At 43.4% G+C, this 67,893-nt stretch overlaps 2 protein-coding genes across 4 annotated transcripts; one reads left to right on the top strand and one right to left on the bottom strand.

The window, feature by feature from the left end:
- Positions 1-11,286: 11,286 nt before the first annotated feature.
- On the top strand, positions 11,287-16,542 carry LOC116406742. The gene is made up of 4 exons (XM_031891526.1): positions 11,287-11,586; positions 12,637-12,746; positions 13,349-13,564; positions 16,084-16,542. Exons 1-4 carry the CDS (start codon positions 11,291-11,293, stop codon positions 16,215-16,217), a joined length of 756 nt encoding a protein of 251 aa, XP_031747386.1. The 5' UTR covers positions 11,287-11,290; the 3' UTR covers positions 16,218-16,542.
- An 11,009-nt stretch (positions 16,543-27,551) lies between these two features.
- fam102a (family with sequence similarity 102 member A) lies at positions 27,552-66,071 on the bottom strand. 3 transcript variants are annotated; one of them, XM_012960357.3, is made up of 12 exons: positions 65,987-66,071; positions 57,940-58,767; positions 40,583-40,703; positions 38,619-38,648; positions 37,318-37,434; positions 37,178-37,224; positions 36,025-36,164; positions 35,240-35,344; positions 34,923-35,112; positions 32,498-32,619; positions 31,627-31,696; positions 27,552-30,445 (listed from the first exon to the last, which is right to left on the bottom strand). In XM_012960357.3, exons 2-12 carry the CDS (start codon positions 58,083-58,085, stop codon positions 30,400-30,402), a joined length of 1,134 nt encoding a protein of 377 aa, XP_012815811.1. In that variant the 5' UTR covers positions 58,086-58,767; positions 65,987-66,071; the 3' UTR covers positions 27,552-30,399.
- Between the last annotated feature and the right edge of the window lie 1,822 nt (positions 66,072-67,893).

The raw sequence follows: 67,893 nt of genomic DNA, 5'->3' as shown, positions 1-67,893 counted from the left end.
AGCAGCTCTGCCCCCCATTATGTCATAGTCCCGCCCATTTTTGATCCCGCTCTCCACCTCATTGTCATCGCCTGGTAAGGGGCCACAGCAAGGGCGCCAACCCTATCTGTAAGATGCCAGTCTCTATATATTGGGCCTGAGGGGGCTTGTTTGGGCCTGGGTTTAGAATCTCAGTCCAGGCCTGCATGATAGTATAATACGTATAGCACTTCTTTTTGCCTCTGGATTTGTCAGTATTACCTGTTACATCCATTTGCGTAGGGGCACAGGTGTCAGAATCTCTGCTGGTAGAGAAATGGCAGTGCCACTGATTCTTCATGGAGATGTGGGCTCTATACCAACAAAGCTTAATAAATGTGCCCCTAGCCACCTGCGCATACACAGGCAGATGGGGGGGAAGCTGGCCAGGTTTCCGGCTGCACTAAAGACAGTGGAGGGGGGAAACACACATGTGGGTGGGGAGGGGAAAAAGGGCAAAAGAAGAGGTAAGTACCTTGCGCCCCCACCATAATGACTTAGGCACGTGGCTCTTGTGCTTACTCCTAGTTCCAGCCCTGTGTCATGCTTTGGCTGAGATGATTTGCTGTTTAAACATAGGTGACAGCAATGCGGGGGAGTTATCACGGGAAAGGACAATTGGTAATGATCCATGCCATGAAATACATTGGGAGGGAAAGCAGCACATGAAGGAGCCATGGAGGTGTTTAACCTCTTGTCTGCCAGCCCTCTATGATCCTGCCAAACTTCATATAGATTGTAAGATCTACAGGGCAGGGGCCTCCATCCTCTTGTGTCTTTGGCTCCTAACTTGTTGCAACTGTATTTATCTTGTATCTATCTGTATTTATTGTTATCCTTTTTATTTATCTTTTATCTTAATAACCCCCTGTTTGTATTTATCTACTGTACAGTGCTGCGTACATAAGTAGCGCTTTATAAATATACATACATATGAAATCAGAAACTTACTGGCTTCTAGCTAAACGACGGATAAGCATGATGGATATTGTGTATGTTTATGATTTTGTGTGTTTTTATGTACAGTGACATGAGGATGCACAGGAGCAGTGCAGTGTTTGTATGCACACACTGAGGTGATTGTACTTGATGTTCCTCTTTAGCTTTACTTCCTGATAAGCAATATGATAAAGGCTTTATGAGCACCTATATACCTGCTGATAATGGATGCTGTGAAGCGTTTATCTGTCATGTGACAAGCATAGTCCATACAGGCCTTTATTGGTTCTTGGTGACTGAGGGCTCTGGCACACGAGGAGATTTGTCGCCGGCAATTTTTAAAAGATCGATTTGGCGACAAGACGAGCGACAAGACGCCAATGCTAAATCAATGGAAATCGCCAGCGTCAAAACATACGAGGCTACTTCAAATCGCCTGCTGTTTCAAATCGCACACAGACCCTTTTCTGAGCGACTTGAGTAAACATGAGGGGGGGTTAACTGTTGAGTGTACCATGGGTAGCAGATCGCCTGGAGCTCAACTCGCATGAAATCTCTTTGTGGGTATTGTCGTGGCGACTTGTCGCCAAAGCGCCAGGGGGGAAAAACGCAGGCGACAAATCTCCTCGTGTGCCAGAGCCCTTACACTGAAATACTGATAAAATTTCTTTATCACATTCTTCTCTCTGGTTCTGCTACATTGCTTCAGGAGTGGGAACCAACAATGCAGAGAATATAAACAGATGGACACCTCTTTCAATAGCAATCATATTTAGGAATAACTTTAAAGCTGCTGAAAATGTGTAAAGAGTGTGTATTTCGTAGCTTTGATTGTTGGACTTTAACAGTAGCTGCTGGTAGAGACCTGGGGGCATTGGGGTGGGCAGATCCCACTTAAAAACTCCCAGCCATCCATCCACTAGCAGATCTTCTTGGCACAATTTGGGTCGGGAAGATGTCACCGTCCTGTAATATCATATAAGACAAGTCAATATGGATTTTCCATCCAATATATCATTTTAATGACTTTACCAGGCCATAGGTGAGCGGTGCTTCCTGGCTTCCAGCCCACATATATAACCATTTATGGGTGTAGATCGGAACAGATGGTGGAACCTGCTGCCCTGGGTGTCATTAACCTTAGGGTAGAGGGCTGATAGGGAAACAAGTCTGTTATTATTGCTAAGAGAGCAAAATAGCTGGGGGCAGTGCACTCAATATACTGAAGGGGGGGTGGGACAATGGTTAATATATAAATGCTGTACCTGCAATTCTGGATATGGCCTTCTCATTTACAGTTATTGCTCTCTTGTAAGTCAGGGACAATGTACACAACACTAGTAAGGTGCTCTTAACCCATGTTCTGACACAGGTACGTGTGTGTTGCCAGTGAACACAGTACAAAACAAACAAAAAATAGAATATGCAGAGACTGGCAGACAAGCAGTTTAGGGGTATTTTGCTGCACAGGTACAATTGCGGGCAAAACGCCCAGAAACCACTTTACTTTGTAATTATTGCAATAGTTCTTAAATACGCAAATTAGTGTTTAGGTTGAGTCCAAATCTTTTGTGGCACCTGTTCCTAGAGTTGCTACCTGGCCTTGCCGGCACCTGTATTACAAATTTAGTGGCAATGTACTTCTGATCAGCCCTTAGGGTGCAGACACACTGGGCTACTAGTAGCAGCTACTTTTCCAGAAAATCCCCTGCCATAGACAATACTGAAAATAGCTTCTGCTAAAACACATGTAGAGACAATTATCAGTAAATGATCAGCATTGTCTATTTTAGTAGCCACAAGTAGCTGCTACTAGTAGCTCTGTGTGTCTTCACCCTTATAATCATAGGCCCACCTCCGCCCCACCCTTTTCTGTGCCCAGTCCACCTATTTCTCCATCACATCCACCATTTACCTGCCCTTTACGTCATACCCCTGCTCCTATGTGCCTATCGAGCGAAAGCTATGGCACAATTCTTCCAGGAGCTCCCCCCCCCTCAGGGCAGGTGGCCTACTGCTGGGTGAGGCAAAGGGTGCAATAAAGAAAAAATTGTCTCCTCCAACTAGAATGTGCACTATATTAGCCGCCTAGGGTGTCAAGTTTCCTTTAAAAAAAACAAGAATGCACCGGTGCATTATGCCTCTCTAAATATAGAAAAATGTACAGAGAAAAGTAGAAATTTAACGAATCAGGGGAGGAGCGTTCAGGAGGGGGAACGCCGGCAAGGGTGGGGTCTGGGCCGCCGGGGCCCACCGGGATTTTTCCCGGTGTCCCGGCGGCCCAGTCCGACCCTGTCTGCTTGTGTAACTGCAGGGCTATAATTGGCTCCTTCTACTGTGTTTAGGACACACCCACCTCTTATTAGAAACAAACAGGGACCAGGGAGGATCTATTGGGTGCTCTAATAAAGATCATTTTAGCCAAGATTATAACAGGCTCCATATATTAGTTATTATTACCTACAACATTTTGTTGGTTTTTTATTATGCTATATGTCTCCTTTAATGAAAAACACTTCAAATCTGCTGGCTGTTCCTTTGGTATTTATTCTATAGCATAGAAAATGCTCCTGGCATCAAGTTCAAGGGTTGCTAAAACACTAAGCTCACCTTGGAGTTGTTATGGCATTAGCAGTACAGAGCTAACCCGTTCCCTATCACCCAGTAAAAACACACATTATGTAGGATAACATAAGGTGCCTGAAGATCCACGCTTTTGGCGATAATTGTCCGATATAGCCTCCTATGTTCTGGGCAGATCCAATATGTATTTGTTTTTTGTGCCTAATAGGGTACAGGCCTTGCCGAACTTGTAAACAGAAAAAAGTAGCCCCATGAGGTGCCGCATCATCCCATGAACTTATGGGTTGGGACCCAAATATGGGCTGCCATGCTGTTTAGAGTGGGTCCCCCATGATGCCTTTTAATAATGTGATGTTTCTACAGTAGCAAATAGTGATTACAGTAAATCACATGACTAGTTATTCACCAGATTTTGGGTGGCAAAGCTGATTCATTGACTTAGTTTGGGTCCCCTGAGAGAAAGGTTAAAGGGGACCTGTCACCCTAAGAAATAATTTAAAATTCTTTTCATTTTGTCAAGCAAAATAAACTTCACTTACACTATATAAATAATATAAAACTTCTTTCCTTCGGTCTTGAAATTATACACTCACAGCAAGCAGGCAGGTGCCATTTTGTGAACATGGCTATGAAGGCACCCCAAAGTCTTATTTATGTGCCTGGCTACACAATTAGATGGTGAGATGGGAGGGAGAAAGTGAGTGCTGAATGGAAAGTGAAAGTAATTGCCTGCCTTAGGGAATAATTGATTTACAGTTGGGATTTTTAAATGCCTTTATATTGGGTATGGATGTGTTCATTTAAAAAAGTAATTTGGGTTTTATATTTAATTAAAAAGGATGTTTATTATACAGTTTTTGATGTCTGGGTGGCAGGTCCACTTTAAGAAAGAATGCACTTGCCAACTTTGGTAAGTGACTCCTCTTCATTAAGGCTAGGCCTGTTTCTAGGACACCTCTGCTGGTGGTATAAATATTGGTTACTCCCAGGTCCCTATTAGCAATCTGTGGCAAATGCCAGAGGGGCTGCTGTAAGATGCCATAGACACTCACTATTTATTGGGTAATGGGGGGCTGTTGGGTATTTTTTTCACGGTGGCACAGCTGGCTACTGAAAAAGTGCCCAGACATCCTGTCTGATAATTTTGCCAATGAGGGAATGAATTACTAGAAATCTAGCACTGTTATTTTGCATTGGGGGAGGCTAATTTTACAATTGTTTTTTCACCAATCCCACACAAACACCTATGTTTTTGAAAGGCCATAGAGATGTAAATATAGTTAACGTGGGGGATCACTGCTTTTTGTCAACTTCTGCAAGCTACCACATTTATCCTTTGTCCCTGGTCAGTGATAAAGGTTGTGGTAACAGTCTTCTGCTGATCTGGCTGACTACTTTAAGAATCAGCCTGCATTCTCCAAATCCCATAATCCCCTTCACACGTGATATTAAGAACAGAAACATCACAGTGCAATGCATTGTGGTTTATGTAGTTCCTGCATTCTATCTGTAAGCTGTGGAGTTGTTACACTTTGTAACATCAGTGTTTTAGTCCCTCCTCTCCTGCTAGAATTACAAATGATGCAGAACTGTTTTGCAGCTGGATATATATATATATATATATATATATATATAGCAGCATATAAAATGGTATTTATTTATACTTTTTTTTTTATAACTTCTTTTTATTGCACAGGTATATCAATAAAACATTGCTGTTGTACTATTTCAATTTACAGTTGTGTTGTATTTATACATTGTTAACATTTTTCTTTTAACAGTCATTTGTGCTCTTTTTTCTAGGAGAAAAGGAAAAGGAAAGGGATGTCGTGGATTCTACCATCCGGGATCTAGGTAAGAGGGTAAGAGAAGTGGGGGGGGGGGGGGGGGGTGAGGTAGGAAATAGGGGAACAAAGAAAAGGTAAACATTTAACTCTATAAACTATAATGTCGCAGGATTCTTATAGTTTCTATATTGATACCAGGTTTGCCACTTTTGTTAGTTGGTGTTGGAAGGTTAGTACCTCTGTTCTATTAAGGGGGGGAAATACACAAGGAAATACACAAGAAAAACCATGTTGAGGAAGGCCTCCTCTATGTATTAGCCTACTGAAATGGAACTACCATCAGGTATTTCGTGGTTATTCTTTTTGTCTTGGTATGTAGTCCATGGACCCCAGGTCGTTTCAAATAGGTCTAGTTTGTTTTCTTTTCTAGCTGCCATTTTTTCCATTGCTGCTCTCGTGTTAAGTCCTTGAATAATTTGGTTTATGTTGAGAGGGCTTATTTATACTTTTTAAACAGATTACACAGTGATAGGTATATTAGGGGTTTCTGTGTTGTGTGGGGCTCTTTAACCATTTTTGGCTCGGAAGCCAGAGTTCCCCTTTAAAGAAATCACTTGGCATGAGGAGGCATCTGCATTTGTGATTCAAATCATTCCGGAGCTATAAAACTGTCTGGACTATAGCTTGCTAAGAATTGCTACTTGACCTAAATAGCTAAAAATATGTTTTTTTTAGCAATGCAGGAGGGGATCTGATTACCCCCAAGGTGCTGGAGTTCAGGATGGCAGGGAAGGAAAGGGAGGATCTGCACATAAAGCACTTGGAGGAGGCACTTTCCCTTGGGGCATATAACAACAGATCCAGTAAGTACAAGCAACACCCCAGTTCTTTATGACATTATACTCAGTATAGTACCCGGAGGCTTTCATGTTGTCAACCTGGGACCAACACAGGCCTTTACTGTGAGTGGTAGTCATGAATATTGCGTTGAACCACAGCAGACTTTATTGAAAGCTTCTCACAGTACAGGGGCAGACCATAGCCAACTGACCAGCAATATATCAGTTACACAAATATCTCTACACCTGCATGGTAACAAATTCCTTACCTGGCACACAATTGCCTAGGGGCTCTACCCCAAAATCTTACCCTTGTTGGAACTTGGACTGTCCTTGCTATCTACTCTCACTCCTAGAATGAGCTGTTAATGCTTAGTTCTTCTAACTAGCAATTCTGACAAAGCCCTGCTCCCTTCTGGTCTGACTTGGTATGTCTGCACTCACTGTACATGTTACTAGGTCAAAAGAGGAAATGCTTTGCTGTACACATCCTTATATAGGCTCCTAAATGGAACTTTCCCTACAGGCCAACCCTGGTGGTTGATGCCATCTCTGTGGTGTAACTACGAGGGGAGCAGCAGGTGTGACTGCTCCTAGACTGCCCCTGCTGGAGTCACCAAGCACACCCACGGAGGCCCAAGGGTGAGAGCACATTTCCTGGCAGGGGGTCAGACTAGGGGTGGGGGCAGGCCCGGATTTGTGGCGAGGCCACAAAGGCCCAGGCCTAGGGCGGCACAAATGTAGGGGCAGCACGTTGGCTGACCACACCAAAATTTTGCTTCCATAAAGAGCAATGCGGACTTCTCCTGACTGTTCAGTATGTGAGTTTAAATGTCCGATCGCGTGGGGGGGTTGTGGCAAACGGGGCGGGCTCGGGGCGCCCGGATGAGAAATCCGGCACTGGGTGGGGGAGGCGTTTTAGTACTGAATTTCCAATTTTTAAATTTGTCTCTTTTAGTGCATGGAGCACAATTCTGCTCTCTGCCCTAGGGATGCGGCCTCTCTTATACCCCACTCCAGTGCTGAAAAAGTAAGCGTTGGGATCCAAAGTAGGGCACCCCTCAGGCTGCATGTCCCGCAGCTTCCATTGCCCATGTAGGGCCTTCTGGCTGATACTCAGAGCAGAGTTGTCTCTAACAACTCTGAGTATCAGGGGGAATGGCTTGCATGGGCAATGGAAGCTGCGGGAGATGTTATTTGGCACAGGGCTTCATGGCATAATTTCCACATTCTTTGGGGGGGACTGTATTTTCTTACCACAAGAGGTAAAAGAGGAATAAGCATAATCATTCAGACATATTGTTGCTTTGCTTCTTTCTTCCCAAAGCAGCATCTTGCAGGCTTTGAGTGCCTATAAGTTTTTTGAGTGAGATAAGGAGGTGGGCACTTATTTCTTACAGAGAACAGGAAAGTAGGCACCGAAATGCTGGGAAAAGCAGCAATCAGACTTCTGTAATCAGAGATGCCAACAAAGATGTGGGGGGGATTGTGTCTTCTTTATCCATGATCCCCAAGCGTTCTTCCTGCTCTACTGATTTGGGTGATGATTCTAAGCTTTTCTATACATGTGTGTTATGATTTAGGTGCAAATTACTGACACTGGCTGACAGGTCTGTTACTGGCCCCTCTCTGCCATGGGGCCTCTGACAGTTGTAACCCATGTACACCCATGATGGAGCCTCTGGCTTAGCCTACACTGTACATTGTGTACAGGTCCTAGGGGCCACAATTTCACACCCCCTAGAGTACCAGCTTCCATCTCTTGGGTCAGTGGAATACATAAATGAGTCCTTAAGTCAGTAAGAGAAAGAAGGATCAGGCATTTATATGGGTGTCATAGCACATATTGACATCAACAGTGGGAACTGAAGTTTCTGATTTGTATGTGAACTGGGTTACAGTGTGGTTAAATGTGGTGTCTTCTCCAGTAGATGGCGCCAAGTCACTAGTTAATAATGGGATATAATGCACACCATATAAAAGGAGGCAGGGATGGAGGGACATAAAGAGGACTGGCATTTAGTGAGCTGCTTGCCACAGGCATTTTTATCATTGGTACACTATCCATAGAATGGAGGGGAGGGGATGGGATTCTCTGCTTGTAGTCTCAGCGTGCACAGTCTTTCAGGCTCATTTACTTGCACTGCCCATTTGCCCTTGTCCCAGTGCATAAATCCACAGCTACCAATCACAAATTTGTTTTCATTTAGAGTTGCCACATTTGGTGGCAGCAAAAGCTGGCCAATGGAGTGGGGCCTATGATATTAGGGGCAATGTTGGGACGTGTGCTGGTGACGTTTGGGGACAGGCCAGTGACATTGTGGGCAGGGCTATGACATACAAACACTTACATAGTAAGTGGGGTTGAAAAAAGACATACGTCCATCAAGTTCAACCATAATGCCTATATATAACCTGCCTAACTACTAGTTGAGATTGAAGGAAATTTTGTCTGGTTTTACAACTATAAAACTTGGACAGAGGCTTTGAACTGGGCAGGACAGTTTTTCAAGGGGCTCCATAGAAGTAAATGTGCCCCTTTATGCGCAAAGGGAGTGTAAAGGTTTCCTGCTTGTTAGTCTGGGAGGGGAAAAGGCAGGGTGCGCAGGTTCATAGCCATATAGAGTTATTTCCACGAACAGTCCCATCCCTCCAGGCCCACACCACAGGCCCACACCACATTGAACCTCCTGGCCTGTGCTGCTCTTTTAAGAAAAAGGTAGGGGAGGGGCCGAGGAGGGGGGACTACAGTACAGCAGACCCCGCGGTCCAGGCCCCTTTGTGACCCTGGGGTCTGCCGTATGGGCAGTTGCACCCCATTTAGCCAGGTCACGTAACCCAAGGGTGTTTGCCTGTGCCAACATTTATGGTTTACATCAGGACAGTCCTGTTTTACCTGTCATCTGCCCGTCACTGCCTTGGCATAATCTGTAAAACTCAGAATTGATGGCTGCCAGGAGCTTGTATTTCCTGTTGCGGACGTATCATAGGGTGCTAGGGAATGTGGAACAAGGGTGTTACTGCACTCTGTACTGTAAAGGCGCAGGATAGTTGCCCTTGATGCGGGTACTTGGTACTTGATGTTGCTTTTCTCAGGCCCCTATTGGTCTGGGGCTTCTCTAATTGCACCTTTATCGCTTCAAAGGGGTAACTGCCTGTATTTATGCTGTGGGGATGAAAGGATTCCTTCCCTTAAGCCAGTTGGGTTCCACACCCATGTATGTATAATTAGAGCAAAGCTTAGACAGTAGCGGTTCTGACACAGTACTGGATCCTGCATATTCCTTCACAATGTCAGGGTTTGAGGGTGTGGGCCCCAAAGTGACATATTTCTTCATACATTCGGAGAGAATAAGGAGAAAGAGAAATGTTCTCAGCTGGGGAGGGAAGGGTGTGGGCAGCAGGTTGGGGCAAAACCTGAGAAGTATTTAGCATCATGGCATGCATATACAGTGTATGTTATTTTTTTATATAGTCGGTATAAAGGGCAAATGTGAAGATTGCCCCTAAGGCTGCCAAGGCCTCTCCTTCGTGCTAACCCCCAGCCTTTCTGCCTTGATGCACCGCATATCAGTTGCCACATTTCCTGTATAGCACAGGAACCACAGCTCCCTAAAGGGGAACCCCTTTTTTTTTGCATAATGCCAGAAAATGTAACTATTTGTAAGTGTAGTTGCTACTGAAAGCAGTATTTGACTATTATTTGCACTGCTGCTTCTAACAATGTGAATGTAAAGTATTGGGGAGTTTTTGCTGGGCAGCTTCGGCTACAGTGCTTCAAGAATCAGAACCAGCAGTAAAATAATTTACCCCTATTGCTGGTATAATGTGTGTAACCCCGATTTGGCTGTGAAAACAGGCAATACCAGCTAGATAGGCAACTACAACTCACTTAGGCTGTGTGCAAAGTAATTGAAAGAATGGACGCCAGAAGGTTCTTTTGCCGTACAAAACAGACAGAACTTAACTTGTTTATTGTCCAAGGCAAATAATCCACAGGGTTATTGCAATACTCACTCAGAGGAGTTAGCTGACAAAGGCACAGAGGATAGAAAGAGATGGTGTCCACCAGTTTATCCCACCTCTACAGAGGGTGGGCAGGGTAAAGACAGCCAAACGGCACGGCACCACTGTGGAGAGTAGTCTGGACAAGTATCTCAGGTCCTTATGATGTATGCCTTAGCGGTTACAGATCCCAAACAACCGACTATGGATCAGGGATAGGAACTAACCTGATTCCTGCATCTTAACCATGGTCCTGCAGTAAGGCAACAGTGTCTATAAGGAAGAGTATTCCCAGCTAATCTCTCCTGGTTGGAGCCAGAAGCTGCTCTTTTTGTCTAGACTGACTATCTCACTTTTCAAGAAAGTGCTTTTAAAGATGTTCTGCTATTCTAGCAAATCCTCCATCATGGGGTCCCTGTTACCCGAATAAAGTTAGTGGGTTCTTTAGAGTATATGGCTTACTGGGGCCCTGTTGATCCCAGGCTCAGTGGAACTTCCACCTGAGTCAACAGATGCAGCCATAGAGGAGGATCCACCCCTTTGCTAAACACTATATTACAGTGCAAAGGGGGTGGTCTACCTTTAAACCAATAAGGCACAAAGGCTAATATCAAACTAGATATGGGGCTTTGCCCAGTAACAGGAAGTTATAGGAAATAGTAGGGATTTAAGCCATAGGGGCATATTAACCCTATGGGTCCCTAGACGTGTATTAACATCAATGGCATCTGTTGAAATGCTGTGAAATGCCCTAAAATGTACAGTACTGACCAGTTCTGATCTGCTGGTATATTTTAATTGGTTGAAGGAGTAACTCCATAGTTCTAAAACTGTGGGTTGGGCTCATTAAGTCAGATTTGGGGTTCTCTCTGAGATACTATTCTGGAACTATAACTATAACTGTTTTATGTACCAGGAGCTAAAGTTTGGGCTATTTGAACATAAAAAGGCAGTTCCCTAAACGTATTTCTCTTTCTCTGCAAGCATTTCTCATTGCATTTGTTGTTGTCTTTTTCCATGTTTAGCTGCCATGAAAGTTAAGGGTTATTAGGGCAGGGCCGGCGTGTTGGTATTTGTCACCCAGGTGCTAGAGGTCGCTGCTCAGTGCTGTGGGGATATATGAGGATGATGGTGTTTTACATTTCTCTGCTCTACTCCCTAAGTCTGGCATTGGGGGACCCATCTGGATGCATCCGAGTGAATCCATGCAAGTGCCTGATGAAGGACGGATCTGGGGTCATAGACCTGGCTGCCCTCGGAGACTCAGAGGGCTTCCTAGTTAGGGAGATGAAGGTGCAGAGGGATGTAGGGGGTATCGTGATGGAACAGTGGGTCACTTTCAGCCCTTGTCTCCCCTTCAGCGAACCTGCTGCTCTTGTGAACTGCTCGCACGTGGCTGTCTGTGTCGTAACCAGGTAACAAGAATTATCAGTCCCCTTTACACCTATACTAAAGTAGGAATGACCTTTCTAATACCCCCCCCCCCCCAGTGTTCATGTGAGGCTGCAGGGAGTAAAGATGGCCAAATACTGTAAGATCCGCTGGTTTGGAGAGGTCGCCAAACAAACAGATCTTTCCCCGATATGCGCTTAATATTAAGGTGGCCAATATCAGACTGATCTGATTGTTCGGCCCTTGGGCCAAATGATTGGATCACATTGCTGGGATACAGGCTGTTGGGACGAGGACCACATGAATGCGCCGCTGCACTCCTTGGTTGGAAAGGATTATTAAACCTGTTGGGCTGATATATGGCCAAAAGTTGATCTCAAGGCCCCATACACAGGCCGTCGGCAGCTTTAGCCACCCTTACAGTCTAAATAGCCATTAGCTCTGCCTGGATTATTTTTTTCTGTATTACAGTAGTCTAAAGATGTTTTCCATTCTATTGTTGTGTGACTTAAACCACCGCCTGGTTGTTGGGATGAGAGTTACTCTAACAACCAGACTGCAGAGCTGCAAAAGAAAACAACATGATGATACATGGAGCAAATTTTTAACCACAGGCTGGTTTGTCAGATATTGTGCCACTGTATGAATTGCCACATTGCACCAATCCAACAACTGACCCATAGGCAGAGAGATGTGATCTGATCAGAACCATACTGTTTTGGCCTGCCTAGTAGCATTACGTCAGGTGACTGATAAAGCAAATGTATTTATATAAAGGCAAGCTGTCTGCTTTTGTAGTAGCACAAGGTCTATAGGCTGCATTATGTGGCACATGTTTTCCTCTAAACAGGCTCAAAAGGTAATGAATTTACAATGTCTTCACTTACAAGCAAGCTTAGCACCCTGGAGCCATGCTATTGTGGGCAGAAGTGGAGTTGGGTAGTAGGGAATCAGGTCCAAGATAAAATCTTATAAATGCTTGGTCTACCCATAAGCGGTCACATTTAAAGGCAGACTTACCCTTTCGGGATTGGTGGCTCTAAAGCATGCATGTCATGCTCCTTTGTTTTTAGGGATTCTCTGAACCCAAGGCAAGCACTCCTTTACACCGGATATGGGCAGCACGAGGGTAATGAATTCATGTACAGTAATGAGAGCAGAATCCTGTCTGTGACCTATCAAGGTAAGTGCTGCATACCCTCATGCACAATACTGCTCTGTCTGCCTCCTTCCCACAGCATGATCTGGTGCTCTCAATCAGGTTTCTATGTGCACAAACGACATTTGTTTCTGCCATTCAGTGGGTGTCAGTTAGATCATATTAGAGCGATTGTTTAGACTGGGTGGGTTAACCAAGGAAAATCGCTGTGCCCTACCTCACGTATCTATGCTTCATCCATGGAATGATAAAAAGGGCAAATTGGTCCCAACCTCCAACAGAAAATGTCATGAGTATAGTAATAAAGTGAATACTGGATATTCTACCTACCTTACCCCCCCTCCATTTTGTTGCTTGTTTGCTTCCATATATCTCTCTTCTCCTCAACTTTACATTGATACTTTCCTCTCCTACTGAATCTCCACACTCATATCAGCCCGATTTGGCCCACTACATAGGTGGCCAAATTGTACAAAGCTTTCTATGCCCCGCTTTCGTCATCATCATCATCATCATCATAATTATTTATATAGGCCAACAAAATATGAAGCACTATACCTTAATGAAAGTTAAAACTCCCTTACATAGGACTGGAACTCCCATCTCTCTCCCGTCTCTCTTTTCAGCCATACCTGGTAGCCATTTTAGGAGCACGGTGCACTTTAATTGTAGCACAACAACTTCTGTCACCTTCCCCTCCACGACAGAAAGTCCAGATAGGCTGGAGATGTTTGTGCACAGCCCTTGCGTGTGTCCTGGCAGGTTTCCAACCCAAGATGTCGGCCCCGGGACCATCATACTTATTATGTTTGCTGTGTCTGCCCTGTTGTATTTTACATTCGGTAAGTGGGATTGTTTCTAATGAGAGTAGTATGACCAAAAATATATATCACGGTATTTTTCAAAATTATATCGGTATCACGGTATTTGACGGTATTTTTTTTCCAATTAACATTGGTGGCCAGGGCCCCTAAATATTGCTATTGAGACAATTAGTATTTAATCCACAGGGAACAAAGTTGAAAATATATGGAAAGGCTCGTGTTGGTACAATTCCTCAGGTTCTAAATCGGTATATGAAGCACTGCTTCATGCAGTTCTGTACTTGGAATGTGCAATTTTGGGAGGTTTGTACCAGTGAGGCGCCAGTAGAGGGAGCAGCGATGCGGCCCGTGCCACTTCTGTTGCCACTTCAGGTTGCGCCCGTGCGTACTGACGTCACGTACGCACGGGGCGCCTGTTCATACTGACGTCATGTACGCACGGGGCGCAACCCGATCATCACCGGTATGGGGGTATTTAAAAAATGAATATCGTTTTTTAAAAAAAAAACGGTATTCGGTATTTTACGGTATACCGCCCAGCACTAGCATGGCCTTAGCCCAGCAAAACTTCACCATAGATTATAGTATTGAATAAGCTACTTGGCATCCATTTCAAGTCAACCCAAAATTTAATTTTTTTGCCAACAATGTAACACAAGCCAGCAGACTGATGGGAAGTTGCTTGTAATTATGTTTTCTTTTATTAGACAAAAAAAATATTTTAGGGGTTGATATGTCCTATAATTATCTGTTTGTCTGCCATAAACAGTTCTTGGTGATTACTAGGTTGTTGGGGATGGGAGATGGGCATGCCCAGGTCTGAACTGGGATTCAAAATAGTCCCTGGCATTTAAAGTACACAGAGGCCCATACAGCCCCCCACCAGCCCACTAAATAGTGACTGTCTATGGCCAGTCTTTGGATGTTTAGGGATAGGGAAAGCTGAAATATCCAGATTGAATTTTAAATCAGATTAGCAGCAAAATGAAAAAGAGACTAATTGGTAAAGTCATTAGGCATTGGGCACTCGTGGCCCTGCATTCACTCAGTAATGCTCAGTAATGCTCAGTAATGCTGCTTCATATCTCTGCCAACGGTTTTGATGTCTTGTGTGCAAACATGAATCATAAGTGCAATACAAGTAAAAATAGCCCCGCATTGTTTTGGATGACTGATAAAAATAACTCCCAACAATGCTATGCTATTTATACATTTCCCTCTGTCTGATTCACATCAGAGAAACAGCCACATTAATAGCAATTAGGAGCTGCATTGATTTTCTCTGCACATTAAAAGGGTTGTTTACCATTGAGTTAACTTTTAGTATTCTGCAGAGTAATATTCTGAGACAGGTTGCAATTGGTCTTCATGTTTTATTATTTGTGTTTTTTGGGTTTTTTAGCTTTTTTTTCAGCAGCTGTCCAGTATGGAATTTTAGCTGCTGTCTGGTTGCTTGTGTCCAAATTACCTTAGCAACCAGGGAGTCGTTTAAATGAGAGAGTGGAATATGAACAGGAGAAATTGTAGCCTCACAGAGCAATAGTTTTATGGCTGCTGAGGTCAGTGATCTGGAAGGAGTCAGAATAAGAAGGCAAATCATTTAAAAACTATAAAAATAAATAATGAAGACCAAATGAAAAGTTGCTTAGAATTGGCCATTCTGTGACACACTGAACATTAAAGGTGAACCACCTATTTTTTGTCATGAAAAATTAGTATGGCATCAGTAACTTGGTTTTGGCTTCACCCCATCTACCTTTTCCATTGAAAAAATGGTCTCCTAATAATGGCTATAAATATGGTATTTTGCACTAAGTGGCAAGGTATTGGGATGTAGTTGCACAGACATAATTCTGCCTTGTTTCTGCAAATTATCCCAGTTTATGGTCTCAATGGTACTTTGCACTGTGATGTAGAATCCAGGATTGCCAGCCTGACAATATGGAAACTCTGGCAAATGCCATCATGGCTGCTGTGCACTGCCATAGACCTGTTATTTATATTCAGCCTGTGTGGGGCTGTTTTGCCTTTGTGGGCACATTATGAATCTGAGGCCCAGACATGGCGGAGCAGAGAGAGTGATTTGCCTAAGGTAGGGCTGGCAGCCACTTCATACATAGCATGCAGGACTCAATGTTACATAGCTCCCCAAGCACTTGACATGAGTTTTGACATCAGTAGGGGCATATTTTCCTGACCACAGCTGTTAGGGGGCGACATTGTGCTTTCAAATCAGGGAAGGTATATACATTTTTCCTTTGTTTTTAAACATATTAATAGAAGCTTAATAGAAGATATCAAGGTCGAGGTCACTAATATGGCAGCTCCTTGCCCAAGGCAGATATCCAAAGAAAAAAATTCAATGCACACAATAAGGTACCCTCATTTTTCACTATAAAAGGTAAAGTAAATACATTTAATTTGAGTTTTGCTTTGCCCTCCTGCCTGGGGGTTGTGTGTTTAATTACCTAGTTATTAAATGAGCCCAACTAGTGCAGACCTGCTGTAAGACCCTTCTTCCTCTGCTGTGTTCCTAGGTACCTGCTCTCTACGTTCCACTGAAACCTACGAAGGAGTCCAGATTATCCCGGAGCCCCAGCTCTGGTGCTCGATCTGCTTCCAGCTCTGGAGAAAGAAAGATCCCAGAAAGACTTATTCTTACACTCTTTAACAACAAGAAGCAAGAATTCCTACCCCTGAGCTGCTTTGCCCTGCATTTTTATTGGCTGCTCTCTTACCAATAACAGGTGGTCTGCTGGGGTACATCTGGGCCTCATACTCTGCCCCTCAGTCTGTTATTCACTGTATGAAATAGTGCCATTTATAGTATCCCTGTGCATTGTGTACGCGTAAATGCAGGTATTGGACCCTTTATCCAGAATGCTCAGGACTTGAGGTTTTCCTGAATAAGGAATTGTTCTGTACTTTGAATCTCTGTACTTCAAGTCTACTAAAAAAACATTAACCCAATAGGATTGCTTTTCCTCCAATAAGGATTCATGGTATCTTAGTTGGGACCAAGTACAAGGTACTGTTTTATTATTTTAGAGAAAAGAGAAATCAATTTTAGAAATATAAATTATTTGATTAAAATGGAGTCTATGGGAGTCTAAGGGGCACATTTACTAATCCACGAACGCTCCGAGCGTTCGATTGGCATATTTTCGGCGACTTTTTCGTATTTTTTGTGACTTTTTCCGTACTTTGCAACAAAATTTGTGCGACAAAATCGTATTGTTGCGCCAAGTACGAAAGTTTTGGATTCATTCAAGCTTCGGTATCGTGACTTTCCTTGGGCCAGGTTGGAGCTGCAGAGTGCCATTGAGCCCTATGGGAGACTTTCCTTGGGCCGGGTTGGAGCTTCAGAGTGACATTGAGCCCTATGGGAGACTTTCCTTGGGCCAGGTTGGAGCTGCAGAGTGCCATTGAGCCCTATGGGAGACTTTCCTTGGGCCAGGTTGGAGCTGCAGAGTGCCATTGAGCCCTATGGGAGACTTTCCTTGGGCCGGGTTGGAGCTTCAGAGTGACATTGAGCCCTATGGGAGACTTTCCTTGGGCCAGGTTGGAGCTGCAGAGTGCCATTGAGCCCTATGGGAGACTTTCCTTGGGCCAGGTTGGAGCTGCAGAGTGCCATTGAGCCCTATGGGAGACTTTCCTTGGGCCGGGTTGGAGCTACAGAGTGCCATTGAGCCCTATGGGAGACTTTCCTTGGGCCGGGTTGGAGCCGCAGAGTGCCATTGAGTCCTATGGGAGACTTTCCTTGGGCCGGGTTGGAGCCGCAGAGTGCCATTGAGCCCTATGGGAGACTTTCCTTGGGCCAGGTTGGAGCTGCAGAGTGCCATTGAGTCCTATGGGAGACTTTCCTTGGGCCGGGTTGGAGCTGCAGAGTGCCATTGAGCCCTATGGGAGACTTTCCTTGGGCCGGGTTGGAGCTGCAGAGTGCCATTGAGCCCTATGGGAGGCTTTCCTTGGGCAGGGTTGGAGCTGCAGAGTGCCATTGAGCCCTATGGGAGACTTTCCTTGGGCCGGGTTGGAGCTGCAGAGTGCTATTGAGCCCTATGGGAGACTTCCCTTGGGCCAGGTTGGAGCTGCAGAGTGCCATTGAGCCCTATGGGAGACTTTCCTTGGGCCAGGTTGGAGCTGCAGAGTGCTATTGAGCCCTATGGGAGACTTCCCTTGGGCCAGGTTGGAGCTGCAGAGTGCCATTGAGCCCTATGGGAGACTTCCCTTGGGCCGGGTTGGAGCTGCAGAGTGCCATTGAGCCCTATGGGAGACTTTCCTTGGGCCAGGTTGGAGCTGCAGAGTGCCATTGAGCCCTATGGGAGACTTTCCTTGGGCCAGGTTGGAGCTGCAGAGTGCCATTGAGCCCTATGGGAGACTTTCCTTGGGCCAGGTTGGAGCTGCAGAGTGCCATTGAGCCCTATGGGAGACTTTCCTTGGGCCAGGTTGGAGCTGCAGAGTGCCATTGAGCCCTATGGGAGACTTTCCTTGGGCCGGGTTGGAGCTGCAGAGTGCCATTGAGCCCTATGGGAGACTTTCCTTGGGCCGGGTTGGAGCTGCAGAGTGCCATTGAGCCCTATGGGAGACTTTTCTTGGGCCGGGTTGGAGCTGCAGAGTGCCATTGAGCCCTATGGGAGGCTTCCAAAATCATGCACAGAAGGATCAAAGTCGCGTTTTCCTGCATTTTACTATCGTTCGGATACAAAAATTTTGTGACTTTCAGATCGCCAATACGATATTATCGTGACTAATACGATTTTTTTGTAAGCATATTCGTGATATTTGCGATCATCGGAAATTATCGTATCCAATCCGAATTTATCCCATTCGCGTTTTCATGAATGTGCCCCTTAGTCTTCCTGTAATTTGTAGCTTTCTGAATAACAGGTCTCCGGATAACAGTTCCCATACCTGTACTCATACTTGGGGGCAATAAAACTTAAAGGGTAAGTTCACCTTTACATTAACATCTAGGGGCACATTTACTAATCCACGAATCCGAAACCCGAATGGGAAAAAATCAGACTTTTTCGTCGCTGTTGCGGTTTTTTTCGTATTTTACGCAATTTTTTCGTTGCCGTCACGACTTTATCGTATTTTGCGCGACTTTTTCATCGCCGTCGCGATTTTTTCATATTGAGCAATTGTAAACGGCGTAAAAACCAATCCGATTTTTTCGCGACGGCAACGAAAAAGTCGCGATGGCGATGAAAAAATCACAAAAATAAGAAAAAAAAGTAAATGTGCCCCCTAGTGTGTTATAGATGGACCCTATTTTAAGCAGCTTTTGAACTGGCCTTTATTATTTACTTTGTATGATTTCTAAATGATTAGCCTTCTCAATCTATGTCCAACCTGCACTTGAAACTTCTATTTGTCTGCTTTTTCTTTTCGGGCCCTCTACTCTTTACCTTCCGTCATCATTTTAATACTGCTCCCTGGTTGCTAGGGTTGCAAGGAAAACCTCTAACAACCAGACAGCAGTTTGTGTTGCATCTCAAAGAACAGGGGTAGCTGTTGACGTGCAATGATTACCTGTGTATGCGTTTTTCGCAAGTGCTATCCATCACCCTTCTCGGCAGTAGGAGGCAGAGCATTTTGATCTACACATTTTGTGGTGTTGTGAATGCACCTAGCGTGCCTCCACCTACAAACCACGTAACAAACCACCGATCTCTTGTTTCCTGATTGTGTGCAGATGAATAACTGACTTCCTGCCCCCTATCTGTTCTGAGAATGTTGCTTCATTTCTTCTAAACAATATCAGCTCCAGGCCCGGACTGGCAATCTGTGGCTTCTGGCAAATGCCAAAGGGGCTGCTGTAAGATGCCACAGACAGTGACTATTTATTGGGCCTATAGGAGGGCTGTTTGGGCCTCTGTGTACTTGGAATGCCAGGGTCTATTTTTACTCCCAGTCCATTTGTATTCAGATTTGCTGAGCAGGTTTGCAGGCCCTTTTTGCATGTTTATTATGTGCAAATATAGCGCCATTTTATGATTTCATTTCATTTATTTTAATAATTATGAATTTCATATTATTTATTTTATGTTATTTTATTTTATATACAGTATATTGAGTCCCTAAGCTCAGGTAAATAAAAGGAATTCTGGGAACTAATCACAAAGAGGTCCAAGAAAATCCCCTTTACATGGGTTTATCCTATAGGCTAAAGCTTACCCATTGGGTTTTTAAAGCAAAAGCCAGGATAATAGCCGATCAGATTCCCAACTACAGACCGGTTTCGCCTTTCTTGGGGCTCATCAGTGTAGTGCAGGGTTTTCTGATCAGCTTAGTTAGAGGCAGGGGTGTGGATCCACAGATAAATCTACCCTATTAATTTATCTGTAATCTCAGATAAGTGACAGCAGCCCAGAGCTTGTGCTGTGAATCACAGGAGGAAATGGGGAGCTAGTGAGTGCATATTTGGGGCACAGAGATTCTGTATTATAGGGTTGTGGACATGTGGTGGCTGTGTTCAGCAGTGTACCGAGTATGCACTGGGGCCCCCTGCAAAAAAATCTTTGGAGGGGCCAATGCAAATATTAAGCAGTGGGTATGCATGACTTTGGCAATGACAGCGGCCATAGAGAAAGCATGGGGTCTGCAAGGGGGATGTAGTGTAACTATAACTCACTTAGGCTGCGTGTGCAAAGTAAATGAAATAATGGATGCCAGAAGGTTCTTTCTGCAGCAAAACAGAACTGAATTTGATTTATTGTCCAAGAGGGTCCAGAGGTTTATGCAATACTCACAAATACAGAAGATATGGATTAGGCAGGTCAAGGCAGAGCAAGTAGAAAGGTATAGCGTCCACCGGTTTATCCCGACAGAGTGTGGGCAGGGCCGAGACAGCTAAACAGCATGGCACCACTGTGGAGAGTAGTCTGGATAGTAATTCTTTTATCCTTAGGGTTTCTACCTTAATGGTCCCCTACAGCAGACGTGGATCAGGGAGAAGACTATGCCTGATAACCTTGTCAGTTCTGCAGTTCCTTCACTAAGGCAGCAGAGCCTGTAAAGGAGAATACTCCCAGCTGTCTCTCCTGGTTGGAGCCAGAAAGATGCTCTTTCTATGTAAAGCTCGCTATCTCACTTTCCTAGAAAGCACTTTAACAATATCTATCCTGCACTAACTAATTCTCGTTCACAGGGTCCCTGCTCCCTGACTTCTCCAGAGATACAAGGTCCCTCTGGGGCAGATGGCTTTACTGGGGCCTTGTTGATCCCAGGCTCAGCAGAACTTTCACCTGAGTCAACAGATGCAGCCAAAGAGGAAGATCCACCCCTTTGCTAAACACAATGTTAAGGTGCCCATACACATTAAGATTCGCTCGCTTGGCGAGATCGTCAAGCGAGCGGATCTGCACCCGATATTGGGGAGCGAGTAGGCTAATTCGAATTATATTGGCGGCAATGGGGACTGCCCCTGCTGTAAACACGAAGCAGCAGGGTAAGACTTATTTCATCAACACAGCAGCCCATGAAGTCATTGTTAGCATAGGACCCATGGAAACTGTTGGCATGAATGTGTTTGAGTTCAGTTTGGGGACCGCATCAACGAGCCGATGGGTCCCCAATCCGACTAGATTTTCTAACCTGCCTGATCGAGATCTGGCCGATTTCAGGCCAGATGTTGGTCGGGCAGGCCCGTCAGCAGTCCCCATACATGGGCTGATTAGCTGCCAAATCGGCAGCTAGAATCGGCCCGTGTATGGGGACCTTTCAAGTGTGAAAGGGAGTGGTCTGCCTGTAGGCCAATAATGCACAACATGCGTCAAAAAAAGTCGTGTGCACCAAAAATAGTTGTGAGCGTCAAAAAAGTCGTGCTCCACCCGCACCTGAACATTCATCATATGACAAATAAAAACTGAATGTGTATGACCAGCTTTACTCCCTGAAAGCACAGCCAATACCATTATTATTCCCATTAAAGGGGTAGTTCACATTCGGGTTAACTTTTATAGCATGACCTATTTCTAGCAACTATTTAATTGGTCTTCATTTTTTTTATTTTCTGTAGTTTTTGAATGATACCCCTTCCTCTTCAGACTCTTTCCAAATGGGAGTCACTGACCCCAGCAGCCAAAAACTACTACTCTGTAAATCTACAGTTTTATTGTTACTTTTTATTACTTATCTTTTTATTTAGGCCCTCTATTCATATTCCTGTCTCTCATTCAAACCACTGCCTGGTTGCTATGTTTATTTGAACCCTAGCAACCAGACAGCTGCTGAAATTTCAAACTGGAGAGCTGCCGAACAAAATACTAAATAATTTAAAAAAAAGCAAATAAAACAAATAAAGACAATCCATTTAAGCTCTTCTATTACTACTCAATATCTGATCAGCAGGACGGTGTGAAATGAATGAATATTCAGCTTGTAGTGTAATATTCTCTGTAAACACGAAGCAGTAGGGTAAGAGCAGCCCATGAAGCATAGGACCCATGGAAACTGTTGGCATGAATGTGTTTGAGTTTCCCGCCATCATAAATAGTGCGCTATTGGGACCAAGTGCATTCCACACTAAGTGCTTAGTTTATAGAATATATATGGTGTTAGTCATCCAGGCATTTAGTTGCTCTGTCAACTTTTCAAGCTATGAAGTATGGGCAGGTGGAGTCATGTTCCCTCATACACAAGAATGTTACCGTGTCAGATTCCTGAGAGGCCAGGGCATTGGGATCACTGCTGGGAGTCATTCTTTTCCCTTACCTACTGCCACAGCATGTGCCCAGACAAGCACTGTCTGATGGAGGCCATCGCCGGGGGTGCGCTACAATTTACTAAATAAGCCTTAGAACAATTCAGGAGCAGGTTATTGCATGGGTGGGGTTGTGTCACTCTTTAGCTGCAAGGTCAGGTCAAGGTGGCAGCAAGATGGTCACTCATTATTGCCAAGAAATCATGAAAGATAATCACTGCTTGTAAATGTGTTTAGTTTCCCTTTAAAATGGAACTCCACCCAAACATAACTAAAGCTTTTTGAAAAATAAACATTGTTTTAAGAAACTTTGCAATATACATCAACCGTTACCAGTTACCTATAGCCTGGCGCCGCTGATCCGGCTACTTTGAGAAGAAATGTAACAGGAATCGACTGTCCTCAGCCCATATCCTCCCAATCCCACAATCCCCTGCACATGTAATGTCAATAAGGAACGAAACATCACAGTGCAATGCATTATGGGTTATGTAGTTCCTGCATGCTGAGTCTAAGCCAGCGTTTTTCAACCACTAGTGTGCCGCGAGATGTTGCCTGGTGTGCCGTAGGCAGGGCCGCAATTTTTACTTTCAAAGGGCGCCCGGCGATGCTACAGTTTTTCTTAGTAGCTCGGGCCCCCTTTAATAAAATCCGGGCCCTGTCATTGGTTGCGCCCCGTGTGTACGGGTGACGTCAGTACGCACGGGGTGCAGAGGCGGCGCGCTTGAGGGGAAGATGCTGCTGAAGCCGCCGAAGAGCAGAAGTAAAATGCTGCTGGGCACCAATGTATTAGGGGGGGGCCACGGGGCACACTGACTTATGGGGGCACTGCTGCTGGGCACCAATGTACTAGGGGGGCACTGCTCTTGGCACCAATGTACTGGGGGGCACTGCTGCTGGGCACCAATGTACTAGGGGGGCACTGCTCTTGGCACCAATGTACTAGGGGGGCACTGCTCTTGGCACCAATGTACTAGGGGGGCACTGCTGCTGGGCACCAATTTACTAGGGGGGCACTGCTGCTGGGCACAGAGTTAAATTTTTTAACATTTTCTAATGGTGGTGTGCCTCGTGATTTTTTTCATGAAACAAGTGTGCCTTTGCCCAAAAAAGGTTGAAAAACACTGGTCTAAGCTGTGGAGTTGTTACAATTTGTAACATCAATGTTTTAGTCCTTCCTTCCCTGCCAGGATTTTAAATGATGCAGAAAGAGAAGAACTCTTTTTCAGTTTCAGTATTTATTCATGCTTTTTATAGGAACAGATTACAGTGATACGTTTCTGTGTAGTGTAGGGCTTGGAAGCCAGAGTTCCCCTTTAAATTCGTTTTTGCTGCTTTGTGTAAGTGTTGAACTAACATAAATTATTTCTATATTTTATAGATGCAGAAATCATAGTTCAGCAGGAGCTGTATTCTGTAGTTACATGAGGACTATCACTATAGTTCTCAGCTTATTCATCAAATATTTTTTCTGCTCTAATTTTGCCCTTGAAAAGTGTTACTGTATGTTCATTATATACAAGGCAACATATATTTTTACAAGTAGCAAGCACAGGGTCTGGTATAAATATAGCACAATATCAAGGCCTGGACACTGTGCTGCTGGGACATTTAATCCTTAATACAGCGGATCCATAAGATAGCCATAAATAGCCAGATTTGGTCAGGCAGTTTGGCAGATTTCAATAATATTACCCCAACATCTGGCGAGATAATGAATGGCAGGTCAGATTGTGTTCTACTTTGTCTTACCTAATAGGGTTATGTAATAAAAGGCAATACATTTGCCCAGGTGCAGTAACCCATAGCAACCAATTAGCAAGTAGCATTTACTGGTCACCTGTTGAAAAGCAAACATTTTATTGGTTGATATATGTTACTGCACCTGGGCAAATGTAGTGCCATTTTTTTTTACATATGGGGGTAAGTCTTAAATGGCAGTTCATTTGTTATGGAAGAGTAACCACTGTTAATGCCCAACAAATACCAAGCATTGATAAATCTCCTTTTTCTCCCCAGAGTCTTTGGCTGATTAAAATATGATTGCATTTGGTTATATCCCCATGTTCCACTCAGTAAAAGTTAGATTGTAGGCAAAATGTAAAAAAATGTACAAATATGTAGCTATGCAGAAAAAGGATGGGGGTAGAGCTGACTGAGCTAGGCAAGAAGACAGTATATAGATACAGGCAGCCTCACATAGAAGATATCAGAGAATAGTTACTGGTCCATGTGCGCTGCCTTCCCTTTACAGGTGGCCAAACATGGGCCAATGGTATGCTTTCAGACCCATTGGTCAATAGCCAGCTGCGACTCCTCTTCACTTCCAGGCTCGGACTGGGCCCCCGATTGAGACAAAAGTTAGTATAAGGTGGTGGGGGTGAGCAGGCAGGAGACAGGGGCCACAGAGGGTGTGTGGGGCCCATGGTGGGCCTCGCAGACCCCAGTACAACCCTGAAATTTTCCCAGATCCTTAAAGGAACAGTAACACCAAAAAATGAAAGAGCTTTAAAGTTATAAAAATATAATGCACTGTTGCCCTGCACTGGTAAAACTGGTGTGTTTGCTACAGTAACACTACTATAATTTATATAATAAGCTGCTGTGTAGCCATGGGGGCAGCCATTCAAGCTGGTTCAGGCACAGGTTACATAGCAGATAACAGATAAGTTCTGTAGAATACAATAGTGTTTTATCTGTTATCTGCTATGTGCCTGTGCCTTTTCTCCTTTGAATGGCTGCCTCCATGGCTACATAGCAGCTTATTTATATAAATTATAGTAGACTTTCTGAAGTAAACACACAACTTTTACCAGTGCAGGGCAGCAGCACATTATATTTTAGTTACTTTTATACACTTTCATTTTTTGCTGTTACTGTTCCTTTAAAACAACTGATACCCATAGTATACAGCAGGGATCCCCAATCTTTTTTACTCGAGAGCTACATTCAAATGGAAAAAGTGTTAAGGGGCAACACAGGTATAGAAAATGTACCTGGGGGTGCCAAATAAGAGCTAGGATTGGCTATTTGGTAGCCCCTATGTAGCCTGGCAGCCTCCAGGAGGCTCGGTTTGGCTTTACACTGGGACTTTATGCATCCAAATCTTACCTCCAAGGCAGAAATTCAAAAATAAGAACCTGCTTTGAGGCCGCTGGGAGCAACATGCAAGGGGTTGGTTGCTTGTGAGCCACTGGCTGGGGATCACTGGTATATAGGGTATTGGTCAGGATTTGCGGGACTCATACACACAGACAGATAATGGTATGAAATGATTGGTGCACGTGTGTCCACCTTACTTGGTTAAATCAGTATACAAAAGAAAGAGCTCAGACTCCAGTAGCATTAACAATAGGAAATTTTTATTTTGCCCAAACCTCTCCCCAGTGCTACTGATTCCCGATTACAGTGGTACAGACGGAATCAGAGACAATTACAATGGAACAATCGGAACAGGCAAAGGTGTACGAAACAGTGAAATGTGCCAGAGCCGAGCTTCTGAGCTCCACACAAAAATAGAGGCTGAATTACATTTACCAAATGGAAAGAAAAAACTATAGATTTGGTTCACTTCACATTCCCAGTAGATTCTCCATTATGTGCGCCTTTGGACCCATTTGCAAAAATAGCTTCATTTTACTCTATATAGCTCTCTGTAAATACTTTATCATCTGGATACAAATTTATTTTCATTGGAACTTTCTTCTCGCTCATAGTTACATGTCAAAAGAAAATAAACGTATTAAAAATAATGCTATTTTGACTTCAATTTCGCAAGGTGCCTGAGGCATGAACGGACTAAAACATCAATCCACGCAATTGAAATATTTGCTTTGTTTTTGAGGCTGGAGACCATTGGCTCCCATGATTCCTTCATCCGACCAACTGATGGAGGAACTGGAAGTTGTAGTTCTGCAGTATCTGGGGCACACAAGGCTTCCCTTTTATTTATTATTCACTCTTTTAACAGGGTTAAGGTGGCCATACACGCACCGATATTATCGTACGAAACCTCGTTTCGTACGATAATCGGTGCGTGTATGGCATGTCGGCGAGTCGACCGATATCGCAGGAAGCTGCTGATATCGGCCGACTCGCCAATCGGACCAGTTTGAAAATTTTGATCGGGCGCAATAGAAGGCGTCTGACCAAAATTCTCCCTTCAGAGCTGAATCGGCAGAAGGTAGAAATCCTATTGTTTCTCCCTCCTTACCTGCCGATTCAGCCCTGAATGGTGTGTGGCGGATCTTACGATGTTTTGTGTGACCGATGGTCGTACGAAACATCGTCAGATCGCCACGTGTATGGCCACCTTTAGATTTATTATATAACATATTTACCTGGATAATCTTAGTTGACAACTGAAGATCCGAGTTGTCATCAGACCCATCAATTATCTGCAGTAGAATCTCATTTTTATACTTGTCATGGGGTAAATAAAAGGTAAACTGTAGGACAGCATACATTTAGGGGACTATTCAATTAATTCTGGTACCATTTAAAAATGATTTAAAGGGGTTGTTCACCTTTGAGTTAACTTTTAGTACAGCATAATATTCTAAGACAATTTGCAACTGGTCTTCATTTTGGATTATTTGTAGTTTTTAAATTATTTCAGTTTTTGTTCTGAAGCTCTCCAGTTTGGAGTTTCTGCAGCTATCCGGTTGCTATGGTCTAAATTACCTTAGTAACCAGGGGGTGGTTTGAATGAGAGACAGGACTATGAATAGGGGAGGAACTGCAGCCTTGCAGAGCAATAGTTTTCTTGATGCTGGGGGGGGGGGTCAGTGAACCCCATTTGAAAGCTGCAACGAGTTAGGGAAGAATATGGCAAATAATTCAAAAACTATAAAAAAAATAAATAATAAAGACCAATTGAAAAACTGCTTCATTCTATAACATACTAAAAGTTAACTAAAAGGTGAATCACCCCTTTAAAGTGGTAGTTCACCTTAAAATTAACTTTTAGTATGATGTAGAGAAAGCTAGTCAGAGACAATTTGCAGTTGGCCTTTATTTTTTTATTAATTCTGAAGGCCAATTTCACCTAGTAACCAGGCAATTGTAGCCTCACAAAGTAATAGTTTTTGGCTGCCGGGGTCAGTGACCCCCATTTGAAAGCTGGAAAGAGGCAGAAGAGGAAAACAAATCATTCAAAAACCTATAAAAATGAAGACCAAACTAAAAAGTTACTAATAACAGTAACATATGAAAGGTTTACCTGAAGGTGAACCACCTCTTTATGCCAGGGTCGGACTGCCAGGTACCAAAGAAATTCCCATTAGCCCTTTTTTTTTATTTCCACTATAAACCTTTTTAACCTCTAGACCATTTGGCACTATCTCTGTCTCATAAGATTGGCCCCTAGTTAGAAACGTTAGTTTTAGAATGGCTAAGTCTGCCATGAATATTTAGATAGCTTGGTTAATGCCATAGTCCAGATCTGCCTGCAGACACCTGTGAGCAGCGATTATACTCAACTAGAATAGCTCAGCAGCCATGCTGTGGGCTTCAGTAGGTCCAAGAGGGTTGCTCTGACCTCTCTAGCTGTTAAGACTCCTGAGGGGGTTGTGCAAACAAAATAGAAAAAAATACGGTATTTTTTTTAGCTTAGTTTAACATAACAAACCTTTTATGCCCTACTTTTGCCAATGTGCAGAAGGGCTGTGCCGTGGTTATGGCCTCTCGTCAGACAAAATTACCTCTGTGACTGTACAGTCAATACAAAACTGCTATGTCGCCCAGTTCTGTAATAAGCTGGTAAATGATGCAGGCTGTGAGCCACACCCAAATAAAACAGACTCGTCATCTCTGCACATCACCATAAACATACCCTGAGCATTAACACTTCCCAAAGAGCACAGTAGGTATAGCAGTGAGGTTAGGGAGCTCCGTAAGTGCTATGTCACCCAAATTCAATTAAAGCCATGATTGCAGTGGAGGGAGAAAAAAGATAAAAACAAATGAAAATAAAAATAATCCTTAAAGACTTCTTCTGTAGTCTTAAATCAAGCTCTGAACAAGAACGTTTCATTAAAATCCCTGCACCGTGTCCAACAATCATTAAAGTGCCCAGAACATAAGAGTGGTTTCCATTTAGAACAACAAAAGTAACGCGGGAGGGCGGCCTGGCTGTCGGCCCCATGTATGGGTTTCATTTTCAACTCTAAACCAAAAAGGCATATGCCGTGTCTCAAAATCAAGGGGAAGTAGTGGCGGGAGCATCACATACATTCACCTTGGGCAGCTGCAGTAGGCCGCAATAAACCAGAAACAGTGGCGGTATTTCCAAGGCTCCTAGTTTCACCCATTAACAACAACAAAAGCAACTACAGAAAAGAAACAAAACACACACACAAAAACCCCAAAATCCCAGATGGCTCCGCAGAAGGATTAAACCCAAGTCAAGGAGAAGGAGGTTCACATTGAAAATGTAGGTAAGACACATAAGTGAAATGATAACACCAGCCTGCTGGTTCTTGGAAGAGCTGTGCAGTCCTCACCAAGTTAGAAGGGGAATGGCCAGGGAATATCAGGCATGACTGAGTCCTGGGAGGCAGCCGCTGTGACCTGCACAGCTAACCCCCTACCGATGGCTTTCTCTTAGGCCTTTCATGCACTGGAATGTGTTTGAGAAAGTAGCAGTACAGAATAGCTGAGCCCTCCATATCTAACCGGAGATTCTGGAGGTCCATATCTGAAGTGGGGGACTCGTCGACCAGCAATGTCTCCCCCCAACAGTCATTCCATTTAATAGGTATGCTCCCTTAAAGGATTCTCACAGCTCAGCTGTGTTTCATCTCTCCTACCCGAGGAGGCCTTAAGGTTTAAATGCAGACCAGCTGCCTTACATGGCCCCTACCCGAGGGTGCCCGCAGACCAGCTGCATCATGTACCCCTGCCCGAGGGGACTCTTAATGCTTAAACAGTCCAGCTGTGTAATGTGGCCTATTTTAGGGAACTTTTGCTGTTCTGTACTGACAACTCTCGTCTTTTTTATTTAGGGTGGAGGGGGTGGATACAGGACTCAGGACAAAGTCATGCCGCCTAACCTGAAAAAGCGGAAAGCAGTGGTACCGTTTAGTAAGGGGGAAGCAGGGACTGTAAGCTAATGGGCTCATTGGGATCTCTCTGAGCAGTTGTCTGTGGCAAAATATGTGAAGCTGCATATCCAGGAACAGAAGGGGGTTCTTAAACCACTCCCTTAATGCTGCCCTGTGCAGTACAATTTGGAAACAGATTGATTCTATTCAATCTGCTCCAAGGTATTCTCACATTTATTGTCTGTAGTCAGCAGGTCACTGTGCCAGTGATTCTGAGACTGCAACATTATAGGAAGTAAAAGGTCCCTTTAACATCTCCAAGACCAAAAGGACTTGTACAGCACAGCTGGCCTACTGGCCCTGAAAGTATTAAAGGGACAGTCAGAGAGTCCACTGTATTATTGTGGGTTGCAAGCACTGGAATCATGCTTAGTTTTCTTCTATCTCAGGGGTCCCCAACCTTTCTTACTCGTGAGCCACAGTCAAATTTAAAAAGACTTGGCGAGCAACACAAGCACCATAAAAGTTTATGGAGGTGCTAAATAAGGGCTAAGATTGGCTATTAGGCAGCCTCTATGCTCACTATTAGCTTACAGGGGGTTTTATTTGGTAGTATTTATTCAACCTAAACTTGCCACCAAGTCAGGAATTAAAAAATGACTACCTGGTTTGGGGGCACTGAGAGCAACATCCAAGGGGTCGGTGAACATGTTGCTCACGAGACACTGGTTGGGGATCACTGCTCTATCTTCTGCTAGGCAAGCAAAACAGAGGCCGCTGCAATGTGAGAAGCAGCCAGAGTGTGGAATGCTGAGCATCTGGATTTGTGGCCTCTTTCTCCAGATGCCTGGTTAAACTCACAGTGATTAGAAGCAGGCAGGAACGCTGTCACAAAGTGGATAAAAGAAACACATGGGGAGTCATGCACAGCTACTGGGACAGGGGCCAAGATGAGGGGAGGAACCACAGTGGCTGACTGGAACTGTCAAGCCTTAGAAAATATGCGAAGTCCCGTCTCTCCTCTGGTGTGAAAGATTCCAGCTTTGTACTCTAGAACTGGAAAGAGCCTGGGAGTGCGGACAGTTCCTTTGTCTCTCTTCCATTTAGCGGATTTCAATCACCACAGGCTCGAACACTCCAGCCGAGACCCTGAATCAAAGAAAATGCAGCTTAGAGATGTACTGCTCACTGTTTCCTTCTTATTAAACATGTATGTAACTATGTAACATGGCGTGGTTTGGACGGGGAGTTCTCACCACTGGGGCCTTGTTATCATCCAGATATGGTCAGATATCAGCACTACTGGCAGAATACTCCTAAAAAAGCCATGCTAAAGGCCAATTACAGCAAGATCTGATGTCCTAGATATTCTAAGGACTGGCTGATACATAAATGTTATTATATGTTTGTAAAACCTGGCGCTAAAGGAGGCCTTGAGCAAATGTTGGTCTCCTCAAGAGACCACTGCTCTAGGGAGTCACACACATACAAACAAATGTTCCCAAATGTTCCCATGGGAGAATGTTTATCTTAACTAAAGGAATGCACCACTGGGCAATCCACTGATAAACCAGCAGATGTTGCAGAACTGTCACCAACAGTGAGTGCTTCAAACAGACAAATGATTGACATGCCTTCCTAATTGCATACTGAAATGCCTTGGGTACATCTAATAAACAACAATTCCTTAGCACCCGTGGCATCTAAGGCACATAGGCATTCTTTATTACATTCTTTTGTGTCATGATATTGTCAGTGACAGGATCTCATGGTTCAGTTTTTTATTTGATCACTGTAACAGTGAGTAAAAAATTAACCACTGGGCAGCAGGGGCAGGCCAAGCCGACCAGGAGCCCTAGGCAACCTGGTTGGCTACCACACCTCTGCAATGCCTTCACGGTGGCGGGGCAATGACAATCGGCAGGGGCAATGACAAGGGAGCGCGGAATAGGGGTAGCCACAAAAGGTACTTGCCTGGTGCCCCCCATCATTGTGCCCTAGGCAAGTGCCTCTTCTGCCTACCCCTTAGTTCCAGCTGTGTACGGCGGTCATAATTCCGGCCCACTCTGGTTTCCCAGTGCCACTTGTGTCATGCAAGGCAACTAGTAACACAAGTGGTGGGTTTGCTGTAACTGACATTGCAACGTGCAAATGATAGAGGCCTTCCTGGGGCCCCAGCAGTAAATAATTTGGGAGTTGTGAGACCACACCCCATCCTTATTTATTTGAAGACGTTGGCGGCACAAGACATATTTCATGATGGAGGAGGAATTTCCAGTCATGTGTAAGGCTTGCAGGTTGGCATTACAATTAAGCTTTAGGCTGTTTACCTGTTAGCAAGCTGGATCCCGCTCAGAGTGGTTGATCCATCTCTACTGACAAACAGTCTTAGGTGACTATCTAGAAGGAGACACAGTATGCAGCATTATACACAATCCTGTTCTAAATATTACACCAAAGAACAGACAACAAAGCCAAAAACAAAAGGATGCAGATTTTGTGGCATCAGAGGAGTCACGTATATATATGTATATGGTTATGATCAATTGTTTGTTTCTTGCTGAAAAAGAATGGGAAGTTGGGATTAAACTGTGACTGTTAAAAGCTTTCAGGTCATATTGGGTTGGTTAAAGAGCTAACTGTGGCAACAGGGCAGGGATATGTGTTTTCATTATGTTTCTCTTTGCCCTGTATAACAAATATTTACTTTCTCTGACCTATATCTGTGAAACTTTGGGACTCACATAAATGCAAATCCCTGTAAACCCCCCTGAGCTAAAGCTGTAAAACACCATAATATGGCAAATAAAGCTCATACTCCTGGGGGCTTAGATTTCTGCATTGTTCATATACCACAGCAGATCAGGCACAGAGGTTAAACTTGTCATAAGAGACAGGAGGTAGACAAGGCAAGGTTCTGCGGCAACAAAAATGCCACTTTGTCTAACTTCCTTCAGCAATAATGAGGATTCAACCTCTGTACCCAGCGCAGGAGAAGGGACTAGAACAACAAAGAGCACAGAGGCCAAAATTAAGAAAGCCTTGCTACACTAATCATGCCAGGATCCATCATATCCTACACAAACCAGAACATTCCTGGAGTCTGCAGAATTGTGTACCCAAGCCCTTGTGCATTGCACTCCTTTGCTCCCTGACTGCTGAGGAATTCTCAAAGCTGCTGATATAGCTCTCTTCTTTTACCTTCGTTGTTGCTGACGTCTGTGAAGTCTTGACTCTGCATGATCTTCTCCACAATGTCATCAGCATCAATCCTGGTGTCATCTACCCACGTGGGCCGACTCTCTACAGAGTCTTTCTTCCTCCTAAGGACAGGACAAAGCATACGGACACTTGGGTAAGGCAAAAGGCAGAATATCCAAGGCTATTGTGATACTAATATCTACAGTTAGTATTAGTGGTTGTATATATAGTTTATGTGTGTGAGTGTATAGATTGGTAGGTGTGGGTTGTGTGTGCTGGGTTTACTTGGAAGGGTTGAACTTGATGGACTCTGGTCTTTTTTCAACCCTATGTAACTATGTAAAAGCTTGTGCCAAGTGATTGTGCTGCTGGCATACCATGGAAGACAGCATCTTACTGACATAACACAAACTGATAAAACACCTTGTGAAACCTGCAAAGAGGTTAGGCCATAATCTCTCAGATGTGAGTGAATGAGCCAAGGGAGAGGGTGCCAGTGTTATATCATTCCCAAAATTGGCTGCAAGCATTGCCCCTGACTAGGGCAATATGTGAACACATAATAAAAATGTTAAGTACACAGAAGCCCAAACAGCCCCCCATCAGCCCACTAAATAGTGACTGTCTATGGCATCTTACAGCAGCCCCTCTGGCATTTGCCAGAATCCACAGATTGCCAGTACGGGCCTGGATATTAATCTTGTTTTCCTTTGTCCCCTAAATCAACGGTTTATTCTAGCTAATGAAATATCTGATACGATTTGGATATTCGTAAGGATACTGTGATCCCTCCAGACTCTCATTGAAGCAGGCAGCCATTAGCATGAGGCTAATCTGCAGTCCTTTGGTGCCTAGCTGGGTACATTGCAACTGTGAAAGCTCTTAAATAAATGAGCAGGTGTATTATAAGACAGTTGCCTGCTCAGCGCTTGTCCCATTCCATAAACTACTCCAGGACATGCACACCTAATAATTTTTCAGTGAAGGGAGAGGAGGCTGAGCAGAGAGCGGTCATGCTGTTCAGTGGAATCTCTTCCTTGTAACTTGGAATAACAACAAATTCCACCAGTACAAGCCAAGTAAGGAAATCACGGGTTGTTCTGTGTCACTAAGCACTGGATCCAGACTTCAGAGAGAAATGAGCAAGAGGTTCCAGTGTGCTTCGGGTGCAGCTGAGTCACATCATTTATTCCATGGCAGTAGCTCCGAGGCACAGCATGAAACTAACGGCTCTGTCACAAACTTGACATTTAAAAGGCAGAGGGGTATTTTTGTGGCTTTTGAATTACAAAGCAAATGCATGGTAAATGTTATGAGCATACATCGTCTGCACAGAAAGTCATTACTTCCAAGTGTTTGCGCCATACACATCCCAGTCAGTGGGAGAATACTGGCACTATTTGCCTTTGCAGCATGCCTACCATTTGTTATTTGGCCACTACTGTGCTGGCCCACACAACAACAATGCAGGGAGGCTCAGAGAGACTGGAACAAGTAACAACCCATCTGTTTGACTTAAAGAAACAGTAATACTAAAAAATGAATGTGTATAAAAGTAATTACAATATAATGTACTGTTACCCTGCGCTGGTACAACTGGTGTGTTTGCCTCAGAAAGACTACTATAGTTTAGTAAACAAAGCTGCTGTGTAGCTATGGGGGCAGCCATTCAAAGGAGAAAAGGCACAGGTTCCATAGCAGATAAGCATTATATTCTACAGAGCTTATCTGTTATCTGCTATGTAACCTGTGCCTTTTCTCCTTTTTTTCCAGCTTGAATGGCTGCCCACATGGCTACACAGCAGGGTATTTATATAAACTAAAGTAGTGTTACTGTAGCAAACACAGCAGTTTTACCAGTGCAGGGCAGCAGTACATTACATTTGAATTATTTTAACACCATAAAATGAAATCGTTTTACTGTTCCTTTAAGACACAGTATTCCACAATGAGTCAACGATAGACATCACTGCTATAGCACGTACCCTAAACAAGGTTCAGTCAGATAACACACTGCCTGTGGAATTATTCTACCAGTGCCTGACATCTCTCACCTAGTGATGTGGCCCATGGCCTACAGTGCTCCCTAAGGCTGATGTCCATCAGAGAAAAGCTAAGGGTGCCAAGTTCCAAAAATCACCCCTGCTGCCTTTTATGGGAAAATCCATAACTATTATTAGATATGAGATATTGCAGCACAATACTGGATGCCGCTTATTGCAGGGAGCCTTTCACACAGCACAATGGTTGCAGGAAAGATCATTATTGTAATGTGTATGGCCACCTTATGAAACATATGCATTGTGGCCCTAGCCCAAAACTGGACATGATTTTTGCATCATGATATAAAGGAAGAAGGCACACGAATAACCAACAGGAAATCCCTACACAAGCACAAATCTGAATACAGTAGGTATAATTCTACCTGGAGTGTCTGTCTGAGTGGAGGGGAGGCCGAATAGGCCGTGGAGGCTTTTCCAGCTTAACATCTCGTTCGGGTTCAGTCCCGTCGGCTGTGAGGCTGAGACACCCTGAGACGCTACTGCTGGTGGACGTGTTACGCCTGTGAGTCAGGTCGGACATGCTGGAGCAGCGAGAATGTTCAGAACTGTGACCTGCACAGAAAAAGAGCACATTGCAAACGTATTTAGTGATAGATACCTGCCGGACTTAAGGTGATATGCTGGAATATGAACAGAGACTCTTTGCAAGAAGGATAAACAACACTTGTGAGATGCTTACCTGACACTTTTGATTGCTGACTGGCCTGGCTAGAGTTCCGGGAATGCCCTGAATGGGACGTTTCCTCTGGGCTCGATAGGTTTTGCTCGGTTTCGTCAAATCCACCTGAAAATATAAAAAGACAATAAAATAAATGTGGATAAATTAAATACTGACTTTAATCCATAGATGGCTTGCACACCAAACATTAAAAGCTGCCTGATGGATTTCGTCCACAAGGCACATAATCATAGTCTATACAGAAACATTTACAACCGCTCTATTTAAAACACGTATCAGGATATTATGTCATAAACCCCATTACACTTTAACCCTTTAATGCCTTCAGAAATGGAGCAAAGGTTTACAGTTACTATTATCTAATCAAGATGATACAACATTTTTTTTTTCTTTTTCACTTCACTTTAAATATTTTCAATAAAATGTAGTTTGTATGAAATATAATAGGCTTGAATAGGAAAAAAATGGGCGAGTTGTTCTTATACTTTGAAGTTTTGGAGGATCTAAACTGTCCTCCTCTGTTGGCGCGGGACTTGGGGCTGTTTGCACTGGGGTGAGTTTTGTTTTTTGGCCCTCCATTGTAATTGCATTACCCCCTCTCAGCGCTGGACCTAAGGTACAAACCTGGGTCAAGAAATACCTGTTTGAATTAATGTCGGCTGAGCCACACTTTATTTGAATACTGTGGACAATGTTCTAGGTCTGTATTTCTAATGTGTTTATCTATAGTACTGGTCCTGCAGCTGCTCTGTATAATGCACAAGCCATCCAGGACTAGGCCATACCTGAGCTCAGCATAGCCTGCCGGCTTCGGTTCTGCCGTACGGTGCCACCCGCCGATCTCACAGTCCCTTCCCCTTTACATGTCATCTGTAATGAGGAGTCTTGTCCTGGAGGGGAAACTGTTTTGGCTGTAGATAGAGGTCTGAAGAAAGTGGAAAAAGAACAAGTTGTTAGCATGAAATAATGTAAATTCAGTATGTTATAAAGACATAGTGGTTCATGCTGTGTCTTTATAAAATAGCTTAATATTTATACTACTCAGGTATTTTTTTTAATTGATTTGAGAGAGAGGGAGCTGCCATGCTTTCATTCTTTAAAAAAGCCATTTTATTTTTATAGTTTAAATCAGTAAAAACGTGTTCAGATTATAATAAAAACTCTGCAGGATAGTTGCTTAGCATAGGCAAGCGACAGCTTTACAGCAGAGCCATTACTCAGACAAGGGAGTTGCCTTGCTTGTATGTATATGTATGAATAATTTTATTTATAAAGCGCTACTTATGTACGCAGCGCTGTACAGTAGAATACATTAATACAAACAGGGGGTTAATAAGATAATAGATAAATACAAAGTATAACAATAAATACAAATAAATACAAGATACAGTTACAGTTGCAATAAGTTAAGAGTCAAAGACACACGAGGATGGAGGTCCCTGCCCCGTAGAGCTTACAATCTATATGGGAGGGTAACTTACAGACACAAATAGGCAAATATAAGTGCTGTAGGTCACAGTGGGTGACACTACAATATAAGTGCTATTTCCCAGATCAGGTGCTGGGCGAGTGCTCCAAAAGGTAGTCTTTTAGTTTGGTTTTAAAAAGACTGGGGGAGGATTCTCTACGGAGGACATCAGGGAGGGAATTCCAAATGTAAGGGGCAGCAAGGCAGAAGGGTTTAAGGCAGGAAACCGCAGTAGTAGTGGGGGGCGCAACCAAACGGTTGCTCTGCGTGGAACGAAGGAGTCGGCCAGGAACGTACGGAGACACAAGGGAAGAGATGTAGTGGGGAGCAGAGGAATGGAGGGCTTTGAAGGTTAAGAGAAGAAGTTTGTAGGATATTCTTTGTTTAACAGGAAGCTTTACTAAGGTGTAAAAGCCTATATATAAGGAAGCAATAATGGAAGATCAGATGTAGGCAATGCTGTCACTTACGTCTTAAAGCACGGGTCACCAGAGAGCAGCGACATCCCAATAATTACCTGTCAAGAAAAGGCACGTTACAAGGGATTTCACAGCAGAAAGTGCGGTTAATGAGCAGATGCATGACCATAGAGCAAAAAAAGACCTGCTACCTTTAGAATGGAGTTGTCCTGCCTTGTGTTCCTGGTATCATAACCTTCCAGCAGGCAACAGCGGGCTGTGGAGCCAGAACCAGCAAACTCAGCCAGATTGAGATCAGCAAAGCCCAGCTGAAAAGAAGAACATGATAAAAATGGGTTAGAGTAGTACAATGTGAATGTGATTTTCAAGTAAATATATATATATATATATATATATATATTTATATCAATAATATATATAAGCTCACTCAGATGCAGAAAGATACGAAAAGTCAGAGATGTGGTAGTACAGAGCTACATGTTTCACATAGTGGAAATAAAGGTTTCATCTTAATTAATCCAGCACTGCACAATGCATGGAAAGGCAGGACTGTGAGACATGTTTACCATTTAGGCAAAGGCTGCCTTCAGTCCTGTGTATCCCTGTACATTCGCCTACTTGCGTCATGTTAGGTTATTAGCAGGGGGCCCATATCCCACAACCCTGGCAGGAAATACATGAAGGAAGAGCATAGAAGGATGCTCTGGCCGAGTCTCTTTCACTTCCTTCTCACAGCTGCTGATTCCGAATTGCTTGCTGTGCCATTTTCCCCTTCAATAACATTGAAGCACTGTTGCTGATATCTGCCCCAGTGCAGTATGCAGGAATATAATGTATGTACTAAACATGCAGAAAGCTGCAGCAACTCCTACTTCGTCGCTTGGCACATAGCATTTTTTATCTTGATGGATAACTGGGACCTGACAGAATCACAGGGTGGCCTGATAGGTAAAAGTATTACCACCCCAAGTGAAAAATGCCCAGACAGTTGGGCAGTATAACCAAAATTGGCCAAAATTCCCAACCAAATTTGGGCATGTATGGTTAGTTTTAAATCCGCAACAAAGGAGCTCTGCATATGGCTGCAGCACCAGGGTCCTAAGGGCTCTCTGACAGTGAAGGTACATGTCTTTCAACTCAAAACACTTTGCTGTGTATCATTTCTAGTCTTACTGAGACTTTGGTTGCCCTTCAAAGGGGTGGTTTAATGTAAGTTGACATAAGATAAGAGTTTGCCATTTGAATGCTGCAGTTCACTAATTAAGCTGAGTTGTGGTTAGGGAAAAAGCACTGATAGTGCAAAATGTAAGATCTGCTAAACCACTAAATCTGTTCTCAGGCAGTCAGGCAGGGTAGGCAGGGTGGCAGATTTCCGTGAAACCATCAGCTGCCAGGGCACACACACTGTACTGTAACTGTACTGATATTAACCTTGTGCAGGGGGCTCTGGGGACGATAGGGATATAACTGATTTATGACCATACACGCTTACCTTTGAATATGTTTTTCCTCCCTTCAGTTCCTGTAACAGGAAAGCACAGATTAGGATATGCATTGTGACGGCATAGGGACACACGCTGCTCAGGGAGCAAACAAGTATGGGCTGTATATATTCGTAACAGAAAAAAAACTAGACAGATCTTCAGCTTTTGCATATCTGCATGGCTGTAAAGGAACCAGCGCAGTCTGCAGTATGTATCCTAAACCGACTCCTACTAAGCCGCCCAGAATGCAGATATAATGCAGTACAGCAAACAGGTGAGAGCCACATATCCCAAAGACAGAACCTTGCTATGATAAAATAAATATCTGTTTTTTTTAAAGCATTAACATATCAAGCAGTTAACTGACACTGACTAAATTCAAATCCTGAAGTCTAACATTGCACATACACACAACCCACATATTACAGGCACAGCATCTCACACAAAGCATTCCCACACACTCACTGTAAGACAAAGCATCCCACACAATCCAGCATCTCCCATTAATAGCACCCAGCTTTGCTCATTGCCACACACCTAACAGCCACTTTCATATACAGTATGGGTATGTGACCCATTATCTAGAATGCCCGGGACCTGCGGCTTTTCTGGATAGGGGATCTTTCCGTAATTCGAATCTTCATACCTTAAGTCTACTAAAAGATTATTTTAACATTAAATAAACCCAATAGGATTGTTTTGCCTCCAATAAGGAAAAATTATATCTTAGTTGGGATCAAGTACATGGTAATGTTTTATTATTACAGAGAAAAAGGAAATCATCTTTTAAAATTAGATTTATTTTCTTATAATGGAGTCTATTAGAGATGGCCTTCCCATAATTTGGAACTTTCTGGATAATGGGTTTCAAGATAATGGATCCCATACCTGTACATTCAGATTCCTCTGTAAACTTCAGGGTCATTCCATACACACACACATATATATATATATATATATATATATTTGTAGCAGTACAATCTTATTAGGAAGAATTGGAGTGCAAGAAGTTTCTTGCTAAGTGCAGACAAATAGAGCACAGCTTAGAAATGCTGCACATCAAATATTTGTTGTTTGTGCCACTGCCTCCAGGCACATAACTCTGACAATGATTTGTGTTCGAGTTACAGTAGACATAAAAGGTGCTTTAGTTTTGGATTATCATTGCAGGAATGTAGAATGTAGAGATCAGCTGGTTCCTGACGTGCAAAGACCCTTGTCTCTAATGAGACATAAAGAAACCAGCACAAAGGTGTGAGTGTGAAACCTCCCATGAGGTGCTGTTCACCCTTGAATTTGGGGTTTACAATCATTGTTATTGTTTTATTGCTGAAAGACAGTAAAGGTCCCCATACATGGGCCAATTCCAGCTGCCGATATCGGCCCCTTAGACCGATTTGGCAGATAATTGGCCCGTTTATGGGCACTACTGATGGGCCTGCCCGACCGATATCTGGCCTGAAATCGGCCGCGACAAATCTCCTTTGTCACGGGCAACTAATCTCCCCGAACTACCATCCCACCGGCGAAAATGTAAGTCGATGGTGGGATGGCACACGCTGCATAGGTGATTTCAGCAAATCGACGAAGTTGCCTCGCGAGGCATTTTCGGCGATTTGCCGAAATCGCCTGTGCAGCGTGTGCCATCCCACCGGCGACTTACATTTTCGCCGGTGGGATGGCAATCCGGGGAGATTAGTCGCCCGCGAACAGGGAGATTTGTCGCGGGCGACTAATCTCCCCGTGTGCCAGAGCCCTTAGGTGACACCTTGTGATTATTCTGATTATCAGTAGATCATTATCTCACCAGCACTCACATAATAATGTCCATGAAATGTGCCATTTGGGCAGCCACCTGGACCTTCACTTGAGCACAAAGAGTGCATGGAGCACCAGCTGGGACAATGTACCTGAGCCCTAACATAGGCAGAATATTCTCTGACCCTACCCACCGTCTATTTATTTTTCTCACCTTTCGCACAGAGACTCTGCAGACGCAGGGGTCCAGCACACCAGTGGCAGGGTTAGCACTCATCTTGCACACAAAGTTGAACTTCTTCCTCCAGTGTACGCAGTTTTCCTGCACCTCCTCCCTGCATGAGAAGAAAGCAGCAATCAGTTGGTTCAGTTCAAAGCATTCAATTCAGGTTGCAAAGAGCATCCTGTTTATATACATTTGCAGGGGCGCTGCCATATTGCTTTGGCAATTGCTGTGGCAATCTCAATATACCAATGCAGCTGTTCTCCTAGGGATCAAATGTGCATCCTTATAGTTACACTTGTAGGTTTTAGAATATAATAACAGCCCAGACAGAGACATGCCTGGAATGAGAGACCATTCATTCTATGACAAGAAGGTCACGTTACCCAGCCCGTAGGCATAAGGCATCAGGCACAGTGATTCTCTGCTTATGAATTTTAATGCTAGGATGCCAGTAGCACTGGCAGATTTCAGTGTGGTCACATAAAGCTTATAAGGGACCTCACCATGATATTAAAGGTTGCCATACACAGGCCAATAAAAGCTGCCGATGGTCAGACGGACCTGCCTGACCAATATTTGTCTGAAAATCTGTCAGATGTCCATCGAGCGGGCTTAAAAATCCTGTCAGGGCGAGGAGCACATCGGCTTGTTGATGCGGTCCTCACCCCAATGCACTGCATCATGTCAGTGTGATCTGAATGTTTGCCCCCCTGGGCCAATCCAATATCTGTCAGTACATGGCCAGTTTAAAGGTAGCCATGCACGGACTGATTCTAGCTGCCGATAGCTGTCCTTTAGACCAATTCGGCAGCTTATCTGCCCATGTACGGGCACTACCGACGGGCCTGCCCAACCAACATCTTGCCAGATCTCGATGATGGGCCCGCCTGACCAACATCTGACCTGAAATCGGGCAGGTTTGAATTTTCAGTCAGATCAGGGACTGCATCAGCTCGTTGATGTGGTCTCCGAACCAACTGCATCTATACCCGCCGTTCAAATCAGCCCGATATCACCCACTCATAGATGGGGATATTGTGAGAAGATCCGCTCGCTTGGTGACCTCGCCAATCAATTAGATCTTACTGTGTATGGCCACCTTAAGAGGCAACTACAGGGCAAAGGCACAGACAAAAGGCTTTGGCTTGACTTGGCTGAGGAAGTGCCTCTCACTTTGAAGTGACTGCACCTTATTTACCAAACAATCGAAGAGACCAAAAATAGAGCATCATTAGAGAAGCTGTGGTTACTGCAGGTCACTTTGGCTCTGGAAGCCATTTAGTTGGTCGTTCTCCTCTAGGGCTGCTTTACATTTCAAAGCTGCTAACAGAATTAAAATAAAGGGGCTGAGAGGTTATGATTGTGGGCTACTGCAGGGGCCAATAACACACGGCTGTCTAATGGAAACTTTATGTGCTGCAGGGTTCTGCGCCACAAGGCCATATCCTAATAGGGCTGCAAGCACAGCAAATGGCTAGCATGTGACTGCAACTGACAGTAGAGCAAACTGCTACATCTAAGCATGACTTCCTGCCCGACACAGCTGCCTGCACACACTCAGTAACTCACATACACAACTAACAGTAAGGGAGAAAGGGGATAGGATGGAGCATCGATCCTCCCTCGGAACCCCATGCTTACCTTTACAGCGCTGGAGGGGGGGCACAGCGCAATTGCACTCTCTGCACTAGCAGAGCTGAATTTCCGGTTTAAAACTTTAACAACTTTAAACAGCTTTGCCGCCCCTGAGGTGAGTTTCTCAACTTGCCTAATGGTAGCAGTGCCCCTGGGATGGAGACACGTGGGTCCTAAGCCCATTTCTGTGTGCCCCATGCTCTGCAATCCTCCAGCGATTTCCTTTGCCAGGTACCCTAGGCTCTGCCAAACAGAGACTCTATTGTGAATTGTTCCCTATCCAACCCCCAACTCCCTGCTTATATGACAACAATATTTTACATTTCTTTTCCATTTAAAGGGGAAATCCTCTCAAATAACAAAAAGAAAAAAAAATGTAATTACATGCAACTTTCCGATATACTTTCATCACACAAAGTTATTTGTAAATGTAAATGCTATTGAAAGCAGTATCTGTATTTCTGTTCAGCTTGTCCTGACTACGGAAACAATGTAGCAAGACGTTCGCTCTCCTCCAGCCAAGGCTCCAATTCCCACTCCCCCTGTGTGCTTCCTCACAGTAAGTATGTATGTAAGGAATCGAGGGAACTGGAGTCTTGACTGGAGGACAGCTTGCTTCTGCAAAAAAAAGGCCAATGGCATTCCTCCACTGCATATAGAATAACACAATAAGGTGGCCATACACGCTAAGATCCGCTTGCTTGGCGATCTTCTCCTGATATCCCCACCTATGGGTGAGTGATACCGAGCTAATTCTGTCATTTGGCCCTGGGGCCAAACAATCCAATTGGAATGGCGGGTATAGACGTTGGTTTGGGGACCGCATCAACGAGCTGATAGAGTCCCCGATGCGGACAAAAAATCAAACCTGCCGATCGAGATCTGGCAAGATGTTGGTTGGGCAGGCCCGTCGGTAGTGCCCATACATGGGCCAATAAGCTGCCGAATCGGTCTAAAGAACCAGCAGTAACATTATTTGTGTAGGATAAACTGGGTGCAGCTTTTTGAGAAGCTGTGCACAAAAGAAAGGAGAAACTGATGCAACTGCAGCTGGGGACACACTGAACTGTAAAAGCAGGAGCCTAAATCAGTGGCAGCACGCCCTGCTGCTTCTAGGGGATACCCTGGGGCACACTGGCAGAGCATGCTAATGAGCAGATGACAGTAATGCCATATGAAGGGGCATGTGGGAGATAATCAGGCGCTCACCCTAAGCGAGAGGCAGAAAGCATGTTGGGAGGAAACATGCTGCAGCAAAAGGGGGGTACGGAGGCCCATGGGAAAAGACAGGGAGCACTTAGCCACAAATGTACGAGTCATCAGAACTGTAAATACGCAAACTGGAACTGCTTTATGGGCAGAGGCAACCAAGCGTAAAGTGAATCCTCTGTGTATGTCCGATGGCTTTGTGACGTGGGAGAACGTCCTGCTGCTTTGTTCTGATCGTTTATTATTTGGGATTCATCATTTGTGAACTCCATAAATCTGTTGTGTGCAGTCGCTCCTCTTATACAGGGTGGGTGGTTATATACAGGAAATGCAGGGAGTTGTCGTTGATAGTAGCCAACACAACTGCACTGCAAAGCCACATCTGCAACCCTTCTGCGGTCTATACAAGTGTGCTGTGCAATGATAGCCATGAGTCCAGTGCTAGGTGAGAATGCATTATTTATATTCATTCCAAATCGTTCCATTAAACAGACATGTCAGCTCTAGATCCCTGCTGACATACAGAATGTTTAAGAGCTGCACTTTCGGCAAATCCCCTCTCAGCACAGTGCTGCCCATCCATCAGGGCTTAAAGCAACAGTAACACCAAAACATGAATATGTATTAAAGTAATTAAACTATTATTATACTGCTGACCTGCATTGGTGAAAGTTGTGGTTTTGCTTCAGGAAGACTACTAAAGATTATATAAACAAAGCTGCTGTGTAGCCATGGGGGCAGCCATTCAAAAGCAGAATAGGCACAGGTTATTTAGCAGATAACAGATAAACACTATAGAATACAATGGTGTTTTATCTGTTACCTGCTATGTAACCTGTGCCTTTTCACCTTTTTCCAGCTTCAATGGCTGCCTCCATGGCTACATAGCAGTTTATTTATATAAACTTTAGTAGTGTTCCTGAAGCAAACACACCAGTTTTACCAGTGCAGGGCAACAGTACGTTAAGTTTTAATTACTTTAAAACACTTTAATAATTTGGTGTAATTGTCCCTTTAACTCCAGCAGGGGATGCTGGGATCTGTAGTTCAGCAGAAATTGAAGAGCTACAAAATCACAAACCATAGAGGAGAGGAGGCTTCACAACAAGCCTGTTTATCCCACTTAGATTGATCTATGACCCTACAGCTTGCCACAAAGTGATACCGAGTCATTAATCTGATAATCCGGAGGTGCTGAATCATGGCTCTGTTCTTTCAGGGCAAAGCATTGGGGCATCAGTAAGAATGGCTTAGACCAAAGGGAACAAAATGTACTGATATTATGAAGGTAGAATTTAAAGGCAAAGCATGACCTCCTTTTTATAATTGTGCACAGGGCAGCTGTAAGACTTCCCCCAGCTAGCAGCACTATGGTGCTTAATATGGACTTGAAATCAGAGGGCCTGCTGGAGGATTGAGCAAATGAAGGCTGACTGCGCATTTATGTGGCATAAATGGGAGTGGCACAGTTGCGCTGTCTCATTAGACTGTTCAAGAGACGCTGTTAACTTTTTATACACAGCTAATTACTGCTAAACATCCATGATGTGACATTCTGCTACCACTGAATGGCTTATTTCAGCCTCTGTGCGGCTTCTTAATCTCTACAGCTGAAATCATTAACCACATTAGCAGCACTATGGGCGGCACTGCAGTATACATAGGCTTTAAAGTGACCACAGGCATCAGGCAATTCTAACCCAAATCTCCCGATGTGACTGTGTAGGGCCAAAATAAGCCAACAGGCTAAATTAAATCAATTTGGTATCAAACAGGCATCATTTGGGACACCCTGATTTCTGCTACATTGTCTCTGTAGTCAGGCAGGCAAAGAATAGAACAGCAAAGGAGACACATATGCTGCTTTTAGTAGAAATTACACTTGCAAATAACTCTTTTACATTTATTTATACTGGAAAGTTGCTTAGAATTCAATTTTCTTTAATTAGGCAAAAAAACAACAAACATTCAATTTTTGGCAGAGTTTCCCTTTAAGGGGTGGGATAGCTGTAAGGTGGAATGTACTTAAATCAGACTTTTCTTGCAACTTGGGTGATGCCTGCCCATAAATCTGAGATCTTAGCGACACAGCAAGTTACTCACTACTTCCAATGACATTGATTTAAGAGCCATTTTTAAGATCTCAGCACTCTCATCTTACGGATCATTGGATTGGATAAGCCTTTCACCTCCTGAAGATGTTCAAGCTAATTCAGGAACAATTTAATGAATAAATTTATACAGCCAATTATAAAAAATAACTCAGAGCCTCAACCCCAAGTCGTCCTTGTTTGTCACTTGTGACTTATCCAGTAAGTTCTACAGCCATAAAGGTGGGAGGCCATGCAGCTGCGCTGGGGCAGGGAAAGAGTTGCCTAAGGGCACATTCCTGGAATGCTTTAAGGATGGAAGAAGGTCAAAGTCCAAGCATACAAACCAGGAGTGAAAGGATAGACAAGGTAAAATATGGGAAGATACATACTAACAACTCAGTGGTAGGACCCATATACACATGCCTTTGTAACAGCATTGCCCACCTGTCTGCTATTCTACATTCTCCATTGTTGCTCACAGACTTATCCGCACTCCTATACAAGCACCATTGTCTGCCATATATACCTGGTATCCCACAGCCACAGTCCCTTCCCAGAGGCTATTATCCCCCACTGTTACTATAGGCACCATCTCTCCCTACTATACCTGCTATCCCACAGCCACAGTCCCTTCCCAGAGGCTATTATCCCCCACTGTTACTATAGGCACCATCTCTCCCTACTATACCTGCTATCCCACAGCCACAGTCCCTTCCCAGAGGCTATTACCCCCACTGCTACTATAGGCACCATCTCTCCCTACTATACCTGCTATCCCACAGCCACAGTCCCTTCCCAGAGGCTATTATCCCACTGCTACTATAGGCACCATCTCTCCCTACTATACCTGCTATCCCACAGCCCCAGTCCCTTCCCAGAGGCTATTATCCCCTTACTGCTACTATAGGGCACCATCTCTCCCTACTATACCTGCTATCCCACAGCCCCAGTCCCTTCCCAGAGGCTATTATCCCCCCACTGCTACTATAGGCACCATCTCTCCCTACTATACCTGCTATCCCACAGACCCAGTCCCTTCCCAGAGGCTATTATCCCACTGCTACTATAGGCACCATCTCTCCCTACTATACCTGCTATCCCACAGCCACAGTCCCTTCCCAGAGGCTATTATCCCACTGCTACTATAGGCGCCATCTCTCCCTACTATACAGGCTATGCTGCAGCTGGCTAGCAGTACTATAGTAGATGCATCAGAAGGAATAGATATGTATTTATTAACATTTGTTCCACAGACCATGCAATCATATATTATGATTTGACTATACTTATATGGCCAAATGCTATTGATGTTCACATAGAGGTTTCCACTAAGAGGACCAACTGACATCTAATGTGACAGTATGTCAAGATTGCCATGAAAGTCCAATAGGTATAGCAATATGAGGCAGTAAAGTGTCCAACTACATTTTTTTTTTTTTACATTTTTATACCGCCTGCAAATATGGAGAATTTATCAAACAGGCAAATAACTAGTGACTCAGTAAGTTAATTTATACATGAGCCTGTGCCCATATAAACAGTATGAAAGAGACACAAAAGTGCCAAGCAGGTTACAGAAGACTTGAGAATCCTACAGGAGAAACCCCTGAGTTCCAGAACATTCAGAATAGGAAACACAAACACAGATTCTAACAGCACAGCAATTGCCCTAAGGGGCTCCCCTTGCCATCAGGGAGTTAGACAACCTAGCAATAAAGTGCCCTGACTTCTTCTGCCATACAGGAGGGGCCCCTTTAAGGATCATTCTTCCCAATCACACACGGCTATTCTTTCAGGCCCTCGCAGGGGGTTCTGGGTAATTGCCTGTTTGTGAAAACAAAGGCGCACTATAGAAGCAGCAGCATGGAATTCCTCCAAACTCCGGCAAAACAATGACGGCCCTTCCTCCTCCTCGTTTGTGGAGAAAGACACAAAGGCACGACAATGAGGGTGCCACAATCTCCCTTCTGTGTGATGGAGAAGACCTGAGGGGGCAGCTGCCTGGTACAGGACCAATGACAGAAGCAGATTTAGGATCCATGCACCTGCCTATAAACAGAGAGCGGGGGGAGGTGACTCCGACCATGGGAATCGTAATGCTACAGCAGGTGACACACATTTCTATATGGCCACGGACAGATGGGTGGTTTGCTTTGCCTTCAAGCTGCAGAGCATTCTGGTGCCATTCATATGTTCCCGGAAGCAGCAGCTAGGATAAGGGTCTGTGTTGGTACATAGGGCAGTAACCACTGAAACCAGTGCTGGCATTGGCATTACAGGAGTTTAATACGAGTGGTGGCCTTTTGTCCCACCCTGGTAATAGAGAGAATCCATAAAACCACTCTGGCTCCCCCTTGTTCATATGGCATTCACCTAACCCTAAGTCAGAGATCAACATCTCCAACACATGTACATTGGGCACCCTTGGGGATGGTGTTCTCTATGGGTATGCCAATGCAATAGGAGCTGCTATATTGCTGAGTGACTATAGAAACTTAACGTATATTAAGTGAATTCTCCATGTGAATAGTGACCCCTTCCAGTCTCTAAAACAAAAGTGCAAAGAGAATACTTTGGAGATGCTGTAGGCCAAAACAAAAGAGGACAGACAAGTGGTATAGTGTATTTAGGTCAGGAAGATTGTGTAAGGAAAACATGAGCTGGAAGCTCCGTGGGTAAGTGATTAATCGGGAAGGCTTGGAGGCAATATCTCATTACTTAAACCACAACAGAGGCAAGGTCAGGCCAAGAAATACCAAGCATTGAGAATTAACTGGTGTTGACATAACAAGCAGCCTTGTCACTTAATCTGTGGTCAGAGAGTAGCCTTTGGCCCTATTAACAGCACATTTTAGGGTCACCAGTGTATTTGTTAGTGGTGTGTTGTATCAGGCAGCTTCGTATCACACCCAAGGATCAGCAGAGCAGTGAGTGTGTACAGCAGATCAGATGGATACCATCACTAAGTGACTTATCAGGGTCACAAAGCAGGGGGGGAGGCTGCTTATAATCACCAGGAGGTGACAGATGGGCCACAAAGAGACACAGCCAATGTAAATGGGATGTTCTTACATTTTGAGAAATAGGGATTACAGAAACTGGTATATATCCTCTGTGACTGTATGGCATTGGTGGCTTCTTTTTTCTTGTCAGCAATGAAGATGTTAAACACCATAGTTTCCATAGTGAACTCAGTTGTACTGGAACCCTGCTGTTATTTAACTTTTTTTTTAGAGTGTTGTGATCCAAAATAGCTGCAAATAACAATGTGCCAAGCTTACACAACAAGGAAAGGGGGGGGGGGGGAGTTACATGGCCTTACCAAGCACATTAAGGGAGATGAACTGGGAGTTTACAAGGTGCAGATCTGTATAAATTGCATTCAGATGTCAGTGCTGCAGCCAAAATTATCCCTTTCACACCCCAATTAGTGGGATCACATTTCAGGGAATATTTTAATCACAACAAAGAACTTTTGCAGTGTCCTTCTCCCACTCCAGTTCTTTTTGGCAAGGGGGGCAAGTTTTTTTACTCCTTGCTTGTCTATTCCATGTCTGTTTGTTTAGCTGTTGTTTATACAGACACAAAAGTCATGTTCTTGTCCAGTTCTGTCCAGTCTCGAGCATCACCTTTCCAGTGTACAAGGGCTACAATGGTAATACTCCCTGGCAGACAAAAGACTTTTTGTAGAACTGGGTTAGATGCTAAATCACAATTAAATTTAGACCTGGGTAGAACTACATTTAAAGCAGACCGTGTGACTGCTGGGGGGGGGGGCTGTTTAGACTGTTAGCTCTTTTGGGAGCCTACCACGCTGGGCCATCCAATGCCAACATGCTATACCAGTTGTACCAGCTCTGTTCCTAACAAGAGTCCTGGTAGTAAACATGGCATAAACTTACAAATACAATTTTCCATGCTGATAAATCAGTTGAGGGAAAGCATTTTTATGCACTGCTTATCTTTCCCTTATGCTTGGAGCATCCTTTGGTTATTACTGAGGGCTGAATGGCATTGGGTTACTCAAACTGATGTTCATAAGCTAGTGATAATTTACACACTGACTGCAAACATTCTCATATACCCTCATTTGCTAATCTGGGGGGTTGGATAGGTTCCCTTTGGTTACAGGGCCAGGAGGAATCCATCTGAACATAGACGGGCAAATGTTGGGCACTCCAGATGCTCTAAAACTACAATTCATAGATTTCCCACATCAGTCGAGCTGCTACACGAATGCCACCCGATTCTCCCTATTGTTTCCCTACTTCCAGGGCTGATATGAACTGTTCATTCCTTAGATAAGCTCCCAAGCAAGGCGCTGGATCCCAGGAGCCGAGCGGCAGGAAGGATTGTTATGATAATTTGGTAACTTCCTAAATCAACAGGAATCTGGGGAGGAAGGACAAAGGGACACAAATGTCATGGACACTTTATCTCAGCGACATTTTGCACATTCAGCAAAGCCAATGCACAGCCGACAACTAGCTTTTCCATTATCATTTTCAGTACTATTATTGCTAAGTTTCAGTTTGGATACTCATATTGTGAATATATATCTGGGCATTTCCGTGGTCTCCAGCTTGCTGGGATTTAATTGTTGCCTGCTGTACATTGTAAATTCAGGAAATCTAGACTTTACTTTTATCCATGAGGTGCAAGATCAGACAAAATGTTGAGCTCAGCACCAGAATCCAAACACTTGTTTGAACTATAGAACCACAGCTCTAAAAGAAACATATACACAATTCATAGTTCCATACAGACATACAGGCACAGAATTTTGGATCACAGACTATTCTTTTTTTCCGTGTTACCACTAAACCACAACAAAGCATGCCAGTATCAACTTTGCTAGCTATAAAAGAACCCTTGAATTGTCTTATTTTAGGTACAAGCTACACAGGCAACTAAAGCTGGCCATAAATATCTGCTTGTTTTGTGAGGTTGCCCGCTTTGATAATTTTACCCCCCAGAATCACGACAGGGACCCATGCAGCCCCTGCAGGAGTGGACTGCATCTGATGTGCAAAAGATATCTATTTAATGGATGACCAGTAATTGGTGAGACAGTTCATGGTTTTGGACCTATAGAAGATCTGAATAAAAAGAATTTCAGCCAAAGGGATCCGCGTTGGACATTATTATCTACCTTCTTGTGAAATATTTTTGCAAAGGAAAGTACCTTCATGTGCCAAACTTCTGATGGGCAGGTGTATTGATTTTCTGACAACATATCAGCAGTTAAGTAGATAACAGCAATATTGCAATACAAAGTGAAAGGTGGTGCTGGTTACAGTGCAATCCTTCATAAATTCCCATTATAGCTATGGCCAGGACTATCCTGTGCTGTGGAACCGTCCTTCTATTTACAAAAGGCAAGGTTAGATAAAAATATGTCGGCGTCAGCTAGTATTTCTTCCCTATGGATCCTTATCCGGCAGTGCATGAACTGTTTTGCCTCAGATGTGTGCATCAGTGGGAGTTTACGTTACTCATAATTCAAAGTTGTCCGTGTCAAATACAAGTGCCAGGACCAGCAGCGATTAGAAATTAAGCTATGGACCTGGTATCCAGAATGCTCAGGACCTGGGTGTTTCCGGATAAAGGGATCTTCATACTTTAAAGGGGACCTGTCACATTTTCATCATGGTGGTTGAGCAAAATAAACTTTACTTACATTACATAAATTATATAAGTCTTGTTTCCCGTAATCTTGCTAATCATAGCAAGCAAGCAGCTGCCATTTTGTTACAGGTATGGGACCCATTATCCAGAATGCTTGGGACCTGGGTTTTTCTGGATAAGGGAAATTAATTTGGATTTGGATCTCCTAACATAAGTCTACTAAAAAATTATTTCAGCAGTAATTAAACCCAGTAGGATTGTTTTGGCTCCAATAAGGATTAATTCTATCTTAGTTGGGATCAAGTACAAGGTACTGTTTTATTATTACAGAGAAAAGGGAAACCATTTTTAAAAATGTGAATTATTTGATTAAAATGGAGTCTATAGGAGATGGCCTTTCTGTAATTTGGAACTTTCTGGATAATGGGTTTCCGGCTAAGGGGTCAGATACCTGTACTGTTATTGTGACAGGCACCTGATGCCTGTCTGAATGGAAATGAGGTGGGGCAGGCAATATATGATTGACAGCTTAGATTTTTAAATACATTTATGTATGTAGGTTTGGATGTTTTAATATTAAAAAAAAGAATTTCAGTTTTATGTTTAATTTGCAAACTTTTTTATACAGCTTTTAATGTGTGAGTGACAGGTCCCCTTTTAGTCTACTAAAAACTCATTTAAAAATTAAATAAACCCAATAGGATTGTTTTCTCTCCAGTAATGATTTATTATATCTTGGGTGAGTACAAGGTACTGTTTTGTTATTACAGAGAAAAGGGAAATCATTTTTTTATTTTATTTGATTAAAATAGAGTCTTCCTGTAATTCAGAACTTTCTGGATAATGGGTTTCTGGATAACGGATGTCATACCTATATGGGGAGCAGAGCAGTTAGCATTGCAACTTCAGAGTGATCGGGCCTTGGGTTTGACTCCTTCCAGAGCATTTTCATGTAGATCAAGATCAAGAAATGTGAATTATTAAAAACCCCAAATCGACCCAATAATGCAGAAACCAAATGAATTTAAAATTTTCAGAACTCAAAAAGTAAAATGTATCTCTTAGTAACGCCCACTCTATCTGCCAATACCATCACATGTGGTAACAGCACGGAATAGCCCTGACATGAAAATTTCCATTCTCTGATATATTTTAGAGATGGTTATCAGATGTTAGTTCTACTGCAGCCTAATGCCTGCGATATGAGCTGGATAACAAGACGGCCAAGCTCGGGTGTCTTATTGCCAAGTATGCACATAATCCTGTACATGACCTAAAAACACAGAAAATTACCACTTAGCCCACAAACAGCTTTGCACGGCAACACTGAAAAAGATAACAAAGAGCTACCGCAAGTTGCTCAAATTAGAGCTATTTTCAGGGAAAGAATGACGGCCTGGCTTATGTAAGCCTGCTACACCCTGCTCTGCAATGCTGGGGGCAGCTATCTAGTTGCAGCCTCATGGAACCTGATGTACCAAAAACAAAAAAGGACCTTGCTAGGACAAGAACAAAGGAATGTCATAGAGAACGTCAGGTATTCCGAGAGTTCAATAGCTTTTGTGTGTGCTGGGTCTGGTTGCCAATACACCTTCTTGGCTCAGTTCACACAGGGCACGGCGACAAACTGTTAACAGGATAGGGTTTCCAGAATGTGCGCAAGAGGATAAGGACTGTGCTTCGTGTCCCTGACATGACAAAGTTTAGACCAAACAGAGCAGAGGTTCAAATTACGCACAGTATTCTATGAAAGTAGAGGCTTAGGGTGCACCTCAAGGGGTGTAAAATAGAGGGGGAGCAGACCCTGTGACTTTTAGGGGCCCAATGGAGCCCTAAAGGTGTGCATTTTCAATATGTGAATGAAATAGGTTTGGGGGCCCTAAAAGGCCCATGCCCCCAGAAACTGTGATAAATGGCATTCAGTAGTAGGCTACATGGGTTCAGTGGTAAAACATTTTACATATATGGCCTTTACCTCATTATTAAGGCAACAGGCCAGACCTCCCACCTCTGCTATTTAAAAAATCCTGTGCAACTAACCACCACAGAAAAGGTGGCCATATGCAGGCCATTAAAAGATGCTGACGGACTGTGTATGGGGTCCTCCAATGAGCCTACCCTACCATGGCAGGATAAGAAATCCCTTTGGGGCAAGGAGTGCATTGGCTTGTTGCTACCCAAAGGCCTGCATCCTGTCAATGTGATCTGATCAGATCTATCTGATATCCCCCACCTTAAGATGGGCATATCAGGGAAAGATCAGCCACCTTGCCGAGCAAGTGGATCTTTAAATGTATGGCCAGCTTTAATGTACTAGTTACTAAACCTGTGCCCAGGTCATAAGTCATGAACTTAAGGCACAGTTATGCAATGAACATTGCAAGCTGCATCCCAACAAAAAAAGGACTCTTGCAGTCTGTTTTCCATGCTCAGTAGTCCCCATAATAAAGTGCTTCCATAGTCATTCTTTGTAGTGGGCTTGCATTTACAGCTCCTCCATAGCACAAACCGCTACACCCTGTCAACAACATATGGCCAAATGTCCATTTTTTCCCACTTTTTACAGATTTCCATAGTTTAAAGTCCCCAAATTCTTATAATATTACCTTTTAGCATGAATTAGCATTTTCCTATCTTATAAGATCATGTTTATCCTGGTTTACTGAGAACCATAAAATCAAGCTTCTGTTATTGGGGTGCAAGGGCACCTTCTGATTTGTTCAGACCAAAGCTAAAAACATTATAGACTGAAATAAATGAATTGAACAATGTATTTCTCCATAAAATGTTGCCCTTGAGGCAGTTAAGTACAACAGAAATATATTTTTGAGAACTCAGCACAAAACAAGTTGAAACTGGTGTCCTAAATTACCTGACTCAGTGGGAATATTACACCAGTACAGGAACCTTAAAATTTTTATAGATTGGCAGGGGGTCATTCAATAATGGCAATTTGGGGGTGCTTTTGTACTTAATTTGATACAGCACTTTGCTTAAAACAGGGCCATGTTAGGCAACAACATTCAGGCACCCTTGGTGAGTACGTAGGAGGCACACATATAATCAGAAGAGCAAATAGATCTTCATTTATCTACTTCTCAGTGATACCATAAAAGAGGTGAGTGATGGGGGAAAAGTGGAGTATTTTTGTTCCTGGGGTCTTCAATGGATCAGCTGATGGTACACAAAGCACAGTGTAGGATTCTGATGGGCAGCAATGGTGCACCTAGCATATACAATATTACAGAGGTTGCTTAACATTAGGGATATTATGATGAACAAGTGGGACAGTGGGAGTCACCCTGGATTGCTTTCAAAGAACATATATACCGCGCTTTTTCTTTCATGAAAAGCCCTTAATTTTGAATTGTGGTGCCAAAATAAAGGGTGCTTTAAGGACAAGAAAGACCTTTAAATTAATGAAAGTCTAGAGTGCTATCTATTTTAAAGGTTTTGCTGTTATGACTGCCATGATGACACCGTTATGGTGGGTGTATGCTATAATATCTGCTTAGAATGCCAAACAAGCATATCTTCACCCTATTTGGGCACCAACTTTGATTACGATGGCAAAAACCGCATAAATGTACAGATGTGGTTTCCTGACTGCATTTTTTAACCTGTCTGATTTTTGGCCAGATATTGTTCAGACAGGATGCTGGGAGGCCCCCCACACTGTCCAATAGGCTGCGGACTTGATCTGGAGGTGCTGTCTGAAGCTTTTATGGGCCCATGTATGGCTGCCTTTATAAGAGTGGTATCTAAAATCTGCCTTTAATAATATTTATAATGCATACTATATATATAGTAAATACTTTACACAGGCAAATTACAATGGTGCCTACCGCTATCAGGACTTGCTGAGAGTCATATGACTACCAATATCTGCACTAAGGATTCAGCAAGGCATTAGTGACCCACAGGTTCTGGCTGAAATAGGCTACTTTGGGTACAGGTTGAATCTGGGTTGTCATTGCCCTCCCTGCCTTTTAAATCATCTCTAATGTCAGGGGGTGGGCTTCTTCTTAACCATCGGACCAGGTCAGGCCCAGGTTGAGAAGGGGTAGATTAGGCTGGGCGTGGGTTGGAAAATTTTCTACCTGCACTACAAGGCATTTATTTCTTATGTCAGTGATCATCGATATATAGTGTATAAAGTGTGCCAGAAACCAATACAGTGCTAGTTATTAGTTGGCATACAGTATAAGGTGCCCTTTCTACTCAGCAAGTCAGAACTGTATGGGTTAATCAAGATTTTTGACTTTTATACACTTTACAGTTGATAAAGCCCTTGGCCCCAGTCTTTATGACGCTGCGAATTACACTCTTTCCCACCATCAGTAAACAAGAATGGAATCAAGGGCAAAGTTGAGATTAACTTACATACATCTACAAACATAAACCCAGATACCGCTTAGAATTTTTGATCTATTATATATATATATATAGAGCACAGGCTCTAGTGGGTCGTTCAATGATAGGTCCGATCAGCCCTTTCTTGTTCCCACCATAGCACTGTAACATTTAACACTTAAAAACATATATAAAACAATAAAAACATATATACAGAGAATTTTTTGTGCATATATGATTCTGAACCATCATACTATACTAAGGGAACATGACAGCTACCCTTATATAGAAATACAGTTAAGCAGTGAAGGAATGCTCTGTGCACAAAATCAACTGCTCATACTGTACTGTCTAAAGGAAACAATATGGCAGCTCCTGCACAAATGTATAAATACAAAAATACAGAGAAGTGGAGTTCTCTGCACACAGTCATTTATACTGACATATTATATTGTATAAGAGAAACAATAAGGCAGCTCCCATGCATTTACCTAAAGATATATTAAAGATAAACATTTATTTCCCATTCCATTTCCACTGCATGGGTTAAATCCTATAGAAAATCTTAGGCTACACTGGTCATGCAATCACACAAGTCCGAGCTAATGTGGCGTGACCCTAAGCATTTTTGTTTCCATAATTCACAGGAACCCATAATGCAATGCCTTTTAGCATACAATGGCTGCCCAATCCTGGTTAAGTCTGTCTAACCCTCCACTACAGTTACAGTTTGCAGTGAAGGCTAATTTCCATGGTGCACAAAAGGAAAGAGAGAATGGGTATGTAAAAAGAGGAAGGATGAATTACAGCAAGGTGTATGTGTTATAGCAGCAACGGACATACACATATATATATATTGCTACAGACTGTGCAAGCTCTTCCTCCCTGAACTACAAAGGTTTAAAATTGGGAGTTTAAATCAAGCCTTATACAGATATACCCCCCTTTCAAGGGTATCTCCACCTCATAATAACTTTCCAATTCACATTAATAATTCATTCAACATTTTCAGTGGTTAAAGTAACCCATAAATGGAATTGCTGCTCCATTATATTCTTATCACTATCTGTTCTGATACTTGAAATAATGTAGCAGAATTCAGCTTCCCCCTGGGTCCGTAAATCAGTTGGCTTCTGCAGCATTGTTTTAGAAATCAGACCAGCAGTGCAGAGACTATAAACAATCTGACAAACACAGCTTTCAAAAACAATCCCATTTACACATAACTTTAAAAACATTAAAAATGTGTAATGAACGTATATTAAAAAGATGCTTCCAATATTTATATTTAATGCAATAAAACAAGTTTTTGAGTAAAGTAGAGTAGAGTTTCTGAGTAGAGCTCCTCTTTAAGTTTCTAAAAAAAAATAAAAAACCAGCAAGGTTTTATTATACCTTTGCCGAATGCCTCTGTCCAAATAGCTGTTACCCTACCGCACTTCCCAGGCATCTAGTGACAGCCAAAGCAGGGAGTTGCAGTTTAACAGCTTGGTTGGAAAGGAAAACTATATTCCTTACTTTTCCTATAACTGAGCAGTAAAATCTTTGTATATATTTTATTCTGAGAAACGTATTTATGGAAATATTTGTATTTGCTAATAATATTTGCGGGAGCATCCATAATGGTTCCCCTGCCAATGACACAGGAGTAGATTGATTTCTTGGCTTTAACAAGCAATAACTTTCAAAGTACAAATCTCATTTGGGCTGAACAAAATGTAATTTGTTCAGAATGTATTATTTACAGGTACAATGCCTTTTTATGGAGTTAACTGAAAAAAAGAAACTGGCAGAGGGCTGCTGCTTGCTGAGGAATGCAATAAGGGGACAGGTTAAAACTAGAAGGCAGCACCAGTCTCACCTGTATAAACACAGGTAGAAGTCACATTTGTGCGCACATGATCAGTGCCCCTTGGCTGCACAGGGCAGCACGTCATGGAAATTTACATAGGGCTAGGTGGCAAGATACACTGCTTTACCTGGGCAGGAGTTAGGGGTTAAACGATGTTCCCGCACCTAGATAGCAATCTATGTAGGTTAGAGTTATGCTTCCCTCTGTGCCACATTAGGCAGATGGTTCTTCTGTACAGTCAGTGGTTAAGACAATAAAGCAATAAAACGATACGTGCATACAATGGCTGCCTGTTGCTGATAAATTAACATCTAAAGGAGAAGTTTTTGGATGTTATTTGTTCGATCTGCCTCTCCTGCAGTGCAGCATTTGCTTATCCACCCCCCCTTACCTTGTAGCTAAGTTAGAGATACATAAAGATATTGCTATGCTTTAGTTAAAAGGGTTGCAGAACAGCATGTGACCTGAACACAAAACTTTACCCTGACTGCTATACACTACACTAGGGAAGGTTGTTGCCCAACAGGTTATGCCTGTGGTAAGTGCTGCGGCTACCTTATATTTCTTCCACTTACCTACTGGACTGACTGACAAAGTCTCCTCCATCCAGCAGTCTGACTTTGCAGAACAAGACCCCATTCACAAATGGGACAGCCGTCAGCTCCTCCAGGTTAAAGCTGGTCTGGAATTTAAATTTCTTCTTCTTGGTCAGAAAAGCCATGAGTGACCCCCCCACCAAGTGAAAGAAATTCTCAAGGTGTTGTTGGCTTAAGAGAAAGCAGATGGAAAGGAGAAGACTGGGGGTTGGGGAGGAATGTTTCTCTAGGAGAAGGGAGAAAAGGAAAGTCAAAAGCTATGGAATTTTTCTGATTTTCTTTTATCGTCCGTCAACTTCTATGTATCTGTGCCTGGGATGGCCGGCCCTCCCTCGGGAACGGATGCCACACGATTTCACTGAGGAGAGGTAGAATCTTTGGAGCATCTCCAGGGGTAGGAGGAGTGGACCCGCACGCTCCAAACCAGCAGAGATTGGGGGTCTTCAAAACTCACTCTTGTCTGTCGTCTCCCTCAGTCAAGGGATAAGTCCTCTTGTATAAGTCCAGAGCAGGCTTGTGGTGCAGCGTATGTTGCCAGCCAATGTGCTCACACTAGCCAATCTGTGCGCCAGGGGGACATATATAGAGCCTTTGGGGAGAACGTTCTCTTGCCTCTCCTTCCTGTAGCTGCTGTAGCTCAGCCAGTGAGCAGCAGGAATCTGAACCTAACACTGTGCTGAGCAAGGCTCCTCCTCTACCGGCCTCTGTGGGAGGTGGCGTGGGGGGGAGGAGAGCAGCACTCGGGATCCAGCAGCCTTCTCAGAAAGGCATCATCATCATCATCATCGGCCTCATCATCACCAGTAGCTGAAACACAACAAACACATCACTGTCTGAGAAAGGGGGAGATATAAACACACAATTGGTTGGCAAGAGAAAAGCCAATCACTGCCTGGATACATGGAATCAGCTTGCTGCTTTTACAATACAAACCAGAGCAATGGTTCAACCTGGAACACATTCTATGCCTACTGACATTTGTATGTATTATGGCAGCATAACCAGGGTCCGACACAGTCAGCAGAGGTCCCCACCCCACCCCCAACATACATACAATGAACAATAGAAGCTGCAGAGCTATAATAAATAATTTATTGTATTTTTATTTTCTAAATCATTTTGTATGCACGGTTTAGGGCCCTGTAGCCCTGGGGGGCCTCTGTAAAGCTGCACCTGCTTCACGGGCTTTATGTATGCCCCTGGCCATAGCCCTGCATTACATTAATAGGAGTGCAGCCTAGATAATAGGAAATGGTACATATAACAACAAATTACATGTGTGCCCCCTATCTAAACAGGTAAAATATACAGAAGGGACATTTTTTGCATTAAAAGATACTGCATCAGAATCCTTATCAACCACCTAAAGGCATGTATTTTAAAGAGGGGATCTCCACCCATCAAAAAAGGAATTCTAAGCAACGTTCAGATATACATTAAACATTTTCAATGGTCTCAGATGTATCTGTAAATGTAATTCCTATTGAAAGCAGTGCCAGTCTGGCTGAACAAGGAAACCATATAGCTGAAGCCAGCCCCGGATTAAAACTGATTTCTGCTACATTGTTTTTAGAGTCAGAAAATAGAAAGGGATAAGCACACACACAACAACATGGGGCAGAAGATATGTGAGCTGATAACAGGCTAGCAATGCACGTCAGAGCATAATAAAAACAGATCTCATAATGATATCTGCCAAGCAAAATATGTCGGATGTGAAAATAAGAAGTCGGCTCAAAATCTTGAAAGAAGAGAATAGCGGAAGCAGGGGACTGATCCCACTTAAAGCCCTAAAAAAGTTCCCACAGTGGAAGGCTGGTTATATCCCAATCCCACAGACGTTATCATATGCAATTAGGTGTCAGGAGGGGGACTCATAGCTACACCTTTCCCCCCACTGAAAGTGCTCTTCTCCATTTACTCCATTAGTGTTTTATTGGGAAACAACAGGGGGTGCGCCAAATCCAAACTAGTTGTTTGGGATGGATTAGATTTGGTTAATTCACAAATCTGAGAGCAGCGGGGGTGAATTGGATTGGAAAAGGGATGGGAAAATCCACTAGGCTCTTGTGAAACTACAGCTACTAGAAGTAACAATGGTTTCAGTTGCTGTTTTGGCAGATGGAGAGGGAATATCTAAACATGGCTTACACAACACATTACAAAGCAGCTAGGATTTGAAACAGCAAAGCAATATCCAGTGGTGAGTTGCAACAGCCATTTAAAATCAAAGCAGGAGCGGTTTTCTGTTGGGCAGAACTGCAAATTACAATGGAACGTGCCTTTCTTTATTATAAAGTAAAATACAATTATTAATGCCCTGTAGGAATTCTACTATAGTGTAATCTGCATTTCCTACAGAGCAACATATGCTTAAAGGGATATTCATCAGAATAAAGGGAATTGTATGTGTTACTTCTTTTTTTAACTTCCTAGTTGTTATGTGCAGGGCTGGAGCTAGATGTAGGCAGAAGGGGCACGTGCAGAGGGCAAACACACCTTAATGGTGACAAGGAATGAAAGTTGTTTCATGAGCCCCCTGCTCGTCACCTTATTGGAAAGATGATCAAGGACAAGGGGTTGCATTGATCATCCTTGCCATTTGGCCTGGCACTGCTTGTGTGGCTTTAAATTTACACTGAGAGAAAAACAGCAGTCTAGTCTTGCTTTATGGCAAGCATATATCACATGGCATTATTTAAAAAAAAAAAAAAAAAAGATGGTAATTTTATGATGATTGTAGCTCTTAGAATAATGCTATCTAATTTTTCTAAAGGTAAAGACACATGGAACTACTAGTAGCAGCTGCTAAACTAAACAATGCTGATCATTTACTGATAATTGTCTCTACGTGTGTTTTAGGGCTCTGGTACACGGGGAGACTAGTCGCCCGCGACAAATCTCCCTTGTTGTGGGCGGCTAATCTCCCTGAAATGCCATCCCACCGGCGAGAATGTAAATCGCCGGTGGGATGGCATACGGAAGTTGCCTTGAGAGGAATCTTCCGCAATTTCGGGGAAATCGCAGCACCGCGTATACCATCCCACCAGCGATTTACATTCTCGCCAGTGGGATTGCATTTCAGGGAGATTAGTCGCCCGCGACAAGGGAGATTTGTCGTGGGCGACTAGTCTCCACGTGTGCCTTAGCAAAGGCAACTCTCAGTATTGTCTATAGCAAGGTATTTCCAGCATTTAGTAGCCATGAAAAAGGAGCTGCTACTAGTAGCTATGTGTGTCTCCAGCCTAATGCTTTTCTATTTAATTATATGATTCTAAAAGTCAGTGACCATGGTGGAAATAGTAGCTACTCTGAGCCCTTTAGAACGAGGACCCCATTGACTTCCATCCATCTCAAGTTCTGTTTTAATATGCAAGCAGAAAAGGTGGCTAAAATGTAACTTATTCAACTAACAAAGTTGTATTTTAGTGTCAGTGAATTAGTGTGAGGGCTTTGTAAACTTAACAAAGAGCACATAAAAGCCACTCTGGTGGCAGAGGGGTTTATCAATCATAGGATAGTTACGCTTTTACTGCATGGATTGGGCAAGGTCTTCTTTACTGCACCTCTGTATTCTTTACCGTATTGGTTATTGGGTGCATGTTTGTATGTGTTCTGTATGTTTAAAGTACAGAATAATGTGCTGAATATGTTGGCACTTTGTTAATATTGAATAATAATTATGAGTGAAGTTGCACATACATTTAAAATCTACTCCTTTATCAGGGTCACCAAATGATTAGATCGTTGCCTGATGTGACCACCTATGTGTTGGGCCAAATCAGGCAGGTCTGATCATCTGGCTGAGCACCCCTTAAGGTGGCCATACACGCACCGATATTATCGTACGAAACCTCGTTTCGTACGATAATCGGTGCGTGTATGGCATGTCAGCGAGCCGACCGATATCGCAGGAAGCTGCTGAAATCGGTCGGCTCGCCGATCGGCCAAGTTAGAAAATTTTGATCGGGCGCCATAGAAGGCGCCTGACCAAAATTCTCCCTTCAGAGCTGAATCGGCAGAAGGAGGTAGAAATCCTATTGTTTCTACCTCCTTACCTGCCGATTCAGCCCTGAATGGTGTGTGGCGGATCTGACGATGTTTCGTGCGACCGACGGTCGTACGAAACATCGTGAGATCGCCACGTGTATGGCCAGCTTTACACGGGCCTATGAGTTGCCAACTCGGTCTAAAGGTGCCCATACATACCATTACAATTCTACCCCTACCTGACAATCCAGCATTAATGTTTGGCTGATGTTAAGGCACCTTCAAAGGCACCTGATGATATTTTCCATCCTGTCCAATCAAAGAGGCAACCAATATCCAAGGCTTTTGCCAATATAGGACACTTTGTCTCCCACCATACATGCACCAAATATACAAAACTTTGTTTTATCAATTCGTGCATGGCCACCTTAAAGGGGACCTGCCACCCAGACACAAAAATCTAAAAAGGGGCAGACAACTAATTTTCCATTCAGCACTTCCTAGATGTCACTGCACCTCTCATATACACCCTCCCTCCTCGCCATCTAATTGTGTAGCCAGTGCATGGGCCTGGGCATCTGGTCCTCCATTCTATCAGATAAACAAGCATCATGCAAAGCTTGCTTTACTAACAGTGTCAACAAAATGGCACCTGCCTGCTTGCTGTGATTGTGTAATTCCAAGAATGAAGGTAACAAGTTTTATATTATTTATATAGTGTAGGTGAATTTTATTTTTCTCAATTAACATGATAGAAATACATTTGGACTGAGTTGGCTGCTTTTATCAGCCTGTGTATAGCCAGATTTAGTATGCAATCCATTTTTGTTCTAATGCATTGATTTGGGGGCAGATACTCCCCTTGCTGGTCACAAAAAAGTGCAATAACAAATGTGCAATCACATTGGCAGCTCTGCTGTTCTTAAAAAAAAAGAAAAACAGCATGTTGCCTGTACTGTGCCTTTGTAAGCCATCATGGAGTGCAAAGATCCACACAAACTTGCTAGGAAGAATAATTGTGACAAATTAGCAGTGTGCATGAGTAACACTTAGCTAATAACAAGTAAGTGACATTGGTTAAGCAAATGACACGTCCCGTCTAATGGTGGCATGCGCCAAAGGTCCTGCTGCCTGTTTGCTTATGTTCTTAGTTCTACAACATCCCCACCCTAATGGTGATATTCCCTGCCAATATTCACTCCCAAACTAAAGTCCTCTGATAAGTTCCACAGTACCCGGACAGCATATTATTTTTTAGGCAAACCCTGATACCATTTAATTCTGCCCGGTTGCACCCACGACCATTCAGATCTACATTTAGCATGTGTTTCAATGGACATACAGTACAGTACACGGTGTCAAGGCCCTAAGAGGCAGGTGCAATGAAACATAAGTTTTAGCACTTGCCTGTAAGTTACAGTAATCAAGTCTTTTCTGGGGAGAGTAACATTACCTGAGTGTGCCTGTTGCTCACTGGGGAACTTCACTTGCCATTAGCAGATGCAATAAACACGGTCATTATGTTATCTGTTGCCTCCATCAGTCACACGGCCGGTTAAAAAGTGACTATTGCTGATATAATCCTAGGAGTGAGAGCCACCCACTATGAGTGACTATATCTAGTAAGTGAAAGTCCCTTCTGGTGCTGTTATACAAATGAGTGACATATCTGGCCTTTGGCTGGCATTTGCACACATGCCAGCCTTTATTTAAAAAAAAAAAAAAAAAAAAAATCAACCCTTACCAATCGGAGAGAGAGTCAATGTCAGTAAGAGGCAGTACTGCAATCTGAGCAACAGTTTAGGGCACCAGGCCACTTTTATCCAGTACATGACTTAGTTCTTAGTTGTGAAGGACCTAAAATCCTAACCTGTGTGCAGCACAAATATGTATGCCCAAGTGATCATAAGCCTGTGTGTGGGAGTGATCAGTGACTATATGAGTAAAACTTGTGGTCTGTGATTAATAATTACAATCACGTGCCTGGTGCAATATCCCTACAAGTGACACTGCTTATGGCACAGCATTGCTATTTAGTTTAATTAAAAAATCACTACACAACTAGTGATTCACTTTGGCTTTCTGGGGTTGCCCAAAGTTTCTTTGCGAGGCAACTTCTGCCAACTGGCCCGGGCTGGCAATCTGTGGATTGTGGCAAATGCCAGAGGCGTTGTTGTAAGATACCATAGAAAGTAACTATTTATTGGGCTGGTGGGGGGCTGTTTGTGCCTCTTTGTGCTTGGAATGCAAGGGCCCATTTGAACCCAGCCCGGACCTAGTCGCCACCACTTGAAGAGATTACTTGCAGGGCAACTAATCTCGTTTGTCATCCCATTAACAGTCTGGACAAGAATGACATTTTATCAGTGTAATTATATATCTGTACAACTAGCTATAAAAGTAACAGCCTGACTGTAGCACTATAGAAGTGACATACTGCCCTAACATGGTAGCCCTACTGAAAATAGGGGGGGGGGGGGCAGCTTGCCTTTTACAGCCTATCAGTGACATGGGAGCACTACAGCCGTGACAGACATGTAGCCTGTGAGTGACAGTGGAGCACTACAGAAGTAACAGACTGCCTGAGACCCACACCATCGCAATACAAAAGTAACAGCCTGCCCATGAGTAACAGAGAAGCGCTACAGAAGTGTCAGTCTGCCTGTCAGTGACAGAGAAGCACTATAGAAGTGTCAGTCTGCCTGTCAGTGACAGAGAAGCACTATAGAAGTGTCAGTCTGCCTGTCAGTGACAGAGAAGCACTATAGAAGTGTCAGTCTGCCTGTCAGTGACAGAGAAACACTATAGAAGTGTCAGCCTGCCTGTCAGTGACAGAGAAGCACTATAGAAGTGTTAGCCTGCCTGTGAGTGACACTGTAACACTGCAAAAGTGAAAGACAGCTCTTGAGTAATAGGGGTGCACTATATTAGTGACAGACATACTGCCTGTGAAAGCACTGTAGCACTACATATGTGAGAGCCAGTCCTTAAGTAACAGGGGTGCACTATATTAGTGACAGACATACTGCCTGTGAAAGACACTGTAGAACTACATATGTGAAAGCCAGCCATTGAGTGACATTAGAGAACTACAGAAGTAACAGACTGCCTGAGAGCCACACCACTGCAATACAAAAGTAAAAGCCTGCCCATGAGTAACAGAGAAGCACTATAAAAGTGTCAGCCTGCCTGTCAGTGACAGAGAAGCACTATAGAAGTGTCAGCCTGCCTGTCAGTAACAGAGAAGCACTATAGAAGTGTCAGCCTGCCTGTCAGTAACAGAGAAGCACTATAGAAGTGTCAGTCTGCCTGTCAGTGACAGAGAAGCACTATAGAAGTGTCAGACTGCCTGTGAGTGACAGAGAAGCACTATAGAAGTGTCAGCCTGCCTGTGAGTGACACTGTAACACTGCACAAGTGAAAGCCAACTCTTGAGTGACAGGGGAGCACTATATTAGTGACAGACATACTGCCTGTGAAAGACACTGTAGCACTACATATGTGAGAGCCAGCCATTGCGTGACATTAGAGAACTATAGTAGTGACAGACTGCCTGTGACAAACAATATAGCACTACATATGTGAGAGCCAGCCCTTGAGTAACAGGGGTGCACTATAATAGTGACAGAGAGATTGCCTGTGAAATACACTGTATCACTACATATATGAAAGCCAGCCCTTGAGTGACAGGGCAACGCTACATTAGTGACAGATTGGCTATGTGTGACACGGAAGCACTATAGTAGTGACAGCCAGGCTATGAATGACAGGGGGATCACTACAGAAGTGACACATCTGTTAGTGACACTATAACCACACAAGTAGTGACAGGCTCCACCAAGTAACATATTAATACTGGTCACAAACCAATTCCGTGAGTCACATACCCAGCAGCGCAGGCGGATCCTCCTCCTTTCCCGTTTTCGTCTCAATCAGACCCAAAGAGCCACCTCCATTATCACCAAGCTCGCTACGCTAACAGCGCTAGAAACGCCACGGAGCCACACTCCACCAGCACCAGTCCCAACGTACTTACGCTTTCTCCGTAACTCCCGCCAACTCTTCACCTCCCAGAATACAGATTCGCGAAAATCACAGCAATGCTGACGCAACCGAGAGAAAAGAGCGCACATTGGGCAGAGAGCGAAATAGACGGGAGTCTGCGATTGGCTAGAAATAAACAATGTGGCATTTGATTGGTCAGACGGTAATCTCTGCGTTCTGTGATTTGACGTTTCTTCGTGAGCGAACCTTAGAGTTAAGAATTTTACCTGAGGTGACGAAGCTGCCTGTCTGTAAACGTAAGGTTTTAATTAGTAATGGAGCCAAGGCAAATGGATTTCCTGCAAGGCTCTTTTCATTAACTAAATTGCCCTGTTCCTAAATTAAATGTTTACTGTGTCGAGCTTTCGTTGGCGCAAAAGACGTTTTCATAGTGTTGAGGCAATAATAGACCAGGTAGTAATATGGGGCCAGCCATATCGTGTTCTTTTCTATTATATTGCACTTTTGTTATGGGAATAGGAATAAAAGAGTTTTAATACATTAAAGCCGTGAATGACATGTAAAATATATCCTTATAACGTTGTTATTATTGATTAACATTGCGCATGCTCGGTGATGTCATTTGTTCTTCATGACTCAATGGAATCTGTGCATTAAAAATGTGAACAAAATCTAAACATTTTAAAAGTCACCTAGTGTAGTTGGGTTTCCAGTCTGGGAAGTTTAGATGCTGAATTTCTGTTATTTAAAATGAAAATTTGGCTCTGCTAGTCGAGAGAGGGCAATAGCATGCTCTGCATTAGCAATGCAGCCACCACTGCTGGTTTTCCCCTGGGTCAGTGCATGCAAACTACAGAAAATCATCAATTTCTGTACTGTGCAAATGCAGGGTATGCCTAAAACACAGAAAAAAATATGGCCATGCAGCTCTGGCAAAAATAGTATAGCTTCATTTTTTTGAAGAAGACACAAGTCCCCTCCACTTCCAAAGCAAATTGAAGACGTTTTAGATGGGGTTTCCCACTTTTCTCTGGATAAATTAGCAGTTAGACAGGTTTCACTTAGACACTTGAACTTGATGACGTGTCTTTTTTTAAACTATGTAACGTAGTAACATTAAGGTATTGATGGTTGAACTGTATACAGACTAAGGTATCTAATCAACAAGACATGACAAAGCCCATTCTGAAAACAGTTTAACAATGCTTGGGAACAAGAATTCACCTGTAGTCCACGTTTTTAACTTTCACATGTAATAAATCAGTGTAAAATCAGTGTAACATGGCAGATTGTAGGTGAACTGTCTTAGTGACTTTCCATAAATACAGCTCTGAATCGACCCCCCTCACCTCTCCCTTCTCACATAGTCTATAACTTTAAAAAAGGACCCCCAGCTAGCTCCAACTGTGCATGCTCAAGCAGGGCCCGTATCGGCAGTGAGACCCAAAGCATTTTCTAATGTATGTATGTATATCTTTATTTATAAAGCGCTACTTATGTACGCAGCACTGTACAGTAGAATACATTAATACAAACAGGGTGTTAATAAGATAAAAGATAAATACAAAGTATAACAATAAATACAGATAAATACAGCTGCAATAAGTTAAGAGTCGAGGACACAAGAGGAAGGAGGTCCCTGCCCCGTAGAGCTTACAATCTATATGGGAGGGTAACTAACAGACACAAATAGACAAATATAAGTGCTGTAGGTCACAGTGGGTGACACTACAAATGAACTGAAGATGGTCGCCCAGGTACACTGCTGCGCTGCTTTTTTAGGTTGGGTTTTGCTATAGGACCTTTTTTTAAAGTTATAGGCTATGCGAGAAGGGAGAGGTAAGGGGGGTTAATGCAGACCAATTAAGGGGGCTTTTATACCTGGGGGGTGTAGTTCTCCTTTAATGGCCACCTGCTGCCCTCTTGCATGTCCCCAGC

This window comes from Xenopus tropicalis, chromosome 8 (assembly GCF_000004195.4).
Source record: "Xenopus tropicalis strain Nigerian chromosome 8, UCB_Xtro_10.0, whole genome shotgun sequence".
NCBI classification, from domain to species: Eukaryota; Metazoa; Chordata; class Amphibia; order Anura; family Pipidae; genus Xenopus; species Xenopus tropicalis.
The sequence above is the reverse complement of the archived record's forward strand: the minus strand, read 5'-3'. Positions and strand labels throughout refer to the sequence as shown.

Bases quoted from the DNA above. Each gene is read 5' to 3' on its own strand.
- LOC116406742 (XM_031891526.1), top strand. From the start codon at position 11,291: ATGAGGATGATGGTGTTTTACATTTCTCTGCTCTACTCCCTAAGTCTG. The intron at 11,587-12,636 runs GTAACAAGAATT...CTTTGTTTTTAG, and splicing joins GCTGTCTGTGTCGTAACCAG to GGATTCTCTGAACCCAAGGC. The intron at 13,565-16,083 runs GTAAGTGGGATT...CTGTGTTCCTAG, and splicing joins CCTGTTGTATTTTACATTCG to GTACCTGCTCTCTACGTTCC.
- fam102a (XM_012960357.3), bottom strand. From the start codon at position 58,085: ATGGCTTTTCTGACCAAGAAGAAGAAATTTAAATTCCAGACCAGCTTT. The intron at 35,113-35,239 runs GTAAGCATCTCA...TTTTCTGTGCAG, and splicing joins TCAGCAATCAAAAGTGTCAG to GTCACAGTTCTGAACATTCT. The intron at 31,697-32,497 runs GTAAAAGAAGAG...GTCTCCTTCTAG, and splicing joins AGACGTCAGCAACAACGAAG to ATAGTCACCTAAGACTGTTT.